The sequence below is a fragment of the Caloenas nicobarica genome, chromosome 20 (assembly GCF_036013445.1).
Source record: "Caloenas nicobarica isolate bCalNic1 chromosome 20, bCalNic1.hap1, whole genome shotgun sequence".
NCBI classification, from domain to species: domain Eukaryota; kingdom Metazoa; phylum Chordata; class Aves; order Columbiformes; family Columbidae; genus Caloenas; species Caloenas nicobarica.
In genome coordinates, this window is record NC_088264.1 from 9,193,835 (window position 1) to 9,259,112 (window position 65,278).

Genomic DNA, 65,278 nt, shown 5'->3' on the forward strand with positions numbered 1-65,278 from the left:
CTCTGTCGGGCTCTACTGGGCCCTGTCGGGCCCTGTCGGGCTCTATCAGGCTCTGTCGGGCTCTGTCGGGCCCTATCGGGCTCTGTCGGGCTCTGTCGGGCTCTGTCGGGCTCTACTGGGCCCTGTCGGGCTCTGTCGGGCCCTGTCGGGCCCTGTCGGGCTCTGTCGGGCTCTGTCGGGCTCTGTCGGGCTCTACTGGGCCCTGTCGGGCCCTGTCGGGCTCTGTCGGGCTCTGTCGGGCTCTGTCGGGCTCTACTGGGCCCTGTCGGGCCCGGTCGGGCCCTGTCGGGCTCTGTCAGGCTCTGTCGGGCTCAACTGGGCTCTACTGGGCTCTGTCGGGTTCTGTCGGGCTCTGTCGGGCCCTGTCGGGCTATGTCGGGCTCTGTCGGGCTCTGTTGGGCTCTGTCGGGCTCTACTGGGCTCTATCGGGCTCTGTCGGGCCCTGTCGGGCTCTGTCGGGCTCTGTCGGGCTCTGTCGGGCTCTACTGGGCTCTGTCGGGCTCTGTCAGGCCCTGTCGGGCCCTGTCGGGCTCTGTCGGTTTCTGTCGGGCTCTGTCGGGCTCTACTGGGCTCTGTCGGGCCCTGTCGGGCCCTGTCGGGCTCTGTCGGGTTCTGTCGGGCTCTGTCGGGCTCTGTCGGGCTCTACTGGGCTCTACTGGGCTCTGTCGGGCTCTGTCGGGCTCTACTGGGCCCTGTCGGGCTCTGTCGGGCTCTGTCGGGCCCTGTCGGGCTCTGTCGGGCTCTGTCGGGCACTTTCGGGCCCTCTCGGGCTCTGTCGGGCTCTGTCGGGCTCTACTGGGCTCTACTGGGCCCTGTCGGGCTCTGTCGGGCTCTGTCGGGCCCTGTCGGGCTCTGTCGGGCTCTGTCGGGCTCTGTCGGGCTCTACTGGGCCCTGTCGGGCTCTGTCGGGCTCTGTCGGGCTCTGTCGGGCTCTACTGGGCTCTACTGGGCCCTGTCGGGCTCTGTCGGGCCCTGTCGGGCCCTGTCGGGCTCTGTCGGGCTCTGTCGGGCTCTGTCGGGCTCTACTGGGCCCTGTCGGGCTCTGTCGGGCTCTGTCGGGCTCTGTCGGGCTCTACTGCGCTCTGTCGGGCTCTGTCGGGCTCTGTCGGGCCCTGTCGGGCTCTGTCGGGCTCTGTCGGGCTCTGCTGGGCTCTGTCGGGCTCTACTGGGCTCTACTGGGCCCTGTCGGGCTCTGTCGGGCTCTGTCGGGATCTGTCGGGCTCTACTGGGCTCTGTCGGGCTCTGTCGGGCTCTGTCGGGCACTGTCGGGCTCTGTCGGGCTCTGTCGGGCTCTGTCGGGCACTGTCGGGCCCTGTCGGGCTCTGTCGGGCTCTGTCGGGCTCTACTGGGCTCTACTGGGCTCCGTCGGGCTCTGTCGGGCCCTGTCGGGCCCTGTCGGGCCCTGTCGGGCTCTGTCGGGCTCTGTCGGGCTCTACTGGGCTCTGTCGGGCTCTGTCGGGCTCTGTCGGGCTCTGTCGGGCTGTACTGGGACCTGTCGGGCTCTGTCGGGCCCTTTCAGGCTCTGTCGGGCCCTGTCGGGCTCTGTCGGGCTCTGTCGGGCTCTGTCGGGCTCTCTCGGGCTCTACTGTGCTCTACTGGGCTCTGTCGGGCTCTGTCGGACTCTACTGGGCCCTGTCGGGCCCTGGCGGGCCCTGTCGGGCTCTACTGGGCTCTGTCGGGCTCTGTCGGGCTCTACTGGGCTCTGCCGGGCTCTGTCGGGTTCTGTCGGGCTCTGTCGGGCTCTGTCGGGCTCTACTGGGCTCTGTCGGGCCCTGTCGGGCCCTGTCGGGCCCTGTCGGGCTCTGTCGGGCTCTGTCGGGCTCTGTCGGGCTCTACTGGGCTCTGTCAGACTCTGTCGGGCTCTGTCGGGCTCTGTCGGGCTCTACTGGGCCCTGTCGGGCCCTGTCGGGCCCTGTCGGGCTCTTTCGGGCTCTACTGGGCCCTGTCGGGCCCTGTCGGGCCCTGTCGGGCTCTGTCGGGCTCTGTCGGGCTCTGTCGGGCTCTACTGGGCTCTGTCGGGCTCTGTCGGGTTCTGTCGGGCTCTGTCGGGCCCTGTCGGGCTCTGTCGGGCTCTACTGGGCTCTGTAGGGCTCTGTCGGGCCCTGTCGGGCCCTGTCGGGCTCTGTCGGGCCCTGTCGGGCCCTGTCGGGCTCTGTCGGGCTCTGTCGGGCTCTGTCGGGCTCTACTGTGCTCTAGTGTTCCCTGTCGGGCCCTGTCGGGCTCTGTCAGGCTCTGTCGGGCTCTGTCGGGCTCTGTCGGGCTCTACTGGGCCCTGTCGGGCTCTGTCGGGCTCTGTCGGGCCCTGTCGGGCTCTGTCGGGCTCTACTGGGCCCTGTCGGGCCCTGTCGGGCCCTGTCGGGCCCTGTCGGGCTCTGTCGGGCTCTGTCGGGCTCTGTCGGGCTCTACTGGGCTCTGTCGGGCCCTGTCGGGCTCTGTCGGGCTCTACTGGGCTCTGTCGGTCTCTGTCGGGCTCTGTCTGGCTCTACTGGGCCCTGTCGGGCTCTGTCGGGCTCTGTCGGGCTCTGTCGGGCCCTGTCGGGCTCTGTCGGGCTCTGCCGGGCTCTGTCGGGCTCTACTGGGCCCTGTCGGGCCCTGTCGGGCTCTGTCGGGCTCTGTCGGGCTCTGTCGGGCTCTACTAGGCCCTGTCGGGCTCTGTCGGGCTCTGTCGGGCCCTGTCGGGCCCTGTCGGGCTCTGTCGGGCTCTGTCGGGCTCTGGGGGGTTCTGTCGGGCTCTGTTGGGCTCTGTCGGGCTCTGTCGGGCTCTACTGGGCCCTGTCGGGCCCTGTCGGGCTCTGTTGGGCTCTGTCGGGCTCTGTCGGGCTCTACTGGGCCCTGTCGGGCCCTGTCGGGCCCTGTCGGGCTCTGTCGGGATCTGTCGGGCTCTACTGGGCTCTGTCGGGCTCTGTCGGGTTCTGTCGGGCTCTGTCGGGCTCTGTCGGGCTCTACTGGGCCCTGTCGGGCTCTGTCGGGCCCTGTCGGGCTCTGTCGGGCTCTGTCGGGCCCTGTCGGGCCCTGTCGGGCTCTGTCGGGCTCTGTCAGGCTCTACTGGGCCCTGTCGGGCCCTGTCGGGCTCTATCAGGCTCTGTCGGGCTCTGTCGGGCCCTATCGGGCTCTGTCGGGCTCTGTCGGGCTCTGTCGGGCTCTACTGGGCCCTGTCGGGCTCTGTCGGGCCCTGTCGGGCCCTGTCGGGCTCTGTCGGGCTCTGTCGGGCTCTGTCGGTCTCTGTCGGGCTCTGTCGGGCTCTACTGGGCTCTGTCGGGCTCTGTCGGGCTCTGTCGGGATCTGTCGGGCTCTACTGGGCTCTGTCGGGCTCTGTCGGGTTCTGTCGGGCTCTGTCGGGCTCTGTCGGGCTCTACTGGGCCCTGTCGGGCTCTGTCGGGCCCTGTCGGGCTCTGTCGGGCTCTGTCGGGCCCTGTCGGGCCCTGTCGGGCTCTGTCGGGCTCTGTCGGGCTCTACTGGGCCCTGTCGGGCCCTGTCGGGCTCTATCAGGCTCTGTCGGGCTCTGTCGGGCCCTATCGGGCTCTGTCGGGCTCTGTCGGGCTCTGTCGGGCTCTACTGGGCCCTGTCGGGCCCTGTCGGGCTCTGTCGGGCTCTGTCGGGCTCTGTCGGGCTCTACTGGGCCCTGTCGGGCCCGGTCGGGCCCTGTCGGGCTCTGTCGGGCTCTGTCGGGCTCAACTGGGCTCTACTGGGCTCTGTCGGGCTCTGTCGGGCTCTGTCGGGCCCTGTCGGGCTATGTCGGGCTCTGTCGGGCTCTGTTGGGCTCTGTCGGGTTCTACTGGGCTCTGTCGGGCTCTGTCGGGCCCTGTCGGGCTCTGTCGGGCTCTGTCGGGCTCTACTGGGCTCTGTCGGGCTCTGTCGGGCCCTGTCGGGCCCTGTCGGGCTCTGTCGGTTTCTGTCGGGCTCTGTCGGGCTCTACTGGGCTCTGTCGGGCCCTGTCGGGCCCTGTCGGGCCCTGTCGGGCTCTGTCGGGCTCTGTCGGGCTCTGTCGGGCTCTACTGGGCTCTACTGGGCTCTGTCGGGCCCTGTCGGGCCCTGTCGGGCCCTGTCGGGCTCTGTCGGGCTCTGTCGGGCTCTGTCGGGCTCTACTGGGCTCTGTCGGGCTCTGTCGGGCTCTGTCGGGCCCTGTCGGGCTCTGTCGAGCTCTGTCGGGCTCTGTCGGGCTCTACTGGGCTCTGTCGGGCTCTGTCGGGCTCTGTCGGGCCCTGTCGGGCCCTGTCGGGCTCTGTCAGGCTCTACTGGACCCTGTCGGGCCCTGTAGGGCCCTGTCGGGCTCTGTCGGGCTCTGTCGGGCTCTGTCGGGCTCTACTGGGCTCTGTCGGGCTCTACTGGGCCCTGTCGGGCCCTGTCGGGCCCTGTCGGGCTCTGTCGGGCTCTGTCGGGCACTGTCGGGCTCTACTGGTCTCTGTCGGGCTCTGTCGGGTTCTGTCGGGCTCTGTCGGGCTCTGTCGGGCTCTACTGGGCTCTGTCGGGCCCTGTCGAGCCCTGTTGGGCCCTGTCGGGCTCTGTCGGGCCCTGTCGGGCCCTGTCGGGCTCTGTCGGGCTCTGTCGGGCTCTGTCGGGCTCTACTGGGCTCTACTGTTCCCTGTCGGGCTCTGTCGGGCCCTGTCGGGCTCTGTCGGGCTCTGTCGGGCTCTGTCGGGCCCTGTCGGGCTCTGTCGGGCTCTGTCGGGCTCTGTCGGGCTCTACTGGGCCCTGTCGGGCCCTGTCGGGCTCTGTCGGGCTCTGTCGGGCTCTGTCGGGCCCTGTCGGGCTCTGTTGGGCTCTACTGGGCTCTGTCGGGCTCTGTCGGGCTCTGTCGGGCTCTACTGGGCTCTACTGGGCTCTGTCGGGCTCTGTCGGGCTCTACTGGGCCCTGTCGGGCCCTGTCGGGCTCTGTCGGGCTCTGTCGGGCTCTGTCGTTCCCTGTCGGGCCCTGTCGGGCTCTGTCGGGCTCTCTCGGGTTCTGTCGGGCTCTGTCGGGCTCTGTCGGGCTCTACTGGGCCCTGTCGGGCTCTGTCGGGCTCTGTCGGGCTCTGTCGGGCTCTACTGGGCTCTACTGTTCCCAGTCGGGCCCTGTCGGGCTGTGTCGGGCTGTGTCGGGCTGTGTCGGGCTCTGTCGGGCTCTGTCGGGCTCTTTTGGGCTCTACTGGGCTCTGTCGGGCTCTACTGGGCTCTACTGTTCCCTGTCGGGCCCTGTCGGGCCCTGTCGGGCTCTGTCGGGCCCTGTCGGGCCCTGTCGGGCTCTGTCGGGCTCTGTCGGGTTCTGTCGGGCTCTGTCGGGCTCTGTCGGGCTCTGTCGGGCTCTACTGGGCCCTGTCGGGCCCTGTCGGGCCCTATCGGGCTCTGTCGGGCTCTGTCGGGCTCTGTCGGGCTCTACTGGGCCCTGTCGGGCCCTGTCGGGCCCTATCGGGCTCTGTCGGGCTCTGTCGGGCTCTGTCGGGCTCTGTCGGGCTCTACTGGGCTCCACTGTTCCCTGTCGGGCAATGTCGGGCTCTGTCGGGCCCTGTCGGGCCCTGTCGGGCTCTGTCGGGCTCTGTCGGGCTCTGTCGGGCTCTACTGGGCTCTACTGGGCTCTGTCGGGCCCTGTCGGGCCCTGTCGGGCCCTGTCGGGCTCTGTCGGGCTCTGTCGGGCCCTGTCGGGCTCTGTCGGGCTCTGTCGGGCTCTGTCGGGCTCTACTGGGCCCTGTCGGGCCCTGTCGGGCCCTGTCGGGCTCTGTCGGGCTCTGTCGGGCACTGTCGGGCTCTGTCGGGCTCTGTCGGGCTCTGTCGGGCTCTACTGGGCCCTGTCGGGCCCTGTCGGGCCCTGTCGGGCTCTGTCGGGCTCTGTCGGGCTCTGTCGGGCTCTACTGGTCTCTGTCGGGCTCTGTCGGGCTCTGTCGGGCTCTACTGGGCCCTGTCGGGCCCTGTCGGGCCCTGTCGGGCTCTGTCGGGCCCTGTCGGGCCCTGTCGGGCTCTGTCGGGCTCTGTCGGGCTCTGTCGGGCTCTACTGGGCTCTACTGTTCCCTGTCGGGCTCTGTCGGGCCCTGTCGGGCCCTGTCGGACTCTGTCGGGCTCTGTCGGGCTCTGTCGGGCCCTGTCGGGCTCTGTCGGGCTCTGTCGGGCTCTACTGGGCCCTGTCGGGCCCTGTCGGGCTCTGTCGGGCTCTGTCGGACTCTGTCGGGCTCTACTGGGCTCTACTGTTCCCTGTCGGGCCCTGTCGGGCTCTGTCGGGCCCTGTCGGGCCCTGTCGGGCTCTGTCGGGCTCTGTCGGGCTCTGTCGGGCCCTGTCGGGCTCTGTTGGGCTCTACTGGGCTCTGTCGGGCTCTGTCGGGCTCTGTCGGGCTCTACTGGGCTCTACTGGGCTCTGTCGGGCTCTGTCGGGCTCTACTGGGCCCTGTCGGGCCCTGTCGGGCTCTGTCGGGCTCTGTCGGGCTCTACTGGGCTCTGTCGGGCTCTACTGGGCCCTGTCGGGCCCTGTCGGGCCCTGTCGGGCTCTGTCGGGCTCTGTCGGACTCTGTCGGGCTCTACTGGTCTCTGTCGGGCTCTGTCGGGTTCTGTCGGGCTCTGTCGGGCTCTGTCGGGCTCTACTGGGCTCTGTCGGGCCCTGTCGAGCCCTGTTGGGCCCTGTCGGGCTCTGTCGGGCCCTGTCGGGCCCTGTCGGGCTCTGTCGGGCTCTGTCGGGCTCTGTCGGGCTCTACTGGGCTCTACTGTTCCCTGTCGGGCTCTGTCGGGCCCTGTCGGGCCCTGTCGGGCTCTGTCGGGCTCTGTCGGGCTCTGTCGGGCTCTGTCGGGCTCTGTCGGGCTCTGTCGGGCTCTACTGGGCCCTGTCGGGCCCTGTCGGGCTCTGTCGGGCTCTGTCGGGCTCTGTCGGGCTCTACTGGGCTCTACTGTTCCCTGTCGGGCCCTGTCGGGCTCTGTCGGGCCCTGTCGGGCCCTGTCGGGCTCTGTCGGGCTCTGTCGGGCTCTGTCGGGCCCTGTCGGGCTCTGTTGGGCTCTACTGGGCTCTGTCGGGCTCTGTCGGGCTCTGTCGGGCTCTGTCGGGCTCTACTGGGCTCTACTGGGCTCTGTCGGGCTCTGTCGGGCTCTACTGGGCCCTGTCGGGCCCTGTCGGGCTCTGTCGGGCTCTGTCGGGCTCTGTCGGGCTCTACTGGGCTCTACTGTTCCCTGTCGGGCCCTGTCGGGCTCTGTCGGGCCCTGTCGGGCCCTGTCGGGCTCTGTCGGGCTCTGTCGGGCTCTGTCGGGCCCTGTCGGGCTCTGTTGGGCTCTACTGGGCTCTGTCGGGCTCTGTCGGGCTCTGTCGGGCTCTGTCGGGCTCTACTGGGCTCTACTGGGCTCTGTCGGGCTCTGTCGGGCTCTACTGGGCCCTGTCGGGCCCTGTCGGGCTCTGTCGGGCTCTGTCGGGCTCTGTCGTTCCCTGTCGGGCCCTGTCGGGCTCTGTCGGGCTCTCTCGGGTTCTGTCGGGCTCTGTCGGGCTCTGTCGGGCTCTACTGGGCCCTGTCGGGCTCTGTCGGGCTCTGTCGGGCTCTGTCGGGCTCTACTGGGCTCTACTGTTCCCTGTCGGGCCCTGTCGGGCTCTGTCGGGCTCTGTCGGGCTCTGTCGGGCTCTGTTGGGCTCTACTGGGCTCTGTCGGGCTCTACTGGGCTCTACTGTTCCCTGTCGGGCCCTGTCGGGCCCTGTCGGGCTCTGTCGGGCCCTGTCGGGCCCTGTCGGGCTCTGTCGGGCTCTGTCGGGTTCTGTCGGGCTCTGTCGGGCTCTGTTGGGCTCTGTCGGGCTCTACTGGGCCCTGTCGGGCCCTGTCGGGCCCTATCGGGCTCTGTCGGGCTCTGTCGGGCTCTGTCGGGCTCTGTCGGGCTCTACTGGGCTCCACTGTTCCCTGTCGGGCCCTGTCGGGCTCTGTCGGGCCCTGTCGGGCCCTGTCGGGCTCTGTCGGGCTCTGTCGGGCTCTGTCGGGCTCTGTCGGGCTCTACTGGGCTCTGTCGGGCTCTGTCGGGTTCTGTCGGGCTCTGTCGGGCCCTGTCGGGCTCTGTCGGGCTCTGTCGGGCTCTGTAGGGCTCTGTCGGGCTCTGTCGGGCCCTGTCGGGCCCTGTCGAGCTATGTCGGGCCCTGTCGGGCCCTGTCGGGCTCTGTCGGGCTCTGTCGGGCCCTGTCGGGCTCTGTCGGGCTCTGTCGGGCTCTGTCGGGCTCTACTGGGCCCTGTCGGGCCCTGTCGGGCTCTGTCGGGCTCTGTCGGGCTCTGTCGGGCTCTACTGGGCTCTACTGTTCCCTGTCGGGCCCTGTCGGGCTCTGTCGGGCTCTCTCGGGCTCTGTCGGGCTCTACTGGGCTCTACTGGGCTCTGTCGGGCCCTGTCGGGCCCTGTCGGGCCCTGTCGGGCTCTGTCGGGCTCTGTCGGGCTCTGTCGGGCTCTACTGGGCTCTGTCGGGCTCTGTCGGGCTCTGTCGGGCCCTGTCGGGCTCTGTCGAGCTCTGTCGGGCTCTGTCGGGCTCTACTGGGCCCTGTCGGGCCCTGTCGGGCCCTGTCGGGCTCTGTCGGGCTCTACTGGGCCCTGTCGGGCCCTGTCGGGCTCTGTCGGGCTCTGTCGGGCTCTGTCGGGCTCTACTGGGCTCTGTCGGGCTCTACTGGGCCCTGTCGGGCCCTGTCGGGCCCTGTCGGGCTCTGTCGGGCTCTGTCGGGCTCTGTCGGGCTCTACTGGTCTCTGTCGGGCTCTACCGGGTTCTGTTGGGCTCTGTCGGGCTCTGTCGGGCTCTACTGGGCTCTGTCGGGCCCTGTCGAGCCCTGTTGGGCCCTGTCGGGCTCTGTCAGGCCCTGTCGGGCTCTGTCGGGCTCTGTCGGGCTCTGTCGGGCTCTACTGGGCTCTACTGTTCCCTGTCGGGCTCTGTCGGGCCCTGTCGGGCCCTGTCGGGCTCTGTCGGGCTCTGTCGGGCTCTGTCGGGCCCTGTCGGGCTCTGTCGGGCTCTGTCGGGCTCTGTCGGGCTCTACTGGGCCCTGTCGGGCCCTGTCGGGCTCTGTCGGGCTCTGTCGGGCTCTGTCGGGCTCTACTGGGCTCTACTGTTCCCTGTCGGGCCCTGTCGGGCTCTGTCGGGCCCTGTCGGGCCCTGTCGGGCTCTGTTGGGCTCTGTCGGGATCTGTCGGGCCCTGTCGGGCTCTGTTGGGCTCTACTGGGCTCTGTCGGGCTCTGTCGGGCTCTGTCGGGCTCTACTGGGCTCTACTGGGCTCTGTCGGGCTCTGTCGGGCTCTACTGGGCCCTGTCGGGCCCTGTCGGGCTCTGTCGGGCTCTGTCGGGCTCTGTCGTTCCCTGTCGGGCCCTGTCGGGCTCTGTCGGGCTCTCTCGGGTTCTGTCGGGCTCTGTCGGGCTCTGTCGGGCTCTACTGGGCCCTGTCGGGCTCTGTCGGGCTCTGTCGGGCTCTACTGGGCTCTACTGTTCCCTGTCGGGCCCTGTCGGGCTGTGTCGGGCTGTGTCGGGCTGTGTCGGGCTCTGTCGGGCTCTGTCGGGCTCTGTTGGGCTCTACTGGGCTCTGTCGGGCTCTACTGGGCTCTACTGTTCCCTGTCGGGCCCTGTCGGGCCCTGTCGGGCTCTGTCGGGCCCTGTCGGGCCCTGTCGGGCTCTGTCGGGCTCTGTCGGGTTCTGTCGGGCTCTGTCGGGCTCTGTCGGGCTCTACTGGGCCCTGTCGGGCCCTGTCGGGCCCTATCGGGCTCTGTCGGGCTCTGTCGGGCTCTGTCGGGCTCTACTGGGCCCTGTCGGGCCCTATCGGGCTCTGTCGGGCTCTGTCGGGCTCTGTCGGGCTCTGTCGGGCTCTACTGGGCTCCACTGTTCCCTGTCGGGCCCTGTCGGGCTCTGTCGGGCCCTGTCGAGCCCTGTCGGGCTCTGTCGGGCTCTGTCGGGCTCTGTCGGGCTCTACTGGGCTCTGTCGGGCTCTGTCGGGTTCTGTCGGGCTCTGTAGGGCCCTGTCGGGCTCTGTCGGGCTCTACTGGGCTCTGTAGGGCTCTGTCGGGCTCTGTCGGGCCCTGTCGGGCCCTGTCGGGCTCTGTCGGGCTCTGTCGGGCTCTGTGGGGCTCTACTGTGCTCTACTGTTCCCTGTCGGGCTCTGTCAGGCTCTGTCGGGCTCTGTCGGGCTCTGTCAGGCTCTACTGGGCTCTACTGGGCTCTGTCGGGCTCTGTCGGGCTCTACTGGGCCCTGTCGGGCTCTGTCGGTCTCTGTCGGGACCTGTCGGGCTCTGTCGGGCTCTGTCGGGCTCTGTCGGGCTCTACTGGGCCCTGTCGGGCCCTGTCGGGCCCTGTCGGGCTCTGTCGGGCTCTGTCGGGCTCTGTCGGGCTCTACTGGGCTCTGTCCTGCTCTACTGGGCTCTAATGTTCCCTGTCGGGCCCTGTCGGGCCCTGTCGGGCTCTGTCGGGCTCTGTCGGGCTCTGTCGGGCCCTGTCGGGCTCTGTCGGGCCCTGTCGGGCTCTGTCGGGCTCTGTCGGGCTCTGTCGGGCTCTACTGGGCCCTGTCGGGCCCTGTCGGGCTCTGTCGGGCTCTGTCGGGCTCTACTGGGCTCTACTGTTCCCTGTCGGGCCCTGTCGGGCTCTGTCGGGCCCTGTCGGGCCCTGTCGGGCTCTGTCGGGCTCTGTCGGGCTCTGTCGGGCCCTGTCGGGCTCTGTTGGGCTCTACTGGGCTCTACTGGGCTCTGTCGGGCTCTACTGCGCTCTGTCGGGCCCTGTCGGGCTCTGTCGGGCTCTGTCGGGCTCTACTGGGCTCTACTGTTCCCTGTCGGGCCCTGTCGGGCTCTGTCGGGCCCTGTCGGGCTCTGTCGGGCTCTGTCGGGCTCTGTCGGGCTCTACTTGCCCCTGTCGGGCTCTGTCGGGCCCTGTCGGGCTCTGTCGGGCTCTGTCGTGCTCTGTCGGGCTCTGTCGGGCTCTACTGGGCTCTACTGGGCTCTGTCGGGCCCTGTCGGGCTCTGTCGGGCTCTGTCGGGCTCTGTCGGGCCCTGTCGGGCTCTGTCGGGCTCTGTCGGGCTCTGTCGGGCTCTACTGGGCTCTACTGGGCTCTATCGGGCTCTGTCGGGCTCTACTGGGCCCTGTCGGGCCCTGTCGGGCCCTGTCGGGCCCTGTCGGGCTCTGTCGGGCTCTGTCGGGCTCTGTCGGGCTCTACTGGGCTCTGTCGGGCTCTGTCGGGTTCTGTCGGGCTCTGTCGGGCTCTGTCGGGCTCTGTCGGGGTCTACTGGGCTCTGTCGGGCCCAGTCGGGCCCTGTCGGGCTCTGTCGGGCTCTGTCGGGCTCTGTCGGGGTCTACTGGGCTCTGTCGGGCCCTGTCGGGCCCTGTCGGGCTCTGTCGGGCTCTGTCGGGCTCTGTCGGGCTCTGTCGGGCTCTGTCGGGCCCTGTCGGGCTCTGTCGGGCTCTGTCGGGCTCTACTGGGCTCTGTCGGGCTCTGTCGGGCCCTGTCGGGCCCTGTCGGGCTCTGTCGGGCCCTGTCGGGCCCTGTCGGGCTCTGTCGGGCTCTCTCGGGCTCTGTCGGGCTCTACTGGGCTCTACTGGGCTCTGTCGGGCCCTGTCGGGCCCTGTCGGGCCCTGTCGGGCTCTGTCGGGCTCTGTCGGGCTCTGTCGGGCTCTACTGGGCTCTGTCGGGCTCTGTCGGGCTCTGTCGGGCCCTGTCGGGCTCTGTCGAGCTCTGTCGGGCTCTGTCGGGCTCTACTGGGCCCTGTCGGGCCCTGTCGGTCCCTGTCGGGCTCTGTCGGGCTCTACTGGACCCTGTCGGGCCCTGTAGGGCCCTGTCGGGCTCTGTCGGGCTCTGTCGGGCTCTGTCGGGCTCTACTGGGCTCTGTCGGGCTCTACTGGGCCCTGTCGGGCCCTGTCGGGCCCTGTCGGGCTCTGTCGGGCTCTGTCGGGCTCTGTCGGGCTCTACTGGTCTCTGTCGGGCTCTGTCGGGTTCTGTCGGGCTCTGTCGGGCTCTGTCGGGCTCTACTGGGCTCTGTTGGGCCCTGTCGAGCCCTGTTGGGCCCTGTCGGGCTCTGTCGGGCCCTGTCGGGCCCTGTCGGGCTCTGTCGGGCTCTGTCGGGCTCTGTCGGGCTCTACTGGGCTCTACTGTTCCCTGTCGGGCTCTGTCAGGCTCTGTCGGGCTCTGTCGGGCTCTGTCAGGCTCTACTGGGCTCTACTGGGCTCTGTCGGGCTCTGTCGGGCTCTACTGGGCCCTGTCGGGCTCTGTCGGGCTCTGTCGGGCCCTGTCGGGCTCTGTCGGGCTCTGTCGGGCTCTGTCGGGCTCTACTGGGCCCTGTCGGGCCCTGTCGGGCTCTGTCGGGCTCTGTCGGGCTCTGTCGGGCTCTGTCGCGCTCTGTCGGGCTCTACTGGGCTCTGTCGGGCTCTACTGGGCTCTAATGTTCCCTGTGGGGCCCTGTCGGGCCCTGTCGGGCCCTGTCGGGCTCTGTCGGGCTCTGTCGGGCCCTGTCGGGCTCTGTCGGGCTCTGTCGGGCTCTGTCGGGCTCTACTGGGCCCTGTCGGGCCCTGTCGGGCTCTGTCGGGCTCTGTCGGACTCTGTCGGGCTCTACTGGGCTCTACTGTTCCCTGTCGGGCCCTGTCGGGCTCTGTCGGGCCCTGTCGGGCCCTGTCGGGCTCTGTCGGGCTCTGTCGGGCTCTGTCGGGCCCTGTCGGGCTCTGTTGGGCTCTACTGGGCTCTGTCGGGCTCTGTCGGGCTCTGTCGGGCTCTACTGGGCTCTACTGGGCTCTGTCGGGCTCTGTCGGGATCTACTGGGCCCTGTCGGGCCCTGTCGGGCTCTGTCGGGCTCTGTCGGGCTCTGTCGTTCCCTGTCGGGCCCTGTCGGGCTCTGTCGGGCTCTCTCGGGTTCTGTCGGGCTCTGTCGGGCTCTGTCGGGCTCTGTCGGGCTCTACTGGGCCCTGTCGGGCTCTGTCGGGCTCTGTCGGGCTCTGTCGGGCTCTACTGGGCTCTACTGTTCCCTGTCGGGCCCTGTCGGGCTCTGTCGGGCTCTGTCGTTCCCTGTCGGGCCCTGTCGGGCTCTGTCGGGCTCTCTCGGGTTCTGTCGGGCTCTGTCGGGCTCTGTCGGGCTCTACTGGGCTCTGTCGGGCTCTGTCGGGCTCTGTCGGGCTCTGTTGGTCTCTACTGGGCTCTGTCGGGCTCTACTGGGCTCTACTGTTCCCTATCGGGCCCTGTCGGGCCCTGTCGGGCTCTGTCGGGCCCTGTCGGGCCCTGTCGGGCTCTGTCGGGCTCTGTCGGGTTCTGTCGGGCTCTGTCGGGCTCTGTCGGGCTCTGTCGGGCTCTACTGGGCTCTACTGGGCTCTATCGGGCTCTGTCGGGCTCTACTGGGCCCTGTCGGGCCCTGTCGGGCCCTGTCGGGCCCTGTCGGGCTCTGTCGGGCTCTGTCGGGCTCTGTCGGGCTCTACTGGGCTCTGTCGGGCTCTGTCGGGTTCTGTCGGGCTCTGTCGGGCTCTGTCGGGCTCTGTCGGGGTCTACTGGGCTCTGTCGGGCCCAGTCGGGCCCTGTCGGGCTCTGTCGGGCTCTGTCGGGCTCTGTCGGGGTCTACTGGGCTCTGTCGGGCCCTGTCGGGCCCTGTCGGGCTCTGTCGGGCTCTGTCGGGCTCTGTCGGGCTCTGTCGGGCCCTGTCGGGCTCTGTCGGGCTCTGTCGGGCTCTACTGGGCTCTGTCGGGCTCTGTCGGGCCCTGTCGGGCCCTGTCGGGCTCTGTCGGGCCCTGTCGGGCCCTGTCGGGCTCTGTCGGGCTCTCTCGGGCTCTGTCGGGCTCTACTGGGCTCTACTGGGCTCTGTCGGGCCCTGTCGGGCCCTGTCGGGCCCTGTCGGGCTCTGTCGGGCTCTGTCGGGCTCTGTCGGGCTCTACTGGGCTCTGTCGGGCTCTGTCGGGCTCTGTCGGGCCCTGTCGGGCTCTGTCGAGCTCTGTCGGGCTCTGTCGGGCTCTACTGGGCCCTGTCGGGCCCTGTCGGTCCCTGTCGGGCTCTGTCGGGCTCTACTGGACCCTGTCGGGCCCTGTAGGGCCCTGTCGGGCTCTGTCGGGCTCTGTCGGGCTCTGTCGGGCTCTACTGGGCTCTGTCGGGCTCTACTGGGCCCTGTCGGGCCCTGTCGGGCCCTGTCGGGCTCTGTCGGGCTCTGTCGGGCTCTGTCGGGCTCTACTGGTCTCTGTCGGGCTCTGTCGGGTTCTGTCGGGCTCTGTCGGGCTCTGTCGGGCTCTACTGGGCTCTGTTGGGCCCTGTCGAGCCCTGTTGGGCCCTGTCGGGCTCTGTCGGGCCCTGTCGGGCCCTGTCGGGCTCTGTCGGGCTCTGTCGGGCTCTGTCGGGCTCTACTGGGCTCTACTGTTCCCTGTCGGGCTCTGTCAGGCTCTGTCGGGCTCTGTCGGGCTCTGTCAGGCTCTACTGGGCTCTACTGGGCTCTGTCGGGCTCTGTCGGGCTCTACTGGGCCCTGTCGGGCTCTGTCGGGCTCTGTCGGGCCCTGTCGGGCTCTGTCGGGCTCTGTCGGGCTCTGTCGGGCTCTACTGGGCCCTGTCGGGCCCTGTCGGGCTCTGTCGGGCTCTGTCGGGCTCTGTCGCGCTCTGTCGGGCTCTACTGGGCTCTGTCGGGCTCTACTGGGCTCTAATGTTCCCTGTGGGGCCCTGTCGGGCCCTGTCGGGCCCTGTCGGGCTCTGTCGGGCTCTGTCGGGCCCTGTCGGGCTCTGTCGGGCTCTGTCGGGCTCTGTCGGGCTCTACTGGGCCCTGTCGGGCCCTGTCGGGCTCTGTCGGGCTCTGTCGGACTCTGTCGGGCTCTACTGGGCTCTACTGTTCCCTGTCGGGCCCTGTCGGGCTCTGTCGGGCCCTGTCGGGCCCTGTCGGGCTCTGTCGGGCTCTGTCGGGCTCTGTCGGGCCCTGTCGGGCTCTGTTGGGCTCTACTGGGCTCTGTCGGGCTCTGTCGGGCTCTGTCGGGCTCTACTGGGCTCTACTGGGCTCTGTCGGGCTCTGTCGGGATCTACTGGGCCCTGTCGGGCCCTGTCGGGCTCTGTCGGGCTCTGTCGGGCTCTGTCGTTCCCTGTCGGGCCCTGTCGGGCTCTGTCGGGCTCTCTCGGGTTCTGTCGGGCTCTGTCGGGCTCTGTCGGGCTCTGTCGGGCTCTACTGGGCCCTGTCGGGCTCTGTCGGGCTCTGTCGGGCTCTGTCGGGCTCTACTGGGCTCTACTGTTCCCTGTCGGGCCCTGTCGGGCTCTGTCGGGCTCTGTCGTTCCCTGTCGGGCCCTGTCGGGCTCTGTCGGGCTCTCTCGGGTTCTGTCGGGCTCTGTCGGGCTCTGTCGGGCTCTACTGGGCTCTGTCGGGCTCTGTCGGGCTCTGTCGGGCTCTGTTGGTCTCTACTGGGCTCTGTCGGGCTCTACTGGGCTCTACTGTTCCCTATCGGGCCCTGTCGGGCCCTGTCGGGCTCTGTCGGGCCCTGTCGGGCCCTGTCGGGCTCTGTCGGGCTCTGTCGGGTTCTGTCGGGCTCTGTCGGGCTCTGTCGGGCTCTACTGGGCCCTGTCGGGCCCTGTCGGGCCCTATCGGGCTCTGTCGGGCTCTGTCGGGCTCTGTCGGGCTCTACTGGGCCCTGTCGGGCCCTATCGGGCTCTGTCGGGCTCTGTCGGGCTCTGTCGGGCTCTGTCGGGCTCTACTGGGCTCCACTGTTCCCTGTCGGGCCCTGTCGGGCTCTGTCGGGCCCTGTCGGGCCCTGTCGGGCTCTGTCGGGCTCTGTCGGGCTCTGTCGGGCTCTACTGGGCTCTGTCGGGCTCTGTCGGGTTCTGTCGGGCTCTGTCGGGCCCTGTCGGGCTCTGTCGGGCTCTACTGGGCTCTGTAGGGCTCTGTCGGGCTCTGTCGGGCCCTGTCGGGCCCTGTCGGGCTCTGTCGGGCTCTGTCGGGCTCTGTGGGGCTCTACTGTGCTCTACTGTTCCCTGTCGGGCTCTGTCAGGCTCTGTCGGGCTCTGTCGGGCTCTGTCAGGCTCTACTGGGCTCTACTGGGCTCTGTCGGGCTCTGTCGGGCTCTACTGGGCCCTGTCGGGCTCTGTCGGGCTCTGTCGGGCCCTGTCGGGCTCTGTCGGGCTCTGTCGGGCTCTGTCGGGCTCTACTGGGCCCTGTCGGGCCCTGTCGGGCTCTGTCGGGCTCTGTCGGGCTCTGTCGGGCTCTACTGGGCTCTGTCGGGCTCTACTGGGCTCTAATGTTCCCTGTCGGGCCCTGTCGGGCCCTGTCGGGCCCTGTCGGGCTCTGTCGGGCTCTGTCGGGCCCTGTCGGGCTCTGTCGGGCTCTGTCGGGCTCTGTCGGGCTCTACTGGGCTCTGTCGGGCTCTGTCGGGCCCTGTCGGGATCTGTCGGGCCCTGTCGGGCTCTGTCGGGCTCTTTCGGGCTGTGTCGGGCTCTGTCGGGCCCTGTCGGGCCCTGTCGGGCTCTGTCGGGCTCTGTCGGGCTCTGTCGGGCTCTACTGGGCTCTGTCGGGCTCTGTCGCGTTCTGTCGGGCTCTGTCGGGCTCTGTCGGGCTCTGTCGGGGTCTACTGGGCTCTGTCGGGCCCTGTCGGGCCCTGTCGGGCTCTGTCGGGCTCGGTCGGGCTCTGTCGGGCTCTACTGGGCTCTGTCGGGCTCTGTCGGGCTCTACTGGGCTCTGTCGGGCCCTGTCGGGCTCTGTCGGGCTCTACTGGGCTCTGTCGGGCTCTACTGCGCTCTGTCGGGCTCTGTCGGGCTCTGTCGGGCTCTGTCGGGCTCTGTCGGGCCCTGTCGGGCCCTGTCGGGCTCTGTCGGGCTCTGTCGGGCTCTACTGGGCTCTGTCGGGCTCTGTCGGGCCCTGTCGGGCCCTGTCGGGCTCTGTCGGGCCCTGTCGGGCCCTGTCGGGCTCTGTCGGGCTCTCTCGGGCTCTGTCGGGCTCTACTGGGCTCTACTGGGCTCTGTCGGGCCCTGTCGGGCCCTGTCGGGCCCTGTCGGGCTCTGTCGGGCTCTGTCGGGCTCTGTCGGGCTCTACTGGGCTCTGTCGGGCTCTGTCGGGCTCTGTCGGGCCCTGTCGGGCTCTGTCGAGCTCTGTCGGGCTCTGTCGGGCTCTACTGGGCCCTGTCGGGCCCTGTCGGGCCCTGTCGGGCTCTGTCGGGCTCTACTGGACCCTGTCGGGCCCTGTAGGGCCCTGTCGGGCTCTGTCGGGCTCTGTCGGGCTCTGTCGGGCTCTGTCGGGCTCTACTGGGCTCTGTCGGGCTCTACTGGGCCCTGTCGGGCCCTGTCGGGCCCTGTCGGGCTCTGTCGGGCTCTGTCGGGCTCTGTCGGGCTCTACTGGTCTCTGTCGGGCTCTGTCGGGTTCTGTCGGGCTCTGTCGGGCTCTGTCGGGCTGTACTGGGCTCTGTTGGGCCCTGTCGAGCCCTGTTGGGCCCTGTCGGGCTCTGTCGGGCCCTGTCGGGCCCTGTCGGGCTCTGTCGGGCTCTGTCGGGCTCTGTCGGGCTCTACTGGGCTCTACTGTTCCCTGTCGGGCTCTGTCGGGCCCTGTCGGGCCCTGTCGGGCTCTGTCGGGCTCTGTCGGGCTCTGTCGGGCCCTGTCGGGCTCTGTCGGGCTCTGTCGGGCTCTGTCGGGCTCTACTGGGCCCTGTCGGGCCCTGTCGGGCTCTGTCGGGCTCTGTCGGGCTCTGTCGGGCCCTGTCGGGCTCTGTTGGGCTCTACTGGGCTCTGTCGGGCTCTGTCGGGCTCTGTCGGGCTCTGTCGGGCTCTACTGGGCTCTACTGGGCTCTGTCGGGCTCTGTCGGGCTCTACTGGGCCCTGTCGGGCCCTGTCGGGCTCTGTCGGGCTCTGTCGGGCTCTGTCGTTCCCTGTCGGGCCCTGTCGGGCTCTGTCGGGCTCTCTCGGGTTCTGTCGGGCTCTGTCGGGCTCTGTCGGGCTCTACTGGGACCTGTCGGGCTCTGTCGGGCTCTGTCGGGCTCTGTCGGGCTCTACTGGGCTCTACTGTTCCCTGTCGGGCCCTGTCGGGCTGTGTCGGGCTGTGTCGGGCTGTGTCGGGCTCTGTCGGGCTCTGTCGGGCTCTGTTGGGCTCTACTGGGCTCTGTCGGGCTCTACTGGGCTCTACTGTTCCCTGTCGGGCCCTGTCGGGCCCTGTCGGGCTCTGTCGGGCCCTGTCGGGCCCTGTCGGGCTCTGTCGGGCTCTGTCGGGTTCTGTCGGGCTCTGTCGGGCTCTGTCGGGCTCTGTCGGGCTCTACTGGGCCCTGTCGGGCCCTGTCGGGCCCTATCGGGCTCTGTCGGGCTCTGTCGGGCTCTGTCGGGCTCTACTGGGCTCCACTGTTCCCTGTCGGGCAATGTCGGGCTCTGTCGGGCCCTGTCGGGCCCTGTCGGGCTCTGTCGGGCTCTGTCGGGCTCTGTCGGGCTCTACTGGGCCCTGTCGGGCCCTGTCGGGCTCTGTCGGGCTCTGTCGGGCTCTGTCGGGCTCTACTGGGCTCTACTGTTCCCTGTCGGGCCCTGTCGGGCTCTGTCGGGCCCTGTCGGGCCCTGTCGGGCTCTGTCGGGCTCTGTCGGGCTCTGTCGGGCCCTGTCGGGCTCTGTTGGGCTCTACTGGGCTCTGTCGGGCTCTGTCGGGCTCTGTCGGGCTCTACTGGGCTCTACTGGGCTCTGTCGGGCTCTGTCGGGCTCTACTGGGCCCTGTCGGGCCCTGTCGGGCTCTGTCGGGCTCTGTCGGGTTCTGTCGTTCCCTGTCGGGCCCTGTCGGGCTCTGTCGGGCTCTCTCGGGTTCTGTCGGGCTCTGTCGGGCTCTGTCGGGCTCTACTGGGCCCTGTCGGGCTCTGTCGGGCTCTGTCGGGCTCTGTCGGGCTCTACTGGGCTCTACTGTTCCCTGTCGGGCCCTGTCGGGCTCTGTCGGGCTCTGTCGTTCCCTGTCGGGCCCTGTCGGGCTCTGTCGGGCTCTCTCGGGTTCTGTCGGGCTCTGTCGGGCTCTGTCGGGCTCTACTGGGCTCTGTCGGGCTCTGTCGGGCTCTGTCGGGCTCTGTTGGTCTCTACTGGGCTCTGTCGGGCTCTACTGGGCTCTACTGTTCCCTATCGGGCCCTGTCGGGCCCTGTCGGGCTCTGTCGGGCCCTGTCGGGCCCTGTCGGGCTCTGTCGGGCTCTGTCGGGTTCTGTCGGGCTCTGTCGGGCTCTGTCGGGCTCTGTCGGGCTCTACTGGGCCCTGTCGGGCCCTGTCGGGCCCTATCGGGCTCTGTCGGGCTCTGTCGGGCTCTGTCGGGCTCTACTGGGCCCTGTCAGGCCCTATCGGGCTCTGTCGGGCTCTGTCGGGCTCTGTCGGGCTCTGTCGGGCTCTGTCGGGCTCTACTGGGCTCCACTGTTCCCTGTCGGGCCCTGTCGGGCTCTGTCGGGCCCTGTCGGGCCCTGTCGGGCTCTCTCGGGCTCTGTCGGGCTCTGTCGGGCTCTACTGGGCTCTGTCGGGCTCTGTCGGGTTCTGTCGGGCTCTGTCGGGCCCTGTCAGGCTCTGTCGGGCTCTACTGGGCTCTGTAGGGCTCTGTCGGGCTCTGTCGGGCCCTGTCGGGCCCTGTCGGGCTCTGTCGGGCTCTGTCGGGCTCTGTGGGGCTCTACTGTGCTCTACTGTTCCCTGTCGGGCTCTGTCAGGCTCTGTCGGGCTCTGTCGGGCTCTGTCAGGCTCTACTGGGCTCTACTGGGCTCTGTCGGGCTCTGTCGGGCTCTACTGGGCCCTGTCGGGCTCTGTCGGGCTCTGTCGGGCCCTGTCGGGCTCTGTCGGGCTCTGTCGGGCTCTGTCGGGCTCTACTGGGCCCTGTCGGGCCCTGTCGGGCTCTGTCGGGCTCTGTCGGGCTCTGTCGGGCTCTACTGGGCTCTGTCGGGCTCTACTGGGCTCTAATGTTCCCTGTCGGGCCCTGTCGGGCTCTGTCGGGCTCTGTCGGGCCCTGTCGGGCTCTGTCGGGCTCTGTCGGGCTCTGTCGGGCTCTACTGGGCTCTGTCGGGCTCTGTCGGGCCCTGTCGGGATCTGTCGGGCCCTGTCGGGCTCTGTCGGGCTCTTTCGGGCTCTGTCGGGCTCTGTCGGGCCCTGTCGGGCCCTGTCGGGCTCTGTCGGGCTCTGTCGGGCTCTGTCGGGCTCTACTGCGCTCTGTCGGGCTCTGTCGGGCTCTGTCGGGCTCTGTCGGGCTCTACTGGGCTCTGTCGGGCCCTGTCGGGCCCTGTCGGGCTCTGTCGGGCTCTGTCGGGCTCTACTTGCCCCTGTCGGGCTCTGTCGGGCCCTGTCGGGCTCTGTCGGGCTCTGTCGTGCTCTGTCGGGCTCTGTCGGGCTCTACTGGGCTCTACTGGGCTCTGTCGGGCCCTGTCGGGCTCTGTCGGGCTCTGTCGGGCTCTGTCGGGCCCTGTCGGGCTCTGTCGGGCTCTGTCGGGCTCTGTCGGGCTCTACTGGGCTCTACTGGGCTCTATCGGGCTCTGTCGGGCTCTACTGGGCCCTGTCGGGCCCTGTCGGGCCCTGTCGGGCCCTGTCGGGCTCTGTCGGGCTCTGTCGGGCTCTGTCGGGCTCTACTGGGCTCTGTCGGGCTCTGTCGGGTTCTGTCGGGCTCTGTCGGGCTCTGTCGGGCTCTGTCGGGGTCTACTGGGCTCTGTCGGGCCCAGTCGGGCCCTGTCGGGCTCTGTCGGGCTCTGTCGGGCTCTGTCGGGGTCTACTGGGCTCTGTCGGGCCCTGTCGGGCCCTGTCGGGCTCTGTCGGGCTCTGTCGGGCTCTGTCGGGCTCTGTCGGGCTCTGTCGGGCTCTGTCGGGCCCTGTCGGGCTCTGTCGGGCTCTGTCGGGCTCTACTGGGCTCTGTCGGGCTCTGTCGGGCCCTGTCGGGCCCTGTCGGGCCCTGTCGGGCCCTGTCGGGCCCTGTCGGGCTCTGTCGGGCTCTCTCGGGCTCTGTCGGGCTCTACTGGGCTCTACTGGGCTCTGTCGGGCCCTGTCGGGTCCTGTCGGGCCCTGTCGGGCTCTGTCGGGCTCTGTCGGGCTCTGTCGGGCTCTACTGGGCTCTGTCGGGCTCTGTCGGGCTCTGTCGGGCCCTGTCGGGCTCTGTCGAGCTCTGTCGGGCTCTGTCGGGCTCTACTGGGCCCTGTCGGGCCCTGTCGGTCCCTGTCGGGCTCTGTCGGGCTCTACTGGACCCTGTCGGGCCCTGTAGGGCCCTGTCGGGCTCTGTCGGGCTCTGTCGGGCTCTGTCGGGCTCTACTGGGCTCTGTCGGGCTCTACTGGGCCCTGTCTGGCCCTGTCGGGCCCTGTCGGGCTCTGTCGGGCTCTGTCGGGCTCTGTCGGGCTCTACTGGTCTCTGTCGGGCTCTGTCGGGTTCTGTCGGGCTCTGTCGGGCTCTGTCGGGCTCTACTGGGCTCTGTTGGGCCCTGTCGAGCCCTGTTGGGCCCTGTCGGGCTCTGTCGGGCCCTGTCGGGCCCTGTCGGGCTCTGTCGGGCTCTGTCGGGCTCTGTCGGGCTCTACTGGGCTCTACTGTTCCCTGTCGGGCTCTGTCAGGCTCTGTCGGGCTCTGTCGGGCTCTGTCAGGCTCTACTGGGCTCTACTGGGCTCTGTCGGGCTCTGTCGGGCTCTACTGGGCCCTGTCGGGCTCTGTCGGGCTCTGTCGGGCCCTGTCGGGCTCTGTCGGGCTCTGTCGGGCTCTGTCGGGCTCTACTGGGCCCTGTCGGGCCCTGTCGGGCTCTGTCGGGCTCTGTCGGGCTCTGTCGCGCTCTGTCGGGCTCTACTGGGCTCTGTCGGGCTCTACTGGGCTCTAATGTTCCCTGTTGGGCCCTGTCGGGCCCTGTCGGGCCCTGTCGGGCTCTGTCGGGCTCTGTCGGGCCCTGTCGGGCTCTGTCGGGCTCTGTCGGGCTCTGTCGGGCTCTACTGGGCCCTGTCGGGCCCTGTCGGGCTCTGTCGGGCTCTGTCGGGCTCTGTCGGGCTCTACTGGGCTCTACTGTTCCCTGTCGGGCCCTGTCGGGCTCTGTCGGGCCCTGTCGGGCCCTGTCGGGCTCTGTCGGGCTCTGTCGGGCTCTGTCGGGCCCTGTCGGGCTCTGTTGGGCTCTACTGGGCTCTGTCGGGCTCTGTCGGGCTCTGTCGGGCTCTACTGGGCTCTACTGGGCTCTGTCGGGCTCTGTCGGGATCTACTGGGCCCTGTCGGGCCCTGTCGGGCTCTGTCGGGCTCTGTCGGGCTCTGTCGTTCCCTGTCGGGCCCTGTCGGGCTCTGTCGGGCTCTCTCGGGTTCTGTCGGGCTCTGTCGGGCTCTGTCGGGCTCTGTCGGGCTCTACTGGGCCCTGTCGGGCTCTGTCGGGCTCTGTCGGGCTCTGTCGGGCTCTACTGGGCTCTACTGTTCCCTGTCGGGCCCTGTCGGGCTCTGTCGGGCTCTGTCGTTCCCTGTCGGGCCCTGTCGGGCTCTGTCGGGCTCTCTCGGGTTCTGTCGGGCTCTGTCGGGCTCTGTCGGGCTCTACTGGGCTCTGTCGGGCTCTGTCGGGCTCTGTCGGGCTCTGTTGGTCTCTACTGGGCCCTGTCGGGCTCTGTCGGGCTCTGTCGGGCTCTGTCGGGCTCTACTGGGCTCTACTGTTCCCTGTCGGGCCCTGTCGGGCCCTGTCGGGCTCTGTCGGGCCCTGTCGGGCCCTGTCGGGCTCTGTCGGGCTCTGTCGGGTTCTGTCGGGCTCTGTCGGGCTCTGTCGGGCTCTACTGGGCCCTGTCGGGCCCTGTCGGGCCCTATCGGGCTCTGTCGGGCTCTGTCGGGCTCTGTCGGGCTCTACTGGGCCCTGTCGGGCCCTATCGGGCTCTGTCGGGCTCTGTCGGGCTCTGTCGGGCTCTGTCGGGCTCTACTGGGCTCCACTGTTCCCTGTCGGGCCCTGTCGGGCTCTGTCGGGCCCTGTCGGGCCCTGTCGGGCTCTGTCGGGCTCTGTCGGGCTCTGTCGGGCTCTACTGGGCTCTGTCGGGCTCTGTTGGGTTCTGTCGGGCTCTGTCGGGCCCTGTCGGGCTCTGTCGGGCTCTACTGGGCTCTGTAGGGCTCTGTCGGGCTCTGTCGGGCCCTGTCGGGCCCTGTCGGGCTCTGTCGGGCTCTGTCGGGCTCTGTGGGGCTCTACTGTGCTCTACTGTTCCCTGTCGGGCTCTGTCAGGCTCTGTCGGGCTCTGTCGGGCTCTGTCAGGCTCTACTGGGCTCTACTGGGCTCTGTCGGGCTCTGTCGGGCTCTACTGGGCCCTGTCGGGCTCTGTCGGGCTCTGTCGGGCCCTGTCGGGCTCTGTCGGGCTCTGTCGGGCTCTGTCGGGCTCTACTGGGCCCTGTCGGGCCCTGTCGGGCTCTGTCGGGCTCTGTCGGGCTCTGTCGGGCTCTACTGGGCTCTGTCGGGCTCTACTGGGCTCTAATGTTCCCTGTCGGGCCCTGTCGGGCCCTGTCGGGCCCTGTCGGGCTCTGTCGGGCTCTGTCGGGCCCTGTCGGGCTCTGTCGGGCTCTGTCGGGCTCTGTCGGGCTCTACTGGGCTCTGTCGGGCTCTGTCGGGCCCTGTCGGGATCTGTCGGGCCCTGTCGGGCTCTGTCGGGCTCTTTCGGGCTCTGTCGGGCTCTGTCGGGCCCTGTCGGGCCCTGTCGGGCTCTGTCGGGCTCTGTCGGGCTCTGTCGGGCTCTACTGCGCTCTGTCGGGCTCTGTCGGGCTCTGTCGGGCTCTGTCGGGCTCTACTGGGCTCTGTCAGGCCCTGTCGGGCCCTGTCGGGCTCTGTCGGGCTCTGTCGGGCTCTACTTGCCCCTGTCGGGCTCTGTCGGGCCCTGTCGGGCTCTGTCGGGCTCTGTCGTGCTCTGTCGGGCTCTGTCGGGCTCTACTGGGCTCTACTGGGCTCTGTCGGGCCCTGTCGGGCCCTGTCGGGCTCTGTCGGGCTCTGTCGGGCCCTGTCGGGCTCTGTCGGGCTCTGTCGGGCTCTGTCGGGCTCTACTGGGCTCTACTGGGCTCTATCGGGCTCTGTCGGGCTCTACTGGGCCCTGTCGGGCCCTGTCGGGCCCTGTCGGGCCCTGTCGGGCTCTGTCGGGCTCTGTCGGGCTCTGTCGGGCTCTACTGGGCTCTGTCGGGCTCTGTCGGGTTCTGTCGGGCTCTGTCGGGCTCTGTCGGGCTCTGTCGGGGTCTACTGGGCTCTGTCGGGCCCTGTCGGGCCCTGTCGGGCTCTGTCGGGCTCTGTCGGGCTCTGTCGGGCTCTGTCGGGCTCTACTGGGCTCTGTCGGGCTCTGTCGGGCTCTACTGGGCTCTGTCGGGCCCTGTCGGGCTCTGTCGGGCTCTACTGGGCTCTGTCGGGCTCTACTGCGCTCTGTCGGGCTCTGTCGGGCTCTGTCGGGCTCTGTCGGGCTCTGTCGGGCCCTGTCGGGCCCTGTCGGGCTCTGTCGGGCTCTGTCGGGCTCTACTGGGCTCTGTCGGGCTCTGTCGGGCCCTGTCGGGCCCTGTCGGGCTCTGTCGGGCCCTGTCGGGCCCTGTCGGGCTCTGTCGGGCTCTCTCGGGCTCTGTCGGGCTCTACTGGGCTCTACTGGGCTCTGTCGGGCCCTGTCGGGCCCTGTCGGGCCCTGTCGGGCTCTGTCGGGCTCTGTCGGGCTCTGTCGGGCTCTACTGGGCTCTGTCGGGCTCTGTCGGGCTCTGTCGGGCCCTGTCGGGCTCTGTCGAGCTCTGTCGGGCTCTGTCGGGCTCTACTGGGCCCTGTCGGGCCCTGTCGGGCCCTGTCGGGCTCTGTCGGGCTCTACTGGACCCTGTCGGGCCCTGTAGGGCCCTGTCGGGCTCTGTCGGGCTCTGTCGGGCTCTGTCGGGCTCTACTGGGCTCTGTCGGGCTCTACTGGGCCCTGTCGGGCCCTGTCGGGCCCTGTCGGGCTCTGTCGGGCTCTGTCGGGCTCTACTGGTCTCTGTCGGGCTCTGTCGGGTTCTGTCGGGCTCTGTCGGGCTCTGTCGGGCTGTACTGGGCTCTGTTGGGCCCTGTCGAGCCCTGTTGGGCCCTGTCGGGCCCTGTCGGGCCCTGTCGGGCCCTGTCGGGCTCTGTCGGGCTCTGTCGGGCTCTGTCGGGCTCTACTGGGCTCTACTGTTCCCTGTCGGGCTCTGTCGGGCCCTGTCGGGCCCTGTCGGGCTCTGTCGGGCTCTGTCGGGCTCTGTCGGGCCCTGTCGGGCTCTGTCGGGCTCTGTCGGGCTCTGTCGGGCTCTACTGGGCCCTGTCGGGCCCTGTCGGGCTCTGTCGGGCTCTGTCGGGCTCTGTCGGGCCCTGTCGGGCTCTGTTGGGCTCTACTGGGCTCTGTCGGGCTCTGTCGGGCTCTGTCGGGCTCTGTCGGGCTCTACTGGGCTCTACTGGGCTCTGTCGGGCTCTGTCGGGCTCTACTGGGCCCTGTCGGGCCCTGTCGGGCTCTGTCGGGCTCTGTCGGGCTCTGTCGTTCCCTGTCGGGCCCTGTCGGGCTCTGTCGGGCTCTCTCGGGTTCTGTCGGGCTCTGTCGGGCTCTGTCGGGCTCTACTGGGCCCTGTCGGGCTCTGTCGGGCTCTGTCGGGCTCTGTCGGGCTCTACTGGGCTCTACTGTTCCCTGTCGGGCCCTGTCGGGCTGTGTCGGACTGTGTCGGGCTGTGTCGGGCTCTGTCGGGCTCTGTCGGGCTCTGTTGGGCTCTACTGGGCTCTGTCGGGCTCTACTGGGCTCTACTGTTCCCTGTCGGGCCCTGTCGGGCCCTGTCGGGCTCTGTCGGGCCCTGTCGGGCCCTGTCGGGCTCTGTCGGGCTCTGTCGGGTTCTGTCGGGCTCTGTCGGGCTCTGTCGGGCTCTGTCGGGCTCTACTGGGCCCTGTCGGGCCCTGTCGGGCCCTATCGGGCTCTGTCGGGCTCTGTCGGGCTCTGTCGGGCTCTACTGGGCTCCACTGTTCCCTGTCGGGCAATGTCGGGCTCTGTCGGGCCCTGTCGGGCCCTGTCGGGCTCTGTCGGGCTCTGTCGGGCTCTGTCGGGCTCTACTGGGCCCTGTCGGGCCCTGTCGGGCTCTGTCGGGCTCTGTCGGGCTCTGTCGGGCTCTACTGGGCTCTACTGTTCCCTGTCGGGCCCTGTCGGGCTCTGTCGGGCCCTGTCGGGCCCTGTCGGGCTCTGTCGGGCTCTGTCGGGCTCTGTCGGGCCCTGTCGGGCTCTGTTGGGCTCTACTGGGCTCTGTCGGGCTCTGTCGGGCTCTGTCGGGCTCTACTGGGCTCTACTGGGCTCTGTCGGGCTCTGTCGGGCTCTACTGGGCCCTGTCGGGCCCTGTCGGGCTCTGTCGGGCTCTGTCGGGCTCTGTCGTTCCCTGTCGGGCCCTGTCGGGCTCTGTCGGGCTCTCTCGGGTTCTGTCGGGCTCTGTCGGGCTCTGTCGGGCTCTGTCGGGCTCTACTGGGCCCTGTCGGGCTCTGTCGGGCTCTGTCGGGCTCTGTCGGGCTCTACTGGGCTCTACTGTTCCCTGTCGGGCCCTGTCGGGCTCTGTCGGGCTCTGTCGTTCCCTGTCGGGCCCTGTCGGGCTCTGTCGGGCTCTGTCGGGCTCTACTTGCCCCTGTCGGGCTCTGTCGGGCCCTGTCGGGCTCTGTCGGGCTCTGTCGTGCTCTGTCGGGCTCTGTCGGGCTCTACTGGGCTCTACTGGGCTCTGTCGGGCCCTGTCGGGCCCTGTCGGGCTCTGTCGGGCTCTGTCGGGCCCTGTCGGGCTCTGTCGGGCTCTGTCGGGCTCTGTCGGGCTCTACTGGGCTCTACTGGGCTCTATCGGGCTCTGTCGGGCTCTACTGGGCCCTGTCGGGCCCTGTCGGGCCCTGTCGGGCCCTGTCGGGCTCTGTCGGGCTCTGTCGGGCTCTGTCGGGCTCTACTGGGCTCTGTCGGGCTCTGTCGGGTTCTGTCGGGCTCTGTCGGGCTCTGTCGGGCTCTGTCGGGGTCTACTGGGCTCTGTCGGGCCCTGTCGGGCCCTGTCGGGCTCTGTCGGGCTCTGTCGGGCTCTGTCGGGCTCTACTGGGCTCTGTCGGGCTCTGTCGGGCTCTACTGGGCTCTGTCGGGCCCTTTCGGGGTCTGTCGGGCTCTACTGGGCTCTGTCGGGCTCTACTGCGCTCTGTCGGGCTCTGTCGGGCTCTGTCGGGCTCTGTCGGGCTCTGTCGGGCCCTGTCGGGCCCTGTCGGGCTCTGTCGGGCTCTACTGGGCTCTGTCGGGCTCTGTCGGGCCCTGTCGGGCCCTGTCGGGCTCTGTCGGGCCCTGTCGGGCCCTGTCGGGCTCTGTCGGGCTCTCTCGGGCTCTGTCGGGCTCTACTGGGCTCTACTGGGCTCTGTCGGGCCCTGTCGGGCCCTGTCGGGCCCTGTCGGGCTCTGTCGGGCTCTGTCGGGCTCTGTCGGGCTCTACTGGGCTCTGTCGGGCTCTGTCGGGCTCTGTCGGGCCCTGTCGGGCTCTGTCGAGCTCTGTCGGGCTCTGTCGGGCTCTACTGGGCCCTGTCGGGCCCTGTCGGGCCCTGTCGGGCTCTGTCGGGCTCTACTGGACCCTGTCGGGCCCTGTAGGGCCCTGTCGGGCTCTGTCGGGCTCTGTCGGGCTCTGTCGGGCTCTACTGGGCTCTGTCGGGCTCTACTGGGCCCTGTCGGGCCCTGTCGGGCCCTGTCGGGCTCTGTCGGGCTCTGTCGGGCTCTGTCGGGCTCTACTGGTCTCTGTCGGGCTCTGTCGGGTTCTGTCGGGCTCTGTCGGGCTCTGTCGGGCTCTACTGGGCTCTGTTGGGCCCTGTCGAGCCCTGTTGGGCCCTGTCGGGCTCTGTCGGGCCCTGTCGGGCCCTGTCGGGCTCTGTCGGGCTCTGTCGGGCTCTGTCGGGCTCTACTGGGCTCTACTGTTCCCTGTCGGGCTCTGTCGGGCCCTGTCGGGCCCTGTCGGGCTCTGTCGGGCTCTGTCGGGCCCTGTCGGGCTCTGTCGGGCTCTGTCGGGCTCTGTCGGGCTCTACTGGGCCCTGTCGGGCCCTGTCGGGCTCTGTCGGGCTCTGTCGGGCTCTGTCGGGCCCTGTCGGGCTCTGTTGGGCTCTACTGGGCTCTGTCGGGCTCTGTCGGGCTCTGTCGGGCTCTGTCGGGCTCTACTGGGCTCTACTGGGCTCTGTCGGGCTCTGTCGGGCTCTACTGGGCCCTGTCGGGCCCTGTCGGGCTCTGTCGGGCTCTGTCGGGCTCTGTCGTTCCCTGTCGGGCCCTGTCGGGCTCTGTCGGGCTCTCTCAGGTTCTGTCGGGCTCTGTCGGGCTCTGTCGGGCTCTACTGGGCCCTGTCGGGCTCTGTCGGGCTCTGTCGGGCTCTGTCGGGCTCTACTGGGCTCTACTGTTCCCTGTCGGGCTGTGTCGGGCTGTGTCGGGCTGTGTCGGGCTGTGTCGGGCTCTGTCGGGCTCTGTCGGGCTCTGTCGGGCTCTGTTGGGCTCTACTGGGCTCTGTCGGGCTCTACTGGGCTCTACTGTTCCCTGTCGGGCCCTGTCGGGCCCTGTCGGGCTCTGTCGGGCTCTGTCGGGTTCTGTCGGGCTCTGTCGGGCTCTGTCGGGCTCTGTCGGGCTCTACTGGGCCCTGTCGGGCCCTGTCGGGCCCTATCGGGCTCTGTCGGGCTCTGTCGGGCTCTGTCGGGCTCTACTGGGCCCTGTCGGGCCCTGTCGGGCCCTATCGGGCTCTGTCGGGCTCTGTCGGGCTCTGTCGGGCTCTACTGGGCTCCACTGTTCCCTGTCGGGCAATGTCGGGCTCTGTCGGGCCCTGTCGGGCCCTGTCGGGCTCTGTCGGGCTCTGTCGGGCTCTGTCGGGCTCTACTGGGCCCTGTCGGGCCCTGTCGGGCTCTGTCGGGCTCTGTCGGGCTCTGTCGGGCTCTACTGGGCTCTACTGTTCCCTGTCGGGCCCTGTCGGGCTCTGTCGGGCCCTGTCGGGCCCTGTCGGGCTCTGTCGGGCTCTGTCGGGCTCTGTCGGGCCCTGTCGGGCTCTGTTGGGCTCTACTGGGCTCTGTCGGGCTCTGTCGGGCTCTGTCGGGCTCTACTGGGCTCTACTGGGCTCTGTCGGGCTCTGTCGGGCTCTACTGGGCCCTGTCGGGCCCTGTCGGGCTCTGTCGGGCTCTGTCGGGCTCTGTCGTTCCCTGTCGGGCCCTGTCGGGCTCTGTCGGGCTCTCTCGGGTTCTGTCGGGCTCTGTCGGGCTCTGTCGGGCTCTGTCGGGCTCTACTGGGCCCTGTCGGGCTCTGTCGGGCTCTGTCGGGCTCTGTCGGGCTCTACTGGGCTCTACTGTTCCCTGTCGGGCCCTGTCGGGCTCTGTCGGGCTCTGTCGTTCCCTGTCGGGCCCTGTCGGGCTCTGTCGGGCTCTCTCGGGTTCTGTCGGGCTCTGTCGGGCTCTGTCGGGCTCTACTGGGCTCTGTCGGGCTCTGTCGGGCTCTGTCGGGCTCTGTTGGTCTCTACTGGGCTCTGTCGGGCTCTACTGGGCTCTACTGTTCCCTATCGGGCCCTGTCGGGCCCTGTCGGGCTCTGTCGGGCCCTGTCGGGCCCTGTCGGGCTCTGTCGGGCTCTGTCGGGTTCTGTCGGGCTCTGTCGGGCTCTGTCGGGCTCTACTGGGCCCTGTCGGGCCCTGTCGGGCCCTATCGGGCTCTGTCGGGCTCTGTCGGGCTCTGTCGGGCTCTACTGGGCCCTGTCGGGCCCTATCGGGCTCTGTCGGGCTCTGTCGGGCTCTGTCGGGCTCTGTCGGGCTCTGTCGGGCTCTACTGGGCTCCACTGTTCCCTGTCGGGCCCTGTCGGGCTCTGTCGGGCCCTGTCGGGCCCTGTCGGGCTCTGTCGGGCTCTGTCGGGCTCTGTCGGGCTCTACTGGGCTCTGTCGGGCTCTGTCGGGTTCTGTCGGGCTCTGTCGGGCCCTGTCGGGCTCTGTCGGGCTCTACTGGGCTCTGTAGGGCTCTGTCGGGCTCTGTCGGGCCCTGTCGGGCCCTGTCGGGCTCTGTCGGGCTCTGTCGGGCTCTGTGGGGCTCTACTGTCCTCTACTGTTCCCTGTCGGGCTCTGTCAGGCTCTGTCGGGCTCTGTCGGGCTCTGTCAGGCTCTACTGGGCTCTACTGGGCTCTGTCGGGCTCTGTCGGGCTCTACTGGGCCCTGTCGGGCTCTGTCGGGCTCTGTCGGGCCCTGTCGGGCTCTGTCGGGCTCTGTCGGGCTCTGTCGGGCTCTACTGGGCCCTGTCGGGCCCTGTCGGGCTCTGTCGGGCTCTGTCGGGCTCTGTCGGGCTCTACTGGGCTCTGTCGGACTCTACTGGGCTCTAATGTTCCCTGTCGGGCCCTGTCGGGCCCTGTCGGGCTCTGTCGGGCTCTGTCGGGCCCTGTCGGGCTCTGTCGGGCTCTGTCGGGCTCTGTCGGGCTCTACTGGGCTCTGTCGGGCTCTGTCGGGCCCTGTCGGGATCTGTCGGGCCCTGTCGGGCTCTGTCGGGCTCTTTCGGGCTCTGTCGGGCTCTGTCGGGCCCTGTCGGGCCCTGTCGGGCTCTGTCGGGCTCTGTCGGGCTCTGTCGGGCTCTACTGCGCTCTGTCGGGCTCTGTCGGGCTCTGTCGGGCTCTGTCGGGCTCTACTGGGCTCTGTCAGGCCCTGTCGGGCCCTGTCGGGCTCTGTCGGGCTCTGTCGGGCTCTACTTGCCCCTGTCGGGCTCTGTCGGGCCCTGTCGGGCTCTGTCGGGCTCTGTCGTGCTCTGTCGGGCTCTGTCGGGCTCTACTGGGCTCTACTGGGCTCTGTCGGGCCCTGTCGGGCCCTGTCGGGCTCTGTCGGGCTCTGTCGGGCCCTGTCGGGCTCTGTCGGGCTCTGTCGGGCTCTGTCGGGCTCTACTGGGCTCTACTGGGCTCTATCGGGCTCTGTCGGGCTCTACTGGGCCCTGTCGGGCCCTGTCGGGCCCTGTCGGGCCCTGTCGGGCTCTGTCGGGCTCTGTCGGGTTCTGTCGGGCTCTACTGGGCTCTGTCGGGCTCTGTCGGGTTCTGTCGGGCTCTGTCGGGCTCTGTCGGGCTCTGTCGGGGTCTACTGGGCTCTGTCGGGCCCTGTCGGGCCCTGTCGGGCTCTGTCGGGCTCTGTCGGGCTCTGTCGGGCTCTACTGGGCTCTGTCGGGCTCTGTCGGGCTCTGTCGGGCTCTGTCGGGCTCTACTGGGCTCTGTCGGGCCCTGTCGGGCTCTGTCGGGCTCTACTGGGCTCTGTCGGGCTCTACTGCGCTCTGTCGGGCTCTGTCGGGCTCTGTCGGGCTCTGTCGGGCCCTGTCGGGCCCTGTCGGGCTCTGTCGGGCTCTGTCGGGCTCTACTGGGCTCTGTCGGGCTCTGTCGGGCCCTGTCGGGCCCTGTCGGGCTCTGTCGGGCCCTGTCGGGCCCTGTCGGGCTCTGTCGGGCTCTCTCGGGCTCTGTCGGGCTCTACTGGGCTCTACTGGGCTCTGTCGGGCCCTGTCGGGCCCTGTCGGGCCCTGTCGGGCTCTGTCGGGCTCTGTCGGGCTCTGTCGGGCTCTACTGGGCTCTGTCGGGCTCTGTCGGGCTCTGTCGGGCCCTGTCGGGCTCTGTCGAGCTCTGTCGGGCTCTGTCGGGCTCTACTGGGCCCTGTCGGGCCCTGTCGGGCCCTGTCGGGCTCTGTCGGGCTCTACTGGACCCTGTCGGGCCCTGTAGGGCCCTGTCGGGCTCTGTCGGGCTCTGTCGGGCTCTGTCGGGCTCTACTGGGCTCTGTCGGGCTCTACTGGGCCCTGTCGGGCCCTGTCGGGCCCTGTCGGGCTCTGTCGGGCTCTGTCGGGCTCTGTCGGGCTCTACTGGTCTCTGTCGGGCTCTGTCGGGTTCTGTCGGGCTCTGTCGGGCTCTGTCGGGCTCTACTGGGCTCTGTTGGGCCCTGTCGAGCCCTGTTGAGCCCTGTCGGGCTCTGTCGGGCCCTGTCGGGCCCTGTCGGGCTCTGTCGGGCTCTGTCGGGCTCTGTCGGGCTCTACTGGGCTCTACTGTTCCCTTTCGGGCTCTGTCGGGCCCTGTCGGGCCCTGTCGGGCTCTGTCGGGCTCTGTCGGGCTCTGTCGGGCCCTGTCGGGCTCTGTCGGGCTCTGTCGGGCTCTGTCGGGCTCTACTGGGCCCTGTCGGGCCCTGTCGGGCTCTGTCGGGCTCTGTCGGGCTCTGTCGGGCCCTGTCGGGCTCTGTTGGGCTCTACTGGGCTCTGTCGGGCTCTGTCGGGCTCTGTCGGGCTCTGTCGGGCTCTACTGGGCTCTACTGGGCTCTGTCGGGCTCTGTCGGGCTCTACTGGGCCCTGTCGGGCCCTGTCGGGCTCTGTCGGGCTCTGTCGGGCTCTGTCGTTCCCTGTCGGGCCCTGTCGGGCTCTGTCGGGCTCTCTCGGGTTCTGTCGGGCTCTGTCGGGCTCTGTCGGGCTCTACTGGGCCCTGTCGGGCTCTGTCGGGCTCTGTCGGGCTCTGTCGGGCTCTACTGGGCTCTACTGTTCCCTGTCGGGCCCTGTCGGGCTGTGTCGGGCTGTGTCGGGCTGTGTCGGGCTCTGTCGGGCTCTGTCGGGCTCTGTTGGGCTCTACTGGGCTCTGTCGGGCTCTACTGGGCTCTACTGTTCCCTGTCGGGCCCTGTCGGGCCCTGTCGGGCTCTGTCGGGCCCTGTCGGGCCCTGTCGGGCTCTGTCGGGCTCTGTCGGGTTCTGTCGGGCTCTGTCGGGCTCTGTCGGGCTCTGTCGGGCTCTACTGGGCCCTGTCGGGCCCTGTCGGGCCCTATCGGGCTCTGTCGGGCTCTGTCGGGCTCTGTCGGGCTCTACTGGGCCCTGTCGGGCCCTGTCGGGCCCTATCGGGCTCTGTCGGGCTCTGTCGGGCTCTGTCGGGCTCTACTGGGCTCCACTGTTCCCTGTCGGGCAATGTCGGGCTCTGTCGGGCCCTGTCGGGCCCTGTCGGGCTCTGTCGGGCTCTGTCGGGCTCTGTCGGGCTCTACTGGGCTCTACTGGGCTCTGTCGGGCCCTGTCGGGCCCTGTCGGGCCCTGTCGGGCTCTGTAGGGCCCTGTCGGGCTCTGTCGGGCTCTGTCGGGTTCTGTCGGGCTCTGTCGGGCTCTGTCGGGCTCTGTCGGGCTCTACTGGGCCCTGTCGGGCCCTGTCGGGCCCTATCGGGCTCTGTCGGGATCTGTCGGGCTCTGTCGGGCTCTACTGGGCCCTGTCGGGCCCTGTCGGGCCCTGTCGGGCTCTGTCGGGCTCTGTCGGGCTCTGTCGGGCTCTACTGGGCGCTGTCGGGCCCTGTCGGGCCCTGTCGGGCTCTGTCGGGCTCTGTCGGGCTCTGTCGGGCTCTACTGGTCTCTGTCGGGCTCTGTCGGGCTCTACTGGGCTCTGTCGGGCCCTGTCGGGCCCTGTCGGGCCCTGTCGGGCTCTGTCGGGCCCTGTCGGGCCCTGTCGGGCTCTGTCGGGCTCTGTCGGGCTCTGTCGGGCTCTACTGGGCTCTACTGTTCCCTGTCGGGCTCTGTCGGGCCCTGTCGCGCCCTGTCGGGCTCTGTCGGGCTCTGTCGGGCTCTGTCGGGCCCTGTCGGGCTCTGTCGGGCTCTGTCGGGCTCTACTGGGCCCTGTCGGGCCCTGTCGGGCTCTGTCGGGCTCTGTCGGACTCTGTCGGGCTCTACTGGGCTCTACTGTTCCCTGTCGGGCCCTGTCGGGCTCTGTCGGGCCCTGTCGGGCTCTGTCGGGTCCTGTCGGGCTCTGTCGGGCTCTGTCGGGCCCTGTCGGGCTCTGTTGGGCTCTACTGGGCTCTGTCGGGCCCTGTCGGGCTCTGTCGGGCTCTACTGGGCTCTACTGGGCTCTGTCGGGCTCTGTCGGGCTCTACTGGGCCCTGTCGGGCCCTGTCGGGCTCTATCGGGCTCTGTCGGGCTCTGTCGGGCTCTGTCGTTCCCTGTCGGGCCCTGTCGGGTTCTGTCGGGCTCTCTCGGTCTCTGTCGGGCTCTGTCGGGCTCTGTCGGGCTCTGTCGGGCTCTACTGGGCCCTGTTGGGCTCTGTCGGGCTCTGTCGGGCTCTGTCGGGCTCTGTCGGGCTCTACTGGGCTCTACTGTTCCCTGTCGGGCCCTGTCGGGCCCTGTCGGGCTGTGTCGGGCTGTGTCGGGCTCTGTCGGGATCTGTCGGGCCCTGTCGGGCTCTGTCGGGCTCTGCCGGGCCCTGTCGGGCCCTATCGGGCTCTGTCGGGCTCTGTCGGGCTCTGTCGGGTTCTGTCGGGCTCTGTCGGGCTCTGTCGGGCTCTGTCGGGCTATACTGGGCCCTGTCGGGCCCTGTCGGGCCCTATCGGGCTCTTTCGGGCTCTGTCGGGCCCTGTCGGGCCCTGTCGGGCTCTGTCGGGCTCTGTCGGGCTCTACTGGGCTCTGTCGGGCCCTGTCGGGCTCTGTCGGGCCCTGTCGGGCCCTGTCGGGCTCTGTCGGGCTCTGTCGGGCTCTGTCGGGCTCTACTGGGCTCTACTGTTCCCTGTCGGGCTCTGTCGGGCCCTGTCGGGCCCTTTCGGACTCTGTCGGGGTCTGTCGGGCTCTGTCGGGCCCTGTCGGGCTCTGTCGGGCTCTGTCGGGCTCTACTGGGCCCTGTCGGGCCCTGTCGGGCTCTGTCGGGCTCTGTCGGACTCTGTCGGGCTCTACTGGGCTCTACTGTTCCCTGTCGGGCCCTGTCGGGCTCTGTCGGGCCCTGTCGGGCCCTGTCGGGCTCTGTCGGGCTCTGTCGGGCTCTGTCGGGCCCTGTCGGGCTCTGTTGGGCTCTACTGGGCTCTGTCGGGCTCTGTCGGGCTCTGTCGGGCTCTACTGGGCTCTACTGGGCTCTGTCGGGCTCTGTCGGGCTCTACTGGGCCCTGTCGGGCCCTGTCGGGCTCTATCGGGCTCTGTCGGGCTCTCTCGGGCTCTGTCGTTCCCTGTCGGGCCCTGTCGGGCTCTGTCGGGCTCTCTCGGTCTCTGTCGGGCTCTGTCGGGCTCTGTCGGGCTCTGTCGGGCTCTACTGGGCCCTGTTGGGCTCTGTCGGGCTCTGTCGGGCTCTGTCGGGCTCTGTCGGGCTCTACTGGGCTCTACTGTTCCCTGTCGGGCTCTGTCGGGCCCTGTCGGGCTGTGTCGGGCTGTGTCGGGCTCTGTCGGGCTCTGTCAGGCTCTACTGGGCTCTGTCGGGCTCTACTGGGCTCTACTGTTCCCTGTCGGGCCCTGTCGGGCTCTGTCGGGCTCTGTCGGGCCCTGTCGGGCCCTGTCGGGCCCTATCGGGCTCTGTCGGGCTCTGTCGGGCTCTGTCGGGTTCTGTCGGGCTCTGTCGGGCTCTGTCGGGCTATACTGGGCCCTGTCGGGCCCTGTCGGGCCCTATCGGGCTCTTTCGGGCTCTGTCGGGCCCTGTCGGGCCCTGTCGGGTTCTGTCGGGCTCTGTCGGGCTCTTTCGGGCTCTGTCGGGCTCTGTCGGGCCCTGTCGGGCCCTGTCGGGCTCTGTCGGGCTCTGTCGGGCTCTGTCGGGCTCTACTGCGCTCTGTCGGGCTCTACTGGGCCCTGTCGGGCCCTGTCGGGCTCTATCGGGCTCTGTCGGGCTCTCTCGGGCTCTGTCGTTCCCTGTCGGGCCCTGTCGGGCTCTGTCGGGCTCTCTCGGTCTCTGTCGGGCTCTGTCGGGCTCTGTCGGGCTCTGTCGGGCTCTACTGGGCCCTGTTGGGCTCTGTCGGGCTCTGTCGGGCTCTGTCGGGCTCTGTCGGGCTCTACTGGGCTCTACTGTTCCCTGTCGGGCTCTGTCGGGCCCTGTCGGGCTGTGTCGGGCTGTGTCGGGCTCTGTCGGGCTCTGTCGGGCTCTGTCAGGCTCTACTGGGCTCTGTCGGGCTCTACTGGGCTCTACTGTTCCCTGTCGGGCCCTGTCGGGCTCTGTCGGGCTCTGTCGGGCCCTGTCGGGCCCTGTCGGGCCCTATCGGGCTCTGTCGGGCTCTGTCGGGCTCTGTCGGGTTCTGTCGGGCTCTGTCGGGCTCTGTCGGGCTCTGTCGGGCTATACTGGGCCCTGTCGGGCCCTGTCGGGCCCTATCGGGCTCTTTCGGGCTCTGTCGGGCCCTGTCGGGCCCTGTCGGGCTCTGTCGGGCTCTGTCGGGCTCTACTGGGCTCTGTCGGGCTCTGTCGGGCCCTGTCGGGATCTGTCGGGCCCTGTCGGGCTCTGTCGGGCTCTTTCGGGCTCTGTCGGGCTCTGTCGGGCCCTGTCGGGCCCTGTCGGGCTCTGTCGGGCTCTGTCGGGCTCTGTCGGGCTCTACTGCGCTCTGTCGGGCTCTGTCGGGCTCTGTCGGGCTCTACTGGGCTCTGTCGGGCTCTGTCGGGCCCTGTCGGGCTCTGTCGGGCTCTGTCGGGCTCTACTTGCCCCTGTCGGGCTCTGTCGGGCCCTGTCGGGCTCTGTCGGGCTCTGTCGTGCTCTGTCGGGCTCTGTCGGGCTCTACTGGGCTCTACTGGGCTCTGTCGGGCCCTGTCGGACCCTGTCGGGCTCTGTCGGGCTCTGTCGGGCCCTATCGGGCTCTGTCGGGCTCTGTCGGGCTCTGTCGGGCTCTACTGGGCTCTGTCGGGCTCTGTCGGGTTCTGTCGGGCTCTGTCGGGCTCTGTCGGGCTCTGTCGGGTTCTACTGGGCTCTGTCGGGCCCTGTCGGGCCCTGTCGGGCTCTGTCGGGCTCTGTCGGGCTCTGTCGGGCTCTACTGGGCTCTGTCGGGCTCTGTCGGGCTCTGTCGGGTTCTGTCGGGCTCTGTCGGGCTCTACTGGGCTCTGTCGGGCTCTACTGCGCTCTGTCGGGCTCTGTCGGGCTCTGTCGGGCTCTGTCGGGCCCTGTCGGGCCCTGTCGGGCTCTGTCGGGCTCTGTCGGGCTATACTGGGCTCTGTCGGGCTCTGTCGGGCCCTGTCGGGCCCTGTCGGGCTCTGTCGGGCTCTCTCGGGCTCTGTCGGGCTCTACTGGGCTCTACTGGGCTCTGTCGGGCCCTGTCGGGCCCTGTCGGGCCCTGTCGGGCTCTGTCGGGCTCTGTCGGGCTCTGTCGGGCTCTACTGGGCTCTGTCGGGCTCTGTCGGGCTCTGTCGGGCCCTGTCGGGCTCTGTCGAGCTCTGTCGGGCTCTGTCGGGCTCTACTGGGCCCTGTCGGGCCCTGTCGGGCCCTGTCGGGCTCTGTCGGGCTCTACTGGGCCCTGTCGGGCCCTGTCGGGCTCTGTCGGGCTCTGTCGGGCTCTGTCGGGCTCTACTGGGCTCTGTCGGGCTCTACTGGGCCCTGTCGGGCCCTGTCGGGCCCTGTCGGGCTCTGTCGGGCTCTGTCGGGCTCTGTCGGGCTCTACTGGTCTCTGTCGGGCTCTGTCGGGTTCTGTCGGGCTCTGTCGGGCTCTGTCGGGCTCTACTGGGCTCTGTCGGGCCCTGTCGAGCCCTGTCGGGCCCTGTCGGGCTCTGTCGGGCCCTGTCGGGCCCTGTCGGGCTCTGTCGGGCTCTGTCGGGCTCTGTCGGGCTCTACTGGGCTCTACTGTTCCCTGTCGGGCTCTGTCGGGCCCTGTCGGGCCCTGTCGGGCTCTGTCGGGCTCTGTCGGGCTCTGTCGGGCCCTATCGGGCTCTGTCGGGCTCTGTCGGGCTCTGTCGGGCTCTACTGGGCCCTGTCGGGCCCTGTCGGGCTCTGTCGGGCTCTGTCGGGCTCTGTCGGGCTCTACTGGGCTCTACTGTTCCCTGTCGGGCCCTGTCGGGCTCTGTCGGGCCCTGTCGGGCCCTGTCGGGCTCTGTCGGGCTCTGTCGGGCTCTGTCGGGCCCTGTCGGGCTCTGTTGGGCTCTACTGGGCTCTGTCGGGCTCTGTCGGGCTCTGTCGGGCTCTGTCGGGCTCTACTGGGCTCTACTGGGCTCTGTCGGGCTCTGTCGGGCTCTACTGGGCCCTGTCGGGCCCTGTCGGGCTCGGTCGGGCTCTGTCGGGCTCTGTCGTTCCCTGTCGGGCCCTGTCGGGCTCTGTCGGGCTCTCTCGGGTTCTGTCGGGCTCTGTCGGGCTCTGTCGGGCTCTACTGGGCCCTGTCGGGCTCTGTCGGGCTCTGTCGGGCTCTGTCGGGCTCTACTGGGCTCTACTGTTCCCTGTCGGGCCCTGTCGGGCTGTGTCGGGCTGTGTCGGGCTGTGTCGGGCTCTGTCGGGCTCTGTCGGGCTCTGTTGGGCTCTACTGGGCTCTGTCGGGCTCTACTGGGCTCTACTGTTCCCTGTCGGGCCCTGTCGGGCCCTGTCGGGCTCTGTCGGGCCCTGTCGGGCCCTGTCGGGCTCTGTCGGGCTCTGTCGGGTTCTGTCGGGCTCTGTCGGGCTCTGTCGGGCTCTGTCGGGCTCTACTGGGCCCTGTCGGTCACTGTCCGGCCCTGTCGGGCTCTGTCGGGCTCTGTCGGGCTCTGTCGGGCTCTACTGGGCCCTGTCGGGCCCTGTCGGGCCCTATCGGGCTCTGTCGGGCTCTGTCGGGCTCTGTCGGGCTCTGTCGGGCTCTACTGGGCTCCACTGTTCCCTGTCGGGCCCTGTCGGGCTCTGTCGGGCCCTGTCGGGCCCTGTCGGGCTCTGTCGGGCTCTGTCGGGCTCTGTCGGGCTCTACTGGGCTCTACTGGGCTCTGTCGGGCCCTGTCGGGCCCTGTCGGGCCCTGTCGGGCTCTGTCGGGCTCTGTCGGGCTCTGTCGGGCTCTACTGGGCTCTGTCGGGCTCTGTCGGGCCCTGTCGGGCTCTGTCGGGCTCTGTCGGGCTCTGTCGGGCTCTACTGGGCCCTGTCGGGCCCTGTCGGGCCCTGTCGGGCTCTGTCGGGCTCTACTGGGCCCTGTCGGGCCCTGTCGGGCTCTGTCGGGCTCTGTCGGGCTCTGTCGGGCTCTACTGGGCCCTGTCGGGCCCTGTCGGGCCCTCTCGGGCTCTGTCGGGCTCTGTCGGGCTCTGTCGGGCTCTACTGGTCTCTGTCGGGCTCTGTCGGGCTCTGTCGGGCTCTACTGGGCTCTGTCGGGCCCTGTCGGGCCCTGTCGGGCCCTGTCGGGCTCTGTCGGGCCCTGTCGGGCCCTGTCGGGCTCTGTCGGGCTCTGTCGGGCTCTGTCGGGCTCTACTGGGCTCTACTGTTCCCTGTCGGGCTCTGTCGGGCCCTGTCGGGCCCTGTCGGACTCTGTCGGGCTCTGTCGGGCTCTGTCGGGCCCTGTCGGGCTCTGTCGGGCTCTGTCGGGCTCTACTGGGCCCTGTCGGGCCCTGTCGGGCTCTGTCGGGCTCTGTCGGACTCTGTCGGGCTCTACTGGGCCCTGTCGGTCACTGTCCGGCCCTGTCGGGCTCTGTCGGGCTCTGTCGGGCTCTGTCGGGCTCTACTGGGCCCTGTCGGGCCCTGTCGGGCTCTGTCGGGCTCTGTCGGGCTCTGTCGGGCTCTGTCGTTCCCTGTCGGGCCCTGTCGGGCTCTGTCGGGCTCTCTCGGTCTCTGTCGGGCTCTGTCGGGCTCTGTCGGGCTCTGTCGGGCTCTACTGGGCCCTGTTGGGCTCTGTCGGGCTCTGTCGGGCTCTGTCGGGCTCTGTCGGGCTCTACTGGGCTCTACTGTTCCCTGTCGGGCCCTGTCGGGCCCTGTCGGGCTGTGTCGGGCTGTGTCGGGCTCTGTCGGGCTCTGTCGGGCTCTGTCGGGCTCTACTGGGCTCTGTCGGGCTCTACTGGGCTCTACTGTTCCCTGTCGGGCCCTGTCGGGCTCTGTCGGGCTCTGACGGGCCCTGTCGGGCCCTGTCGGGCCCTATCGGGCTCTGTCGGGCTCTGTCGGGCTCTCTCGGGTTCTGTCGGGCTCTGTCGGGCTCTGTCGGGCTCTGTCGGGCTATACTGGGCCCTGTCGGGCCCTGTCGGGCCCTATCGGGCTCTTTCGGGCTCTGTCGGGCCCTGTCGGGCCCTGTCGGGCTCTGTCGGGCTCTGTCGGGCTCTACTGGGCTCTGTCGGGCTCTGTCGGGCCCTGTCGGGATCTGTCGGGCCCTGTCGGGCTCTGTCGGGCTCTTTCGGGCTCTGTCGGGCTCTGTCGGGCCCTGTCGGGCCCTGTCGGGCTCTGTCGGGCTCTGTCGGGCTCTACTGCGCTCTGTCGGGCTCTGTCGGGCTCTGTCGGGCTCTGTCGGGCTCTACTGGGCTCTGTCGGGCTCTGTCGGGCCCTGTCGGGCTCTGTCGGGCTCTGTCGGGCTCTACTTGCCCCTGTCGGGCTCTGTCGGGCCCTGTCGGGCTCTGTCGGGCTCTGTCGTGCTCTGTCGGGCTCTGTCGGGCTCTACTGGGCTCTACTGGGCTCTGTCGGGCCCTGTCGGGCCCTGTCGGGCTGTGTCGGGCTCTGTCGGGCCCTGTCGGGCTCTGTCGGGCTCTGTCGGGCTCTGTCGGGCTCTACTGGGCTCTACTGGGCTCTATCGGGCTCTGTCGGGCTCTACTGGGCCCTGTCGGGCACTGTCGGTCCCTGTCGGGCCCTGTCGGGCTCTGTCGGGCTCTGTCGGGCTCTGTCGGGCTCTACTGGGCTCTGTCGGGCTCTGTCGGGTTCTGTCGGGCTCTGTCGGGCTCTGTCGGGCTCTGTCGGGCCCTGTCGGGCTCTGTCGAGCTCTGTCGGGCTCTGTCGGGCTCTACTGGGCCCTGTCGGGCCCTGTCGGGCCCTGTCGGGCTCTGTCGGGCTCTACTGGGCCCTGTCGGGCCCTGTCGGGCCCTGTCGGGCTCTGTCGGGCTCTGTCGGGCTCTTTCGGGCTCTACTGGGCTCTGTCGGGCTCTACTGGGCCCTGTCGGGCCCTGTCGGGCCCTGTCGGGCTCTGTCGGGCTCTGTCGGGCTCTGTCGGGCTCTACTGGTCTCTGTCGGGCTCTGTCGGGTTCTGTCGGGCTCTGTCGGGCTCTGTCGGGCTCTGTCGGGCTCTACTGGGCTCTGTCGGGCCCTGTCGAGCCCTGTCGGGCCCTGTCGGGCTCTGTCGGGCCCTGTCGGGCCCTGTCGGGCTCTGTCGGGCTCTGTCGGGCTCTACTGGGCTCTACTGTTCCCTGTCGGGCTCTGTCGGGCCCTGTCGGGCCCTGTCGGGCTCTGTCGGGCTCTGTCGGGCTCTGTCGGGCCCTGTCGGGCTCTGTCGGGCTCTGTCGGGCTCTGTCGGGCTCTACTGGGCCCTGTCGGGCCCTGTCGGGCTCTGTCGGGCTCTGTCGGGCTCTGTCGGGCTCTACTGGGCTCTACTGTTCCCTGTCGGGCCCTGTCGGGCCCTGTCGGGCCCTGTCGGGCCCTATCGGGCTCTGTTGGGCTCTGTCGGGCTCTGTCGGGCCCTGTCGGGCTCTGTTGGGCTCTACTGGGCTCTGTCGGGCTCTGTCGGGCTCTGTCGGGCTCTACTGGGCTCTACTGGGCTCTGTCGGGCTCTGTCGGGCTCTACTGGGCCCTGTCGGGCCCTGTCGGGCTCTGTCGGGCTCTGTCGGGCTCTGTCGGGCTCTACTGGGCTCTACTGTTCCCTGTCGGGCCCTGTCGGGCTCTGTCGGGCCCTGCCGGGCCCTATCGGGCTCTGTTGGGCTCTGTCGGGCTCTGTCGGGCCCTGTCGGGCTCTGTTGGGCTCTACTGGGCTCTGTCAGGCTCTGTCGGGCTCTGTCGGGCTCTGTCGGGCTCTACTGGGCTCTACTGGGCTCTGTCGGGCTCTGTCGGGCTCTACTGGGCCCTGTCGGGCCCTGTCGGGCTCTGTCGGGCTCTGTCGGGCTCTGTCGTTCCCTGTCGGGCCCTGTCGGGCTCTGTCGGGCTCTGTCGGGTTCTGTCGGGCTCTGTCGGGCTCTGTCGGGCTCTGTCGTGCCCTGTCGGGCCCTGTCGGGCTCTGTCGGGCTCTGTCGGGTTCTGTCGGGCTCTGTCGGGCTCTGTCGGGCTCTACTGGGCCCTGTCGGGCTCTGTCGGGCTCTGTCGGGCTCTGTCGGGCTCTACTGGGCTCTACTGTTCCCTGTCGGGCTGTGTCGGGCTGTGTCGGGCTGTGTCGGGCTGTGTCGGGCTCTGTCGGGCTCTGTTGGGCTCTACTGGGCTCTGTCGGGCTCTACTGGGCTCTACTGTTCCCTGTCGGGCCCTGTCGGGCCCTGTCGGGCTCTGTCGGGCCCTGTCGGGCTCTGTCGGGCTCTGTCGGGTTCTGTCGGGCTCTGTCGGGCTCTGTCGGGCTCTGTCGGGCTCTACTGGGCCCTGTCGGGCCCTGTCGGGCCCTATCGGGCTCTGTCGGGCTCTGTCGGGCTCTACTGGGCCCTGTCGGGCCCTGTCGGGCCCTATCGGGCTCTGTCGGGCTCTGTCGGGCTCTGTCGGGCTCTGTCGGGCTCTGTCGGGCTCTACTGGGCTCCACTGTTCCCTGTCGGGCCCTGTCGGGCTCTGTCGGGCCCTGTCGGGCCCTGTCGGGCTCTGTCGGGCTCTGTCGGGCTCTGTCGGGCTCTACTGGGCTCTACTGGGCTCTGTCGGGCCCTGTCGGGCCCTGTCGGGCCCTGTCGGGCTCTGTCGGGCTCTGTCGGGCTCTGTTGGGCTCTACTGGGCTCTGTCGGGCTCTGTCGGGCTCTGTCGGGCCCTGTCGGGCTCTGTAGGGCTCTGTCGGGCTCTGTCGGGCTCTACTGGGCCCTGTCGGGCCCTGTCGGGCCCTGTCGGGCTGTGTCGGGCTCTGTCGGGCTCTGTCGGGCTCTGTCGGGCTCTACTGGGCCCTGTCGGGCCCTGTCGGGCCCTGTCGGGCTCTGTCGGGCTCTGTCGGGCTCTGTCGGGCTCTACTGGTCTCTGTCGGGCTCTGTCGGGCTCTGTCGGGCTCTACTGGGCTCTGTCGGGCCCTGTCGGGCCCTGTCGGGCTCTGTCGGGCCCTGTCGGGCCCTGTCGGGCTCTGTCGGGCTCTGTCGGGCTCTGTCGGGCTCTACTGGGCTCTACTGTTCCCTGTCGGGCTCTGTCGGGCCCTGTCGGGCCCTGTCGGACTCTGTCGGGCTCTGTCGGGCTCTGTCGGGCCCTGTCGGGCTCTGTCGGGCTCTGTCGGGCTCTGTCGGGCTCTGTCGGGCTCTAGTGGGCCCTGTCGGGCCCTGTCGGGCTCTGTCGGGCTCTGTCGGGCTCTGTCGGGCTCTACTGGGCTCTACTGTTCCCTGTCGGGCCCTGTCGGGCTCTGTCGGGCCCTGTCGGGCCCTGTCGGGCTCTGTCGGGCTCTGTCGGGCTCTGTCGGGCCCTGTCGGGCTCTGTTGGGCTCTACTGGGCTCTGTCGGGCTCTGTCGGGCTCTGTCGGGCTCTACTGGGCTCTACTGGGCTCTGTCGGGCTCTGTCGGGCTCTACTGGGCCCTGTCGGGCCCTGTCGGGCTCTGTCGGGCTCTGTCGGGCTCTGTCGTTCCCTGTCGGGCCCTGTCGGGCTCTGTCGGGCTCTCTCGGTCTCTGTCGGGCTCTGTCGGGCTCTGTCGGGCTCTGTCGGGCTCTACTGGGCCCTGTTGGGCTCTGTCGGGCTCTGTCGGGCTCTGTCGGGCTCTGTCGGGCTCTACTGGGCTCTACTGTTCCCTGTCGGGCCCTGTCGGGCCCTGTCGGGCTGTGTCGGGCTGTGTCGGGCTCTGTCGGGCTCTGTCGGGCTCTGTCGGGCTCTACTGGGCTCTGTCGGGCTCTACTGGGCTCTACTGTTCCCTGTCGGGCCCTGTCGGGCTCTGTCGGGCTCTGTCGGGCCCTGTCGGGCCCTGTCGGGCTCTGTCGGGCTCTGTCGGGCTTTACTGGGCCCTGTCGGGCCCTGTCGGGCCCTGTCGGGCTCTGTCGGGCTCTGTCGGGCTCTACTGGTCCCTGTCGGGCTCTGTCGGGCTCTGTCGGGCTCTACTGGGCCCTGTCGGGCCCTGTCGGGCCCTGTCGGGCTCTCTCGGGCTCTGTCGGGCTCTGTCGGGCTCTGTCGGGCTCTGTCGGGCTCTACTGGGCCCTGTCGGGCCCTGTCGGGCTCTGTCGGGCTCTGTCGGGCTCTGTCGGGCTCTACTGGGCCCTGTCGGGCCCTGTCGGGCCCTGTCGGGCTCTGTCGGGCTCTGTCGGGCTCTGTCGGGCTCTACTGGGCTCTACTGGGCTCTGTCGGGCTCCGTCGGGCTCTACTGGGCCCTGTCGGGCCCTGTCGGGCCCTGTCGGGCTCTCTCGGGCTCTGTCGGGCTCTGTCGGGCTCTGTCGGGCTCTACTGGGCCCTGTCGGGCCCTGTCGGGCCCTGTCGGGCTCTGTCGGGCTCTACTGGGCCCTCTCGGGCCCTGTCGGGCTCTGTCGGGTTCTGTCGGGCTCTGTCGGGCTCTGTCGGGCTCTGTCGGGCTCTACTGGGCTCTGTCGGGCCCTGTCGAGCCCTGTCGGGCCCTGTCGGGCTCTGTCGGGCCCTGTCGGGCCCTGTCGGGCTCTGTCGGGCTCTGTCGGGCTCTACTGGGCTCTACTGTTCCCTGTCGGGCTCTGTCGGGCCCTGTCGGGCCCTGTCGGGCTCTGTCGGGCTCTGTCGGGCTCTGTCGGGCCCTGTCGGGCTCTGTCGGGCTCTGTCGGGCTCTGTCGGGCTCTACTGGGCCCTGTCGGGCCCTGTCGGGCTCTGTCGGGCTCTGTCGGGCTCTGTCGGGCTCTACTGGGCTCTACTGTTCCCTGTCGGGCCCTGTCGGGCCCTGTCGGGCCCTGTCGGGCCCTATCGGGCTCTGTTGGGCTCTGTCGGGCTCTGTCGGGCCCTGTCGGGCTCTGTTGGGCTCTACTGGGCTCTGTCGGGCTCTGTCGGGCTCTGTCGGGCTCTGTCGGGCTCTACTGGGCTCTACTGGGCTCTGTCGGGCTCTGTCGGGCTCTACTGGGCCCTGTCGGGCCCTGTCGGGCTCTGTCGGGCTCTGTCGGGCTCTGTCGGGCTCTACTGGGCTCTACTGTTCCCTGTCGGGCCCTGTCGGGCTCTGTCGGGCCCTGCCGGGCCCTATCGGGCTCTGTTGGGCTCTGTCGGGCTCTGTCGGGCCCTGTCGGGCTCTGTTGGGCTCTACTGGGCTCTGTCAGGCTCTGTCGGGCTCTGTCGGGCTCTGTCGGGCTCTACTGGGCTCTACTGGGCTCTGTCGGGCTCTGTCGGGCTCTACTGGGCCCTGTCGGGCCCTGTCGGGCTCTGTCGGGCTCTGTCGGGCTCTGTCGTTCCCTGTCGGGCCCTGTCGGGCTCTGTCGGGCTCTGTCGGGTTCTGTCGGGCTCTGTCGGGCTCTGTCGGGCTCTACTGGGCCCTGTCGGGCTCTGTCGGGCTCTGTCGGGCTCTGTCGGGCTCTACTGGGCTCTACTGTTCCCTGTCGGGCTGTGTCGGGCTGTGTCGGGCTGTGTCGGGCTGTGTCGGGCTCTGTCGGGCTCTGTTGGGCTCTACTGGGCTCTGTCGGGCTCTACTGGGCTCTACTGTTCCCTGTCGGGCCCTGTCGGGCCCTGTCGGGCTCTGTCGGGCCCTGTCGGGCTCTGTCGGGCTCTGTCGGGTTCTGTCGGGCTCTGTCGGGCTCTGTCGGGCTCTGTCGGGCTCTACTGGGCCCTGTCGGGCCCTGTCGGGCCCTATCGGGCTCTGTCGGGCTCTGTCGGGCTCTACTGGGCCCTGTCGGGCCCTGTCGGGCCCTATCGGGCTCTGTCGGGCTCTGTCGGGCTCTGTCGGGCTCTGTCGGGCTCTGTCGGGCTCTACTGGGCTCCACTGTTCCCTGTCGGGCCCTGTCGGGCTCTGTCGGGCCCTGTCGGGCCCTGTCGGGCTCTGTCGGGCTCTGTCGGGCTCTGTCGGGCTCTACTGGGCTCTACTGGGCTCTGTCGGGCCCTGTCGGGCCCTGTCGGGCCCTGTCGGGCTCTGTCGGGCTCTGTCGGGCTCTGTTGGGCTCTACTGGGCTCTGTCGGGCTCTGTCGGGCTCTGTCGGGCCCTGTCGGGCTCTGTAGGGCTCTGTCGGGCTCTGTCGGGCTCTACTGGGCCCTGTCGGGCCCTGTCGGGCCCTGTCGGGCTGTGTCGGGCTCTGTCGGGCTCTGTCGGGCTCTGTCGGGCTCTACTGGGCCCTGTCGGGCCCTGTCGGGCCCTGTCGGGCTCTGTCGGGCTCTGTCGGGCTCTGTCGGGCTCTACTGGTCTCTGTCGGGCTCTGTCGGGCTCTGTCGGGCTCTACTGGGCTCTGTCGGGCCCTGTCGGGCCCTGTCGGGCTCTGTCGGGCCCTGTCGGGCCCTGTCGGGCTCTGTCGGGCTCTGTCGGGCTCTGTCGGGCTCTACTGGGCTCTACTGTTCCCTGTCGGGCTCTGTCGGGCCCTGTCGGGCCCTGTCGGACTCTGTCGGGCTCTGTCGGGCTCTGTCGGGCCCTGTCGGGCTCTGTCGGGCTCTGTCGGGCTCTGTCGGGCTCTGTCGGGCTCTGTCGGGCTCTAGTGGGCCCTGTCGGGCCCTGTCGGGCTCTGTCGGGCTCTGTCGGGCTCTGTCGGGCTCTACTGGGCTCTACTGTTCCCTGTCGGGCCCTGTCGGGCTCTGTCGGGCCCTGTCGGGCCCTGTCGGGCTCTGTCGGGCTCTGTCGGGCTCTGTCGGGCCCTGTCGGGCTCTGTTGGGCTCTACTGGGCTCTGTCGGGCTCTGTCGGGCTCTGTCGGGCTCTACTGGGCTCTACTGGGCTCTGTCGGGCTCTGTCGGGCTCTACTGGGCCCTGTCGGGCCCTGTCGGGCTCTGTCGGGCTCTGTCGGGCTCTGTCGTTCCCTGTCGGGCCCTGTCGGGCTCTGTCGGGCTCTCTCGGTCTCTGTCGGGCTCTGTCGGGCTCTGTCGGGCTCTGTCGGGCTCTACTGGGCCCTGTTGGGCTCTGTCGGGCTCTGTCGGGCTCTGTCGGGCTCTGTCGGGCTCTACTGGGCTCTACTGTTCCCTGTCGGGCCCTGTCGGGCCCTGTCGGGCTGTGTCGGGCTGTAGTCGGGCTCTGTCGGGCTCTGTCGGGCTCTGTCGGGCTCTACTGGGCTCTGTCGGGCTCTACTGGGCTCTACTGTTCCCTGTCGGGCCCTGTCGGGCTCTGTCGGGCTCTGTCGGGCCCTGTCGGGCCCTGTCGGGCTCTGTCGGGCTCTGTCGGGCTTTACTGGGCCCTGTCGGGCCCTGTCGGGCCCTGTCGGGCTCTGTCGGGCTCTGTCGGGCTCTACTGGTCCCTGTCGGGCTCTGTCGGGCTCTGTCGGGCTCTACTGGGCCCTGTCGGGCCCTGTCGGGCCCTGTCGGGCTCTCTCGGGCTCTGTCGGGCTCTGTCGGGCTCTGTCGGGCCCTGTCGGGCTCTGTTGGGCTCTACTGGGCTCTGTCGGGCTCTGTCGGGCTCTGTCGGGCTCTACTGGGCTCTACTGGGCTCTGTCGGGCCCTGTCGGGCCCTGTCGGGCTCTGTCGGGCTCTGTCGGGCTCTGTCGGGCTCTACTGGGCTCTACTGGGCTCTGTCGGGCTCCGTCGGGCTCTACTGGGCCCTGTCGGGCCCTGTCGGGCCCTGTCGGGCTCTCTCGGGCTCTGTCGGGCTCTGTCGGGCTCTGTCGGGCTCTACTGGGCCCTGTCGGGCCCTGTCGGGCCCTGTCGGGCTCTGTCGGGCTCTACTGGGCCCTCTCGGGCCCTGTCGGGCTCTGTCGGGCTCTGTCAGGCTCTGTCGGGCTCTGTCGGGCTCTACTGGGCTCTACTGGGCTCTGTCGGGCTCTGTCGGGCTCTACTGGGCCCTGTCGGGCCCTGTCGGGCCCTGTCGGGCTCTGTCGGGTCGTGTCGGGCTCTGTCGGGTTCTGTCGGGCTCTGTCGGGCTCTGTCGGGCTCTCTCGGGCTCTACTGGGCTCTACTCGGCTCTGTCGGGCTCTGTCGGGCTCTACTGGGCCCTGTCGGGCCCTGTCGGGCTCTGTCGGGCTCTGTCGGGCTCTGTCGGGCTCTACTGGGCCCTGTCGGGCCCTGTTGGGCTCTGTCGGGCTCTGTCGGACTCTTCTGGGCCCTATCGGGCCCTGTCGGGCTCTGTCGGGCTCTATCGGGCTCTGTCGGGCTCTGTCGGGCTCTACTGGGCCCTGCCGGGCCCTGTCGGGCTCTGTCGGGCTCTGTCGGGCTCTGTCGGGCCCTGTCGGGCTCTGTCGGGCTGTGTCGGGCCCTGTCGGGCCCTGTCGGGCTCTGTCGGGCTCTGTCGGGCTCTGTCGGGCTCTGTCGGGCTCTACTGCGCTCTGTCGGGCTCTGTCGGGCTCTGTCGGGCCCTGTCGGGCTCTGTCGGGCTCTGTCGGACTCTGTCGGGCTCTACTGGGCTCTGTCGGGCTCTGTCGGGCCCTGTCGGGCCCTGTCGGGCTCTGTCGGGCTCTGTCGGTCTCTACTGGGCTCTGTCGGGCTCTGTCGGGCTCTGTCGGGCCCTGTCGGGCTCTGTCGGGCTCTGTCGGGCACTGTCGGGCCCTGTCGGGCTCTGTCGGGCTCTGTCGGGCTCTACTGGGCTCTACTGGGCTCTGTCGGGCTCTGTCGGGCTCTGTCGGGCCCTGTTGGGCCCTGTCGGGCCCTGTCGGGCTCTGTCGGGCTCTGTCGGGCTCTGTCGGGCTCTACTGGGCTCTGTCGGGCCCTGTCGGGCCCTGTCGGGCTCTGTCGGGCTCTGTCGGGTTCTGTCGGGCTGTACTGGGCCCTGTCGGGCTCTGTCGGGCCCTGTCGGGCCCTGTCGGGCCCTGTCGGGCTCTGTCGGGCCCTGTCGGGCTCTGTCGGGCTCTGTCGGGCTCTGTCGGGCTCTGTCGGGCTCTACTGGGCTCTACTGGGCTCTGTCGGGCCCTGTCGGGCTCTGTCGGGCTCTGTCGGGCTCTGTCGGGCCCTGTCGGGCCCTGTCGGGCTCTGTCGGGCCCTGTCGGGCGCTGTCGGGCTCTGTCGGGCTCTGTCGGGCTCTGTCGGGTTCTGTCGGGCTCTGTCAGGCTCTGTCGGGCTCTGTCGGGCTCTACTGGGCTCTGTCGGGCCCTGTCGGGCCCTATCGGGCTCTGTCGGGCTCTGTCGGGCACTGTCGGGCCCTGTCGGGCTCTGTCGGGCTCTGTCGGGCTCTGTCGGGCTCTACTGGGCTCTGTCGGGCTCTGTCGGGTTCTGTCGGGCTCTGTCGGGCTCTGTCGGGCTCTACTGGGCTCTGTCGGGCTCTGTCGGGCTCTGTCGGGCTCTGTCGGGCTCTACTGGGCTCTGTCGGGCTCTGTCGGGTTCTGTCGGGCTCTGTCGAGTTCTGTCGGGCTCTGTCGGGCTCTGTCGGGCTCTACTGGGCTCTGTCGGGCTCTGTCGGGCCCTGTCGGGCCCTGTCGGGCTCTGTCGGGCTCTGTCGGGCTCTACTGGGCCCTGTCGGGCCCTCTCGGGCCCTGTCGGGCCCTGTCGGGCCCTGTCGGGCCCTGTCGGGCTCTGTCGGGCTCTGTCGGGCTCTACTGGTCCCTGTCGGGCTCTGTCGGGCTCTGTCGGGCTCTGTCGGGCTCTACTGGGCCCTGTCGTGCTCTGTCGGGCTCTGTCGGGCCCTGTCGGGCCCTGTCGGGCTCTGTCGGGCTCTGTCGGGCTCTGTCGGGCCCTGTCGGGCCCTGTCGGGCTCTGTCGGGCTCTGTCGGGCTCTGTCGGGCTCTACTGGGCCCTGTCGGGCTCTGTCGGTCTCTGTCGGGCTCTGTCGGGCTCTACTGGGCCCTGTCGGGCCCTGTCGGGCCCTGTCGGGCTCTGTCGGGCTCTGTCGGGCTCTGTCGGGCTCTACTGGGCTCTACTGGGCTCTGTCGGGCTCTGTCGGGCTCTACTGGGCCCTGTCGGGCCCTGTCGGGACCTGTCGGGCTCTCTCGGGCTGTGTCGGGCTCTGTCGGGCTCTGTCGGGCTCTACTGGGCCCTGTCGGGCCCTGTCGGGCCCTGTCGGGCTCTGTCGGGCTCTACTGGGCCCTCTCGGGCCCTGTCGGGCTCTGTCGGGCTCTGTCAGGCTCTGTCGGGCTCTGTCGGGCTCTACTGGGCTCTACTGGTCTCTGTCGGGCTCTGTCGGGCTCTACTGGGCCCTGTCGGGCCCTGTCGGGCTCTGTCGGGTCGTGTCGGGCTCTGTCGGGTTCTGTCGGGCTCTGTCGGGCTCTGTCGGGCTCTGTCGGGCTCTACTGGGCTCTACTGGGCTCTGTCGGGCTCTGTCGGGCTCTACTGGGCCCTGTCGGGCCCTGTCGGGCTCTGTCGGGCTCTGTCGGGCTCTGTCGGGCTCTACTGGGCCCTGTCGGGCCCTGTCGGGATCTGTCGGGCTCTGTCGGGCTCTGTCGGGCTCTGTCGGGCTCTACTGGGCTCTACTGGGCTCTGTCGGGCTCTGTCGGGCTCTACTGGGCCCTGTCGGGCCCTGTCGGGCTCTACTGGGCTCTGTCGGGCTCTGTCGGGCTCTGTCGGGCTCTACTGGGCTCTGTCGGGCTCTGTCGGGTTCTGTCAGGCTCTGTCGGGCTCTGTCGGGCTCTACTCGGCTCTGTCGGGCCCTGTCGGGCCCTGTCGGGCCCTGTCGGGCTCTGTCGGGCTCCGTCGGGCTCTGTCGGGCTCTACTGGGTTCTGTCGGGCTCTGTCGGGCTCTGTCGGGCTCTGTCGGGCTCTACTGCGCTCTGTCGGGCTCTGTCGGGCTCTGTCGGGCTCTGTCGGTCTCTACTGGGCCCTGTCGGGCTCTGTCGGGCTCTGTCGGGCTCTGTCGGGCTCTGTCGGGCTCTACTGGGCTCCACTGTTCCCTGTCGGGCCCTGTCGGGCTCTGTCGGGCCCTGTCGGGCCCTGTCGGGCTCTGTCGGGCTCTACTGGGCTCTGTCGGGCTCTGTCGGGCCCTGTCGGGCTCTGTCGGGCTCTGTCGGGCCCTGTCGGGCTCTGTCGGGCTCTGTCGGGCTCTGTCGGGCTCTACTGGGCCCTGTCGGGCCCTGTTTGGCCCTGTCGGGCTCTGTCGGGCTCTACTGGGCCCTGTCGGGCCCTGTCGGGCCCTGTCGGGCTCTGTCGGGCTCTGTCGGGCTCTACTGGGCTCTGTCGGGCTCTACTGGGCCCTGTCGGGCCCTGCCGGGCCCTGTCGGGCTCTGTCGGGCTCTGTCGGGCTCTTCTGGGCTCTGTCGGGCTCTGTCGGGTTCTGTCGGGCTCTGTCGGGCTCTGTCGGGCTCTGTCGGGCTCTACTGGGCTCTGTCGGGCCCTGTCGGGCCCTGTCGGGCCCTGTCGGGCTCTGTCGGGCTCTGTCGGGCTCTGTCGGGCTCTACTGGGCTCTACTGTTCCCTGTCGGGCTCTATCGGGCCCTGTCGGGCTCTGTCGGGCTCCGTCGGGCTCTGTCGGGCCCTGTCGGGCTCTGTCGGGCTCTGTCGGGCTCTGTCGGGCTCTGTCGGGCTCTTCTGGGCCCTGTCGGGCCCTGTCGGGCTCTGTCGGGCTCTGTCGGGCTCTGTCAGGCTCTACTGGGCTCTACTGTTCCCTGTCGGGCCCTGTCGGGCTCTGTCGGGCTCTGTCGGGCCCTGTCGGGCCCTGTCGGGCTCTGTCGGGCTCTGTCGGGCTCTGTCGGGCCCTGTCGGGCTCTGTCGGGCTCTACTGGGCTCTACTTGGCTCTACTGGGTCTGTCGGGCTCTGTCGTGCTCTACTGGGCTCTACTGTTCCCTGTCGGGCCCTGTCGGGCTCTGGCGGGCCCTGTCGGGCCCTGTCGGGCCCTGTCGGGCTCTACTGGGCTCTGTCGGGCTCTGTCGGGCTCTGTCGGGCTCTACTGGGCTCTACTGGGCTCTACTGGGCTCTGTCGGGCTCTGTCGGGCTCTACTGGGCCCTGTCGGGCCCTGTCGGGCCCTGTCGGGCTCTGTCGGGCTCTGTCGGGCTCTGTCGGGCTCTACTGGGCACTGTCGGGCTCTGTCGGGTTCTGTCGGGCTCTGTCGGGCTCTGTCGGGCTCTACTGGGCTCTGTCGGGCCCTGTCGGGCCCTGTCGGGCCCTGTCGGGCTCTGTCGGGCTCTGTCGGGCTCTACTGGGATCTGTCGGGCTCTGTCGGGCCCTGTCGGGCTCTGTCGGGCTCTGTCGGGCTCTACTGGGCCCTGTCGGGCCCTGTCGGGCCCTGTCGGGCTCTGTCGGGCTCTACTGGGCCCTGTCGGGCCCTGTCGGGCTCTGTCGGGCTCTGTCGGGCTCTGTCGGGCTCTACTGGGCTCTGTCGGGCTCTGTCGGGTTCTGTCGGGCTCTGTCGGGCTCTGTCGGGCTCTGTCGGGCTCTACTGGGCTCTACTGTTCCCTGTCGGGCCCTGTCGGGCTCTGTCGGGCCCTGTCGGGCTCTGTCTAGCTCTGTCAGGCTCTGTCGGGCTCTGTCGGGCTCTACTGGGCTCTACTGGGCTCTGTCGGGCTCTGTCGGGCTCTACTGGGCCCTGTCGGGCCCTGTCGGGCTCTGTCGGGCTCTGTCGGGCCCTGTCGGGCTCTGTCGGGCTCTGTCGGGCTCTGTCGGGCTCTGTCGGGCTCTACTGGGCCCTGTCGGGCCCTGTCGGGCCCTGTCGGGCTCTGTCGGGCTCTGTCGGGCTCTGTCGGGCTCTACTGGGCTCTGTCGGGCTCTACTGGGCTCTACTGTTCCCTGTCGGGCCCTGTCGGGCCCTGTCGGGCTCTGTCGGGCTCTGTCGGGCTCTACTGGGCTCTGTCGGGCTCTACTGGGCTCTACTGGGCTCTGTCGGGGTCTACTGGGCTCTACTGGGCTCTGTCGGGCTCTGTCGGGCTCTGTCGGGCTCTACTGGGCTCTGTCGGGCCCTGTCGGGCTCTGTCGGGCTCTGTCGGGCTCTGTCGGGCCCTGTCGGGCCCTCTCGGGCCCTGTCGGGCTCTAATGGGCTCTACTGGGCTCTGTCGGGCCCTGTCGGGCCCTGTCGGGCCCTGTCGGGCTCTGTCGGGCTCTGTCGGGCTCTACTGGGCTCTGTAGGGCTCTCTCGGGCTCTGTCGGGCTCTGTCGGGCTCTACTGGGCCCTGTCGGGCCCTGTCGGGCCCTGTCGGGCTCTGTCGGGCTCTACTGGGCCCTGTCGGGCTCTGTCGGGCTCTGTCGGGCTCTGTCGGGCTCTGTCGGGCTCTACTGGGCTCTGTCGGGCTCTGTCGGCTTCTGTCGGGCTCTTTCGGGCTCTGTCGGGCCCTGTCGGGCTCTGTCGGGCTCTCTCGGGCTCTGTCGGGCTCTACTGGGCCCTGTCGGGCTCTGTCGGGCTCTACTGGGCCCTGTCGGGCCCTGTCGGGCTCTGTCGGGCTCTGTCGGGCTCTGTCGGGCTCTACTGGCCCCTGTCGGGCCCTGTCGGGCTCTGTCGGGCTCTGTCGGGCTCTGTCGGGCTCTACTGGGCTCTACTGGGCTCTGTCGGGCTCTGTCGGGCTCTACTGGGCCCTGTCGGGCTCTGTCGGGCTCTGTCGGGCTCTGTCGAGCTCTACTGGGCCCTGTCGGGCTCTGTCGGCCTCTGTCGGGCTCTGTCGGGCCCTGTCGGGCCCTGTCGGGCCCTGTCAGGCTCTGTCGGGCTCTGTCGGGCTCTGTCGGGCTCTACTGGGCTCTGTCGGGCTCTGTCGGGACCTGTCGGGCTCTGTCGGGCTCTGTCGGGCTCTGTCGGGCTCTACTGGGCTCTGTCGGGCCCTGTCGGGCTCTGTCGGGCTCTGTCGGGCCCTGTCGGGCCCTGTCGGGCCCTGTCGGGCTCTGTCGGGCTCTACTGGGCTCTACTGGGCTCTGTCGGGCCCTGTCGGGCCCTGTCGGGCCCTGTCGGGCTCTGTCGGGCTCTGTCGGGCTCTGTCGGGCTCTACTGGGCACTGTCGGGCTCTGTCGGGCTCTGTCGGGCCCTGTCGGGCTCTGTCGGGCTCTGTCGGGCTCTACTGGGCCCTGTCGGGCCCTGTCGGGCCCTGTCGGGCTCTGTCGGGCTCTACTGGGCCCTGTCGGGCCCTGTCGGGCCCTGTCGGGCTCTGTCGGGCTCTACTGGGCTCTGTCGGGCTCTGTCGGGTTCTGTCGGGCTCTTTCGGGCTCTGTCGGGCCCTGTCGGGCTCTGTCGGGCTCTGTTGGGCTTTGTCGGGCTCTGTCGGGCTCTACTGGGCTCTGTCGGGCTCTGTCGGGCTCTACTGGGCCCTGTCGGGCCCTGTCGGGCTCCGTCGGGCTCTGTCGGGCTCTGTCGGGCTCTGTCGGGCTCTACTGGGCTCTACTGGGCTCTGTCGGGCTCTGTCGGGCTCTACTGAGCCCTGTCGGGCCCTGTCGGGCTCTGTCGGGCTCTACTGAGCTCTGTCGGGCTCTGTCGGGCCCTGTCGGGCTCTGTCGGGCTCTACTGGGCCCTGTCGGGCTCTGTCGGGCTCTGTCGGGCTCTGTCGGGCTCTACTGGGCTCTGTCGGGCTCTATCGGGCTCTACTGGGCCCTGTCGGGCCCTGTTGGGCTCTGTTGGGCTCTGTCGGGCTCTGTCGGGCTCTACTGGGCCCTGTCGGGCTCTGTCGGGCTCTGTCGGGCCCTGTCGGGCCCTGTCAGGCCCTGTCGGGCTCTGTCGGGCTCTGTCGGGCTCTGTCGGGCTCTACTGGGCTCTGTCGGGCTCTGTCGGGCCCTGTCGGGCTCTGTCGGGCTCTGTCGGGCTCTACTGGGCCCTGTCGGGCCCTGTCGGGCCCTGTCGGGCTCTGTCGGGCTATACTGGGCCCTCTCGGGCCCTGTCGGGGTCTGTCGGGCTCCGTCGGGCTCTGTCGGGCTCTACTGGGCTCTGTCGGGTTCTGTCGGGCTCTGTCGGGCTCTGTCGGGCTCTGTCGGGCTCTACTGGGCTCTGTCGGGCTCTGTCGGGCCCTGTCGGGCTCTGTCGGGCCCTGTCGGGCCCTGTCGGGCTCTGTCGGGCTCTGTCGGGCTCTGTCGGGCTCTACTGGGCTCTACTGTTCCCTGTCGGGCCCTGTCGGGCTCTGTCGGGCCCTGTCGGGCTCTGTCGGGCTCTGTCAGGCTCTACTGGGCTCTACTGGGCGCTGTCGGGCTCTGTCGGGCTCTACTGGGCCCTGTCGGGCTCTGTCGGGCTCTGTCGGGCCCTGTCGGGCTCTGTCGGGCTCTGTCGGGCTCTGTCGGGCTCTACTGGGCCCTGTCGGGCCCTGTCGGGCCCTGTCGGGCTCTGTCGGGCTCTGTAGGGCTCTGTCGGGCTCTACTGGGCTCTGTCGGGCTCTACTGGGCTCTACTGTTCCCTGTCGGGCCCTGTCGGGCCCTGTCGGGCTCTGTCGGGCTCTGTCGGGCTCTACTGGGCTCTGTTGGGCTCTACTGGGCTCTATTGGGCTCTGTCGGGCTCTACTGGGCTCTACTGGGCCCTGTCGGGCTCTGTCGGGCTCTGTCGGGCTCTGTCGGGCTCTGTCGGGCTCTACTGGGCTCTGTCGGGCTCTGTCGGCTTCTGTCGGGCTCTTTCGGGCTCTGTCGGGCCCTGTCGGGCTCTGTCGGGCTCTCTCGGGCTCTGTCGGGCTCTACTGGGCCCTGTCGGGCTCTGTCGGGCTCTACTGGGCCCTGTCGGGCCCTGTCGGGCTCTGTCGGGCTCTGTCGGGCTCTGTCGGGCTCTACTGGCCCCTGTCGGGCCCTGTCGGGCTCTGTCGGGCTCTGTCGGGCTCTGTCGGGCTCTACTGGGCTCTACTGGGCTCTGTCGGGCTCTGTCGGGCTCTCCTGGGCCCTGTCGGGCTCTGTCGGGCTCTGTCGGGCTCTGTCGAGCTCTACTGGGCCCTGTCGGGCTCTGTCGGCCTCTGTCGGGCTCTGTCGGGCCCTGTCGGGCCCTGTCGGGCCCTGTCAGGCTCTGTCGGGCTCTGTCGGGCTCTGTCGGGCTCTACTGGGCTCTGTCGGGCTCTGTCGGGACCTGTCGGGCTCTGTCGGGCTCTGTCGGGCTCTGTCGGGCTCTACTGGGCTCTGTCGGGCCCTGTCGGGCTCTGTCGGGCTCTGTCGGGCCCTGTCGGGCCCTGTCGGGCCCTGTCGGGCTCTGTCGGGCTCTACTGGGCTCTACTGGGCTCTGTCGGGCCCTGTCGGGCCCTGTCGGGCCCTGTCGGGCTCTGTCGGGCTCTGTCGGGCTCTGTCGGGCTCTACTGGGCACTGTCGGGCTCTGTCGGGCTCTGTCGGGCCCTGTCGGGCTCTGTCGGGCTCTGTCGGGCTCTACTGGGCCCTGTCGGGCCCTGTCGGGCCCTGTCGGGCTCTGTCGGGCTCTACTGGGCCCTGTCGGGCCCTGTCGGGCCCTGTCGGGCTCTGTCGGGCTCTACTGGGCTCTGTCGGGCTCTGTCGGGTTCTGTCGGGCTCTTTCGGGCTCTGTCGGGCCCTGTCGGGCTCTGTCGGGCTCTGTTGGGCTTTGTCGGGCTCTGTCGGGCTCTACTGGGCTCTGTCGGGCTCTGTCGGGCTCTACTGGGCCCTGTCGGGCCCTGTCGGGCTCCGTCGGGCTCTGTCGGGCTCTGTCGGGCTCTGTCGGGCTCTACTGGGCTCTACTGGGCTCTGTCGGGCTCTGTCGGGCTCTACTGAGCCCTGTCGGGCCCTGTCGGGCTCTGTCGGGCTCTACTGAGCTCTGTCGGGCTCTGTCGGGCCCTGTCGGGCTCTGTCGGGCTCTACTGGGCCCTGTCGGGCTCTGTCGGGCTCTGTCGGGCTCTGTCGGGCTCTACTGGGCTCTGTCGGGCTCTATCGGGCTCTACTGGGCCCTGTCGGGCCCTGTTGGGCTCTGTTGGGCTCTGTCGGGCTCTGTCGGGCTCTACTGGGCCCTGTCGGGCTCTGTCGGGCTCTGTCGGGCCCTGTCGGGCCCTGTCAGGCCCTGTCGGGCTCTGTCGGGCTCTGTCGGGCTCTGTCGGGCTCTACTGGGCTCTGTCGGGCTCTGTCGGGCCCTGTCGGGCTCTGTCGGGCTCTGTCGGGCTCTACTGGGCCCTGTCGGGCCCTGTCGGGCCCTGTCGGGCTCTGTCGGGCTATACTGGGCCCTCTCGGGCCCTGTCGGGGTCTGTCGGGCTCCGTCGGGCTCTGTCGGGCTCTACTGGGCTCTGTCGGGTTCTGTCGGGCTCTGTCGGGCTCTGTCGGGCTCTGTCGGGCTCTACTGGGCTCTGTCGGGCTCTGTCGGGCCCTGTCGGGCTCTGTCGGGCCCTGTCGGGCCCTGTCGGGCTCTGTCGGGCTCTGTCGGGCTCTACTGGGCTCTACTGTTCCCTGTCGGGCCCTGTCGGGCTCTGTCGGGCCCTGTCGGGCTCTGTCGGGCTCTGTCAGGCTCTACTGGGCTCTACTGGGCGCTGTCGGGCTCTGTCGGGCTCTACTGGGCCCTGTCGGGCTCTGTCGGGCTCTGTCGGGCCCTGTCGGGCTCTGTCGGGCTCTGTCGGGCTCTGTCGGGCTCTACTGGGCCCTGTCGGGCCCTGTCGGGCCCTGTCGGGCTCTGTCGGGCTCTGTAGGGCTCTGTCGGGCTCTACTGGGCTCTGTCGGGCTCTACTGGGCTCTACTGTTCCCTGTCGGGCCCTGTCGGGCCCTGTCGGGCTCTGTCGGGCTCTGTCGGGCTCTACTGGGCTCTGTTGGGCTCTACTGGGCTCTATTGGGCTCTGTCGGGCTCTACTGGGCTCTACTGGGCTCTGTCGGGCTCTGTCGGGCCCTGTCGGGCCCTCTCGGGCCCTGTCGGGCTCTACTGGGCTCTACTGGGCTCTGTCGGGCCCTGTCGGGACCTGTCGGGCCCTGTCGGGCTCTGTCGGGCTCTGTCGGGCTCTACTGGGCTCTGTCGGGCTCTGTCGGGCCCTGTCGGGCTCTGTCGGGCTCTGTCGGGCTCTGTCGGGCTCTGTCGGGCTCTACTGGGCCCTGTCGGGCCCTGTCGGGCCCTGTCGGGCTCTGTCGGGCTCTACTGGGCCCTGTCGGGCCCTGTCGGGCTCTGTCGGGCTCTGTCGGGCTCTGTCGGGCTCTACTGGGCTCTGTCGGGCTCTTTCGGGCTCTGTCGGGCCCTGTCGGGCTCTGTCGGGGTCTCTCGGGCTCTGTCGGGCTCTACTGGCCCTGTCGGGCCCTGTCGGGCTCTGTCGGGCTCTGTCGGGCTCTGTCGGGCCCTGTCGGGCCCTGTCGGGCTCTGTCGGGCCCTGTCGGGCGCTGTCGGGCTCTGTCGGGCTCTGTCGGGCTCTGTCGGGTTCTGTCGGGCTCTGTCAGGCTCTGTCGGGCTCTGTCGGGCTCTACTGGGCCCTGTCGGGCCCTGTCCGGCCCTATCGGGCTCTGTCGGGCTCTGTCGGGCCCTGTCGGGCCCTGTCGGGCTCTGTCGGGCTCTGTCGGGCTCTGTCGGGCTCTACTGGGCTCTGTCGGGCTCTGTCGGGTTCTGTCGGGCTCTGTCGGGCTCTGTCGGGCTCTACTGGGCTCTGTCGGGCTCTGTCGGGCTCTGTCGGGCTCTGTCGGGCTCTACTGGGCTCTGTCGGGCTCTGTCGGGTTCTGTCGGGCTCTGTCGAGTTCTGTCGGGCTCTGTCGGGCTCTGTCGGGCTCTACTGGGCTCTGTCGGGCTCTGTCAGGCCCTGTCGGGCCCTGTCGGGCTCTGTCGGGCTCTGTCGGGCTCTGTCGGGCTCTACTGGGCCCTGTCGGGCCCTGTCGGGCCCTGTCGGGCTCTGTCGGGCTCTGTCGGGCTCTGTCAGGCTCTGTCGGGCTCTACTGGTCCCTGTGGGGCTCTGTCGGGCTCTGTCGGGCTCTGTCGGGCTCTACTGGGCCCTGTCGTGCTCTGTCGGGCTCTGTCGGGCCCTGTCGGGCCCTGTCGGGCTCTGTCGGGCTCTGTCGGGCTCTGTCGGGCTCTACTGGGCCCTGTCGGGCTCTGTCGGGCTCTGTCGGGCTCTGTCGGGCTCTACTGGGCCCTGTCGGGCCCTGTCGGGCCCTGTCGGGCTCTGTCGGGCTCTGTCGGGCTCTGTCGGGCTCTACTGGGCTCTGTCGGGCCCTGTCGGGACCTGTCGGGCTCTCTCGGGCTGTGTCGGGCTCTGTCGGGCTCTGTCGGGCTCTACTGGGCCCTGTCGGGCCCTGTCGGGCCCTGTCGGGCTCTGTCGGGCTCTACTGGGCCCTGTCGGGCCCTGTCGGGCTCTGTCGGGTCGTGTCGGGCTCTGTCGGGTTCTGTCGGGCTCTGTCGGGCTCTGTCGGGCTCTGTCGGGCTCTACTGGGGTCTACTGGGCTCTGTCGGGCTCTGTCGGGCTCTACTGGGCCCTGTCGGGCCCTGTCGGGCTCTGTCGGGCTCTGTCGGGCTCTGTCGGGCTCTACTGGGCCCTGTCGGGCCCTGTCGGGCCCTGTCGGGCTCTGTCGGGCTCTACTCGGCCCTGTCGGGCCCTGTCGGGCTCTGTCGGGCTCTGTCGGGCTCTGTCGGGCTCTACTGGGCCCTGTCGGGCCCTGTCGGGCTCTACTGGGCTCTGTCGGGCTCTGTCGGGCTCTGTCGGGCTCTACTGGGCTCTGTCGGGCTCTGTCGGGTTCTGTCGGGCTCTGTCGGGCTCTGTCGGGCTCTGTCGGGCTCTACTCGGCTCTGTCGGGCCCTGTCGGGCCCTGTCGGGCCCTGTCGGGCTCTGTCGGGCTCTGTCGGGCTCTACTGGGCCCTGTCGGGCCCTGTCGGGCTCTGTCGGGCTCTGTCGGGCTCTGTCGGGCTCTACTGGGCTCTACTGTTCCCTGTCGGGCCCTGTCGGGCTCTGTCGGGCCCTGTCGGGCCCTGTCGGGCTCTGTCGGGCTCTGTCGGGCTCTGTCGGGCCCTGTCGGGCTCTGTTGGGCTCTACTGGGCTCTGTCGGGCTCTGTCGGGCTCTGTCGGGCTCTGTCGGGCTCTACTGGGCTCTACTGGGCTCTGTCGGGCTCTGTCGGGCTCTACTGGGCCCTGTCGGGCTCTGTCGGGCTCTGCCGGGCTCTGTCGGGCTCTGTCGTTCCCTGTCGGGCCCTTTCGGGCTCTGTCGGGCTCTTTCGGGCTCTGTCGGGCTCTGTCGGGCTCTGTCGGGCTCTGTCGGGCTCTACTGGGCCCTGTTGGGCTCTGTCGGGCTCTGTCGGGCTCTGTCGGGCTCTACTGGGCTCTACTGTTCCCTGTCGGGCCCTGTCGGGCCCTCTCGGGCCCTGTCGGGCTGTGTCGGGCTCTGTCGGGCTCTGTTGGGCTCTGTCGGGCTCTACTGGGCTCTGTCGGGCTCTACTGGGCTCTACTGTTCCCTGTCGGGCCCTGTCGGGCCCTGTCGGGCTCTGTCGGGCCCTGTCGGGCCCTGTCGGGCCCTATCGGGCTCTGTCGGGCTCTGTCGGGCTCTGTCGGGCCCTATCGGGCTCTGTCGGGCTCTGTCGGGCCCTGTCGGGCCCTGTCGGGCTCTGTCGGGCTCTGTCGGGCTCTGTCGGGCTCTACTGGGCTCTGTCGGGCTCTGTCGGGTTCTGTCGGGCTCTGTCGGGCTCTGTCGGGCTCTACTGGGCTCTGTCGGGCTCTGTCGGGCTCTCTCGGGCTCTGCCGGCCTCTGTCGGGCTCTACTGGGCTCTGTCGGGCTCTGTCGGGTTCTGTCGGGCTCTGTCGGGCTCTGTCGGGCTCTGTCGGGCTCTACTGGGCTCTGTCGGGCTCTGTCGGGCCCTGTCGGGCTCTACTGGGCTCTGTCGGGCTCTGTCGGGCTCTGTCGGGCCCTGTCGGGCCCTGTCGGGCTCTGTCGGGCTCTGTCGGGCTTTACTGGGCCCTGTCGGGCCCTGTCGGGCCCTGTCGGGCTCTGTCGGGCTCTGTCGGGCTCTACTGGTCCCTGTCGGGCTCTGTCGGGCTCTGTCGGGCTCTGTCGGGCTCTACTAGGCCCTGTCGGGCCCTGTCGGGCCCTGTCGGGCTCTCTCGGGCTCTGTCGGGCTCTGTCGGGCTCTGTCGGGCTCTACTGGGCCCTGTCGGGCCCTGTCGGGCTCTGTCGGGCTCTGTAGGGCTCTGTCGGGCTCTACTGGGCCCTGTCGGGCCCTGTCGGGCCCTGTCGGGCTCTGTCGGGCTCTGTCGGGCTCTGTCGGGCTCTACTGGGCTCTACTGGGCTCTGTCGGGCTCTGTCGGGCTCTACTGGGCCCTGTCGGGCCCTGTCGGGCCCTGTCGGGCTCTCTCGGGCTCTGTCGGGCTCTGTCGGGCTCTGTCGGGCTCTACTGGGCCCTGTCGGGCCCTGTCGGGCCCTGTCGGGCTCTGTCGGGCTCTACTGGGCCCTCTCGGGCCCTATCGGGCTCTGTCGGGCTCTGTCAGGCTCTGTCGGGCTCTGTCGGGCTCTACTGGGCTCTACTGGGCTCTGTCGGGCTCTGTCGGGCTCTACTGGGCCCTGTCGGGCCCTGTCGGGCCCTGTCGGGCTCTGTCGGGTCGTGTCGGGCTCTGTCGGGTTCTGTCGGGCTCTGTCGGGCTCTGTCGGGCTCTACTGGGCTCTACTCGGCTCTGTCGGGCTCTGTCGGGCTCTACTGGGCCCTGTCGGGCCCTGTCGGGCTCTGTCGGGCTCTGTCGGGCTCTGTCGGGCTCTACTGGGCCCTGTCGGGCCCTGTCGGGCTCTGTCGGGCTCTGTCGGGCTCTTCTGGGCCCTGTCGGGCCCTGTCGGGCTCTGTCGGGCTCTATCGGGCTCTGTCGGGCTCTGTCGGGCTCTACTGGGCCCTGCCGGGCCCTGTCGGGCTCTGTCGGGCTCTGTCGGGCTCTGTCAGGCCCTGTCGGGCTCTGTCGGGCTCTGTCGGGCCCTGTCGGGCCCTGTCGGGCTCTGTCGGGCTCTGTCGGGCTCTGTCGGGCTCTGTCGGGCTCTACTGCGCTCTGTCGGGCTCTGTCGGGCTCTGTCGGGCCCTGTCGGGCTCTGTCGGGCTCTGTCGGACTCTGTCGGGCTCTACTGGGCTCTGTCGGGCTCTGTCGGGCCCTGTCGGGCTCTGTCGGGCTCTGTCGGGCTCTGTCGGGCTCTACTGCGCTCTGTCGGGCTCTGTCGGGCTCTGTCGGGCCCTGTCGGGCTCTGTCGGGCTCTGTCGGGCACTGTCGGGCCCTGTCGGGCTCTGTCGGGCTCTGTCGGGCTCTACTGGGCTCTACTGGGCTCTGTCGGGCTCTGTCGGGCTCTGTCGGGCCCTGTTGGGCCCTGTCGGGCCCTGTCGGGCTCTGTTGGGCTCTGTCGGGCTCTGTCGGGCTCTACTGGGCTCTGTCGGGCTCTGTCGGGCCCTGTCGGGCTCTGTCGGGCTCTGTCGGGTTCTGTCGGGCTGTACTGGGCCCTGTCGGGCTCTGTCGGGCCCTGTCGGGCCCTGTCGGGCTCTGTCGGGCCCTGTCGGGCCCTGTCGGGCTCTGTCGGGCTCTGTCGGGCTCTGTCGGGCTCTACTGGGCTCTACTGGGCTCTGTCGGGCCCTGTCGGGCTCTGTCGGGCTCTGTCGGGCTCTGTCGGGCTCTACTGGGCTCTACTGGGCTCTGTCGGGCTCTGTCGGGCTCTACTGGGCCCTGTCGGGCCCTGTCGGGCTCTACTGGGCTCTGTCGGGCTCTGTCGGGCTCTGTCGGGCTCTGTCGGGCTCTACTGGGCTCTGTCGGGCTCTGTCGGGTTCTGTCGGGCTCTGTCGGGCTCTGTCGGGCTCTACTGAGCTCTGTCGGGCCCTGTCGGGCCCTGTCGGGCCCTGTCGGGCTCTGTCGGGCTCTACTGGGCTCTGTCGGGCTCTGTCGGGCTCTGTCAGGCTCTGTCGGGCTCTACTGCGCTCTGTCGGGCCCTGTCGGGCTCTGTCGGGTTCTACTGGGCTCTGTCGGGCTCTGTCGGGCTCTGTCGGGCTCTACTGGGCCCTGTTGGGCTCTGTCGGGCTCTGTCGGGCTCTATCGGGCTCTACTGGGCTCCACTGTTCACTGTCGGGCCCTGTCGGGCTCTGTCGGGGCCTGTCGGGCCCTGTCGGGCTCTGTCGGGCTCTGTCGGGCTCTGTCGGGCTCTGTCGGGCTCTACTGGCCCTGTCGGGCCCTGTCGGGCTCTGTCGTGCTCTGTCGGGCTCTGTCGGTCCCTGTCGGGCCCTGTCGGGCTCTGTCGGGCCCTGTCGGGCGCTGTCGGGCTCTGTCGGGCTCTGTCGGGCTCTGTCGGGTTCTGTCGGGCTCTGTCAGGCTCTGTCGGGCTCTGTCGGGCTCTACTGGGCTCTGTCGGGCCCTGTCGGGCCCTATCGGGCTCTGTCGGGCTCTGTCGGGCACTGTCGGGCCCTGTCGGGCTCTGTCGGGCTCTGTCGGGCTCTGTCGGGCTCTACTGGGCTCTGTCGGGCTCTGTCGGGTTCTGTCGGGCTCTGTCGGGCTCTGTCGGGCTCTACTGGGCTCTGTCGGGCTCTGTCGGGCTCTGTCGGGCTCTGTCGGGCTCTACTGGGCTCTGTCGGGCTCTGTCGGGTTCTGTCGGGCTCTGTCGAGTTCTGTCGGGCTCTGTCGGGCTCTGTCGGGCTCTACTGGGCTCTGTCGGGCCCTGTCGGGCCCTGTCGGGCTCTGTCGGGCTCTGTCGGGCTCTGTCGGGCTCTACTGGGCCCTGTCGGGCCCTGTCGGGCCCTGTCGGGCTCTGTCGGGCCCTGTCGGGATCTGTCGGGCTCTGTCGGGCTCTGTCAGGCTCTGTCGGGCTCTACTGGTCCCTGTCGGGCTCTGTCGGGCTCTGTCGGGCTCTGTCGGGCTCTACTGGGCCCTGTCGTGCTCTGTCGGGCTCTGTCGGGCCCTGTCGGGCCCTGTCGGGCTCTGTCGGGCTCTGTCGGGCTCTGTCGGGCTCTACTGGGCCCTGTCGGGCCCTGTCGGGCCCTGTCGGGCTCTGTCGGGTCGTGTCGGGCTCTGTCGGGTTCTGTCGGGCTCTGTCGGGCTCTGTCGGGCTCTGTCGGGCTCTACTGGGCTCTACTCGGCTCTGTCGGGCTCTGTCGGGCTCTACTGGGCCCTGTCGGGCCCTGTCGGGCTCTGTCGGGCTCTGTCGGGCTCTGTCGGGCTCTACTGGGCCCTGTCGGGCCCTGTCGGGCTCTGTCGGGCTCTGTCGGGCTCTTCTGGGCCCTGTCGGGCCCTGTCGGGCTCTGTCGGGCTCTATCGGGCTCTGTCGGGCTCTGTCGGGCTCTACGGGGCCCTGTCGGGCCCTGTCGGGCTCTGTCGGGCTCTGTCGGGCTCTTCTGGGCCCTGTCGGGCTCTGTCGGGCCCTGTCGGGCTCTGTCGGGCTCTGTCGGGCTCTGTCGGGCCCTGTCGGGCTCTGTTGGGCTCTACTGGGCTCTGTCGGGCTCTGTCGGGCTCTGTCGGGCTCTACTGGGCTCTACTGGGCTCTGTCGGGCTCTGTCGGGCTCTACTGGGCCCTGTCGGGCCCTGTCGGGCTCTATCGGGCTCTGTCGGGCTCTCTCGGGCTCTGTCGTTCCCTGTCGGGCCCTGTCGGGCTCTGTCGGGCTCTCTCGGTCTCTGTCGGGCTCTGTCGGGCTCTGTCGGGCTCTGTCGGGCTCTACTGTGCCCTGTTGGGCTCTGTCGGGCTCTGTCGGGCTCTGTCGGGCTCTGTCGGGCTCTACTGGGCTCTACTGTTCCCTGTCGGGCTCTGTCGGGCCCTGTCGGGCTGTGTCGGGCTGTGTCGGGCTCTGTCGGGCTCTGTCGGGCTCTGTCAGGCTCTACTGGGCTCTGTCGGGCTCTACTGGGCTCTACTGTTCCCTGTCGGGCCCTGTCGGGCTCTGTCGGGCCCTGTCGGGCCCTGTCGGGCCCTGTCGGGCCCTATCGGGCTCTGTCGGGCTCTGTCGGGCTCTGTCGGGTTCTGTCGGGCTCTGTCGGGCTCTGTCGGGCTCTGTCGGGCTATACTGGGCCCTGTCGGGCCCTGTCGGGCCCTATCGGGCTCTTTCGGGCTCTGTCGGGCCCTGTCGGGCCCTGTCGGGCTCTGTCGGGCTCTGTCGGGCTCTACTGGGCTCTGTCGGGCTCTGTCGGGCCCTGTCGGGATCTGTCGGGCCCTGTCGGGCTCTGTCGGGCTCTTTCGGGCTCTGTCGGGCTCTGCCGGTCCCTGTCGGGCCCTGTCGGGCTCTGTCGGGCTCTGTCGGGCTCTGTCGGGCTCTACTGCGCTCTGTCGGGCTCTACTGGGCCCTGTCGGGCCCTGTCGGGCTCTATCGGGCTCTGTCGGGCTCTCTCGGGCTCTGTCGTTCCCTGTCGGGCCCTGTCGGGCTCTGTCGGGCTCTCTCGGTCTCTGTCGGGCTCTGTCGGGCTCTGTCGGGCTCTGTCGGGCTCTACTGGGCCCTGTTGGGCTCTGTCGGGCTCTGTCGGGCTCTGTCGGGCTCTGTCGGGCTCTACTGGGCTCTACTGTTCCCTGTCGGGCTCTGTCGGGCCCTGTCGGGCTGTGTCGGGCTGTGTCGGGCTCTGTCGGGCTCTGTCGGGCTCTGTCAGGCTCTACTGGGCTCTGTCGGGCTCTACTGGGCTCTACTGTTCCCTGTCGGGCCCTGTCGGGCTCTGTCGGGCTCTGTCGGGCCCTGTCGGGCCCTATCGGGCTCTGTCGGGCTCTGTCGGGCTCTGTCGGGTTCTGTCGGGCTCTGTCGGGCTCTGTCGGGCTCTGTCGGGCTATACTGGGCTCTGTCGGGCCCTGTCGGGCCCTATCGGCCTCTTTCGGGCTCTGTCGGGCCCTGTCGGGCCCTGTCGGGCTCTGTCGGGCTCTGTCGGGCTCTACTGGGCTCTGTCGGGCTCTGTCGGGCCCTGTCGGGATCTGTCGGGCCCTGTCGGGCTCTGTCGGGCTCTTTCGGGCTCTGTCGGGCTCTGTCGGGCCCTGTCGGGCCCTGTCGAGCTCTGTCGGGCTCTGTCGGGCTCTGTCGGGCTCTACTGCGCTCTGTCGGGCTCTGTCGGGCTCTGTCGGGCTCTGTCGGGCTCTACTGGGCTCTGTCGGGCTCTGTCGGGCCCTGTCGGGCTCTGTCGGGCTCTGTCGGGCTCTACTTGCCCCTGTCGGGCTCTGTCGGGCCCTGTCGGGCTCTGTCGGGCTCTGTCGTGCTCTGTCGGGCTCTGTCGGG